This window comes from Mya arenaria, chromosome 9 (genome assembly GCF_026914265.1).
Source record: "Mya arenaria isolate MELC-2E11 chromosome 9, ASM2691426v1".
NCBI lineage: Eukaryota > Metazoa > Mollusca > Bivalvia > Myida > Myidae > Mya > Mya arenaria.
Genome location: NC_069130.1, coordinates 32253217 through 32325305, shown reverse-complemented (window position 1 = coordinate 32325305; position 72089 = coordinate 32253217). Strand labels below are relative to the sequence as shown.

General features: G+C 34.7%; 3 protein-coding genes and 1 long non-coding RNA gene across 5 annotated transcripts in view; 2 read left to right on the top strand and 2 right to left on the bottom strand.

Moving 5' to 3' along the window:
• LOC128203138 (macrophage mannose receptor 1-like) overlaps positions 1–5349 on the bottom strand; it is a 10304-nt gene extending 4955 nt beyond the window's left edge. Inside the window, exons 1-5 of the mRNA XM_052904425.1 lie at positions 5256–5349; positions 4636–4749; positions 2829–2889; positions 828–1172; positions 344–619 (exon numbers count right to left, since the gene is read on the bottom strand). Coding sequence (XP_052760385.1) covers positions 344–619; positions 828–1172; positions 2829–2889; positions 4636–4749 — 796 coding nt within the window. The 5' untranslated portion in view covers positions 5256–5349. The remainder of the gene's footprint in view (positions 1–343; positions 620–827; positions 1173–2828; positions 2890–4635; positions 4750–5255) is intronic.
• An 11635-nt stretch (positions 5350–16984) lies between these two features.
• LOC128203137 (macrophage mannose receptor 1-like) lies at positions 16985–29809 on the bottom strand. Of its 2 annotated transcripts, none has more exons than XM_052904422.1 (11): positions 29717–29809; positions 29192–29309; positions 27526–27633; positions 24595–24667; positions 23669–23989; positions 23181–23456; positions 21676–21831; positions 21433–21492; positions 20667–20948; positions 17466–17636; positions 16985–17103 (listed from the first exon to the last, which is right to left on the bottom strand). In XM_052904422.1, the coding sequence occupies exons 2-11, from the start codon at positions 29291–29293 to the stop codon at positions 17060–17062; spliced, it is 1593 nt and encodes a 530-aa protein (XP_052760382.1). In that variant the 5' UTR covers positions 29294–29309; positions 29717–29809; the 3' UTR covers positions 16985–17059. The 2 variants fall into 2 exon arrangements, with proteins under 2 accessions (XP_052760382.1, XP_052760383.1); XM_052904423.1 differs by having other exon boundaries at positions 29192–29301; positions 29717–29799.
• Positions 29810–35892: 6083 nt separating this feature from the next.
• On the top strand, positions 35893–38762 carry LOC128203734 (uncharacterized). Its single transcript, XR_008256033.1, has 3 exons — positions 35893–36019; positions 36915–37031; positions 37313–38762. It is a non-coding gene; the product is annotated as an uncharacterized LOC128203734 (long non-coding RNA).
• Positions 38763–40775: 2013 nt separating this feature from the next.
• LOC128245938 (uncharacterized) lies at positions 40776–64266 on the top strand. Its single transcript, XM_052964157.1, is given in 4 exon segments — positions 40776–40960; positions 44761–44954; positions 59105–59273; positions 64257–64266. Coding segments are annotated over 4 exon segments (558 nt in total).
• Positions 64267–72089: the final 7823 nt, after the last annotated feature.

The window sequence follows — 72089 nt, the reverse complement described above, 5'->3', positions numbered from 1 at the left end:
AGTATGATAAGTGAGCATCAGTTTGGTGTTTAAGAAGGGCATTGTCAAAATAAGGTGTATTTTTGTTATAGGTACTACATAACTATTACTTTAAACTTGAAACAGGGAATGTGAACGTTGATTACGTTGATTTTAAATTAGTGTTCGTCATGATTGACGTCAGTTCCCGACAACGCACGCGCTATTTAGTGAAGAATAATAGGGTAATAGGGTAATTACTAAGTACTGCGTTTTTCATCTGGGAATTTGTATTCGACTCGAGTGGATATTTCAGATGCAGGAATTCATGAGCCTCGTGACAGTGACCAGCGTTGCCGGATGTGTAAGCTAATATATGACTCACCTGAGCTCCAAACAAAATGCTCCTCTGTAGCGCGATCGTTGAGACCAATCCAGACATGGTTATGATGGTACTGCTTCACAACGTCGTAAAGGCGATTCTGTTGATTATCGTTATTGATATGTACAAGGTGTCCCCCTCTTCTCTGACAATCGCCTTCAGCAGACGTCCATGATGTTGGTGTATGGACCAATTCATAGCATGTGTTGTCCATAGTAAACAGTTGGCCGTGGAAGGTTATAGCATGTTGAAAATACTTTTCAGCACATCCATACTGAACTAAAAAGTTAAGGAAATAACTTACTTACAGTGCATCACGCATGTTAGACGTCAAATTGAAGTGTAACCGATTTAACTGCCTTGTCCATTACATAAGCAAAACGTAATGTTAAGTTTAGAATAATCCTTCAATCGTAAAGGTTCACTGACATGTGCTTTAAAGTGTTCGTGTTCTTGCATTTTTATCTTGACTATAATTGCTACGTACCTCCTGGAATGGCGGAAGTTGCAACGGTGGAATCCATAACGGTGGTGGTTGTTGTTAAGGTAGATGATGTAGTCGATGACTTAATTGTAGATTCTGTATATGGAACAGGAGTTTGAGCTGAAGTAGTGGCTGTTGGTGATGGAGGAGTCGTCATTTCTGTTGAGGTTGTGACTGTAGTCGTTGTTGTGATTGGTGACGGGGTGGTCTCTGTTGTTATTGGTACTGTTGTTGAGGTAGTAGAAGGATTAGAAGGTGGTGTCGATGTTGTCATCATCCCCGTTATTGTGATAGTGTGCGCCACAACGCTCACACTGTTGCTGGGTGAAGGGGCCGATGTTGTGGTCACTAGATAAAGGAATGCAATGACACATGAACTAAATGGCAAACATAACATCACAACTCGACTTTTTTAGCAAATCGAGTTTCTGAATTATTGTAATTTCCAATACACTACGTTAATGTTTAGCCATTTGCATTTGTCAGTTAGCATCTTTAGAGGATAATAGTTAAGAACAGACCGCTCTAACAATAAAAATACAAAGTTCACAGTCGGCCGCTCAAGTTAAAGCTGCACTCTCACAGATTCCCCATTTTTACAACTTTTTTATTTTTTGTCTTGGAAATGACATTTTTTGGCGTAATCATCTGCAAACCAATGATATAAGATTGCTGACAAAAAACTCAGATTGTAGAATTTCATATTTTCGTTCGAAAATTAATATTTTATGGCATAAACCGTTACTAACGGTGCAAGAAAAATGCATAAAGCATCAATTTTTTAATTTAAATATAAAAATCTGCGATCAAATTTTTTGTCAGGAGTCTTATATATCTGGTTTTCATGGATTTTCGCAAAAATTGGCTCGTTTCAAGACAAAAAATAAAAAAGTAGTCAAAACACATATGTGAGAGTGCAGCTTTAAAATATAAATATTTTGACATATTGACCAATAATAGAGTATCCCATGTTTCCGTCAGTGTCAACTTGTATATTTGATACAGCAGTGGTGGTTGCTGTCAAACTTGTTGCTGAAAACTATCAATGTATAGATTAATAGTTTAATATTGATATCCGCGTACATGACTCTATTATTTTGAATTACCTCAATGCTTTCATACAGTCCCTGATCTTAAATGCAGTACTTGGTCAGAAGAAAATGCCCAACAATAAAAGAGCCGTCGTTCCACCGGTATTCGCACCGGATATACAGTAACCCGTGTCATTATTTTTTTGAATTTGTCAATTAGACTTTGTTCAAGATTTCGATTGTTACAGATGTTCGTTCTGCGCGGTGAGCTCTTGTTCATTAGTAAGTAAGTAAAGAATTTAAACGTTTCGATTTACTAACCATCCTCGATGAACAGTCTCAATCAAACTGAAGTTGTTGTTTCATAACTGTAGGTGTCTTTGGTGCTTCGTAAGGTTATGTGTTCCAAAATGAATTTATCAGAGAATTAGTATCGAATCTACCGGTTTGTATAATCAGACCCGCCGGTCTCTGTACAGCCTAACATTATATTTCTAAAACCAATAAAAAAACACTGGCATTTTTTGTTGTAAATGATATCTTTATTAGCAAGATAAACTTCTGTTTATGTAATAGTTAGATAACAAGAAGTAAATTCTTAATGATAAAGAATGAGCGGAATTAGCGTAGCGAACGAGGCCTTCTTAAACATTTAGAAGTTACTTCAGGTCATTTAACTGACCTAGAATACAATCTCATTAGCTGATACACTATCAATGCAAAATCTGACGCACTGGCGTGAATCGGAGTTCCAGAAGGCGGACATTTAAACAAGCGCGAAAGTTGAAATTCTAAATGATTAAGTCTACTATTTAATTATTGCCTATCTGAAATTTCAGGTTGTAGGTTGTATTCTTAATCACGAGTAAGCGTTTTATTGATGGGTCATACACATCTTACTGGAATAAGACCAAAGGATGTTTACACATAACATAACCGTATATTCTATTCTTATATTAGGTAGGCCTCTTACCGAGAGGGGAACCAGGGCAGGTCTGAATTCTTACCCCCTCTGTGTTCTCGACGTAACCAATCTACAATCATTCCAGTTTGACAATATAATTAAATACATTACAAGGTTCATGTATGAGACAATATTCATCATGAGTATATCAAATAAATTCAACATTATATTGTCGTAAACAAATTCTCAAATACTTAGAAATAACACATAGGTTACACGTTGAATGGGTCAGCATAGTTTAGTTTAAACATATTTATTCGTTTCACTGAAATACATAAGCACAAAACAAACGTATAAAATGTGTCTGAATACAATGGCAGCAATGCTGATATGAGTTCCTTTCCACGTTGAGGTAAATATCACTCGGCTATCCGATATCGAATATCAATACAATAATGTTAGCAGAAATGTATATAGATTCCATTTAGTTAGACTTAAAAAGGGTGAGTTTTTGTTTGAGTCTGTAACTAAAGATGGCAGACTAAATGATCAAAATGCCGTGTTTCGTTTGGTATTTAACTACGTAAAAAAGATATATTTTATGAATATTTCCACTGAGTAATAATACAATTTTGTTTCTGCAATGTTATAACGCTTGAATGAAAAAATACTTCAAAACAGCATTTCATTTTGGAGAAAGCGGCACGTAAGCCATACACTTTAGTAAACATCGGAATCGTCCGTTTTCCTACACTATCTGTCTGTTACGTGATTTTAAGTTGAAATCAAGAAAGGTGTCATCTGTTAATGAAAAAGTAGCCAAAATCTCACTTCATCATACACAGACTCACTGAAGTGGGGACCTGCTTTAGGATGTGTTTATAGTTTGGCAAGCGATAGGAGCGGTCATTTAATTGAGTCGTTTCCTATTGATTGGTTTTATTATACTTTTTTTTTTTACAAATTGCAAACCAATCGCAACAGCATAATGATATTTGATAGTGGTGGTAATAAAGATTGACTTATATTTCTCTTATTGAGAAGAACATATATAATATGCTTTATTGACTATTCCGGAATCGTTTACGTTTTCTGATTGATCGCATGTAAATATGTGACTGAAATGTAAATCGTGTTGACCGTAGTTACGAGTATGTGATTGCGGAAGATGATGTTTTATTATTTTATGTAATGTGCATATGCTTTTGTAAACCATCAGCGAAAAATATAAGCAATTTTATCAATATCGGAAATAAAAGTTCAATTTACTATTTTTTTTTACTTTCTTCGGTATTAATTTATAACGAATGCCCATAGTTGTTTAATATTGAAACACGGCTAAGTATGCGAAAACAATGATTGGTTTTCGAAACGAACTTGATAAATGTCACAAATTTATTGGTTGATGTGAATTGGGACGCTGAATTGAATTATCTTTAGAATATGACGACATACTTAAGCAAAGCAGACAAAATTTTCGGCTGTCTGGTGTTACACGTTAACATAAAGATGTGGTAGATTACACGGCACCTACTTCCCTTTGAAAACTTGAATATTTGTTTTAAAGCTATTATCTTTGCGTATATACTTTTTGATTGTTCCAACGACAGGCGATGACAGACACAGTGTAAATTGAACCTAAAATAGCTAAAGTCAAGACTTGATTCGATCATAAACAGAGTAGTGTATTAATTGATTCCGATCAAAGTACGTTTCTATTTTTAGTGTAAGTATTAGTAGCATGTTACTTGGAGTAACTGAGGTATTGTTTCATCATTTAGTTGCATAAATGGTGTTTCTTGTATTTAGTAATGCCTTTATGTTTTGTTGTTTGTAATATTGATGTTTGGGCTATTTTTAGATAGTCGAATCTCACCGTGTGCTCGTCAAACTGCAGGGCGAGCCAGTGTGGGTTTCCTGCAGTGATATTTACTCTCGCTCTACAGTCGTATTTGAACATGGATCCAAGATAGGTACTTCTGGTCGACATCTAGGTACAATAAGAAAATTGTGCATGACCACGAACATGTCTGAATCATTTTTACACACCTATCAATACCAAGAGTACAACAAAACACATTTCGAATTCCTCAGTGATCGAGCTTTTAAAATGAAAGCATTTACATTCTGGAAACGTGATCTTAAGTCGGTCATGTGTTGTATTGCATCAGCCTACTCTGCTTAACCAAACATGGATAAGATATTTCAGAGCGCCAAAAGAACAAGTAATATGTTCAGAAAAACGCAAATAGAGAAACTAGGTTCCAGCAAAGACACTGTTACAAATACGCGTGTCTTGCTAAAAAAGTAGTGGATAAGGATTAAACGCTGTGTTACTAAGCATTTTTTTTTGCGTTGCCAGATAAAATTCGCACGACAAAAATTGAGCGACCGCTATATTAACTGAGAGTATGTTCTCAATTTAATCACTGCCTAAAACAGATATGAAGGCAGATTTTTATCGCAATTCATAAAAGCAGAGGAGAACGAACTTACCTGCAAAAATACCGGTAAATCCACGTTGTAAAAACAGATGCAGGCATATTCAGCATGTGTCGCTTGAATCGCGCTAATGACCAGCAGAAAATACCTTAGCATAGTGAACACAATTTTGTTGTAAAATGAAAATACTTTAGCTTACCACATATACATAGTTCGAACAGAGCTGATAAGAGAGCGTGAAAGGAAACACCGTGTAGGACATAGTCTTACTAACAGTTTAAAAGTAGTTTATACTAGTGAAGTACATGTACTTTATGTACTTTGGAAGTCCATGTGTTTCAATAAAATTTTGAATGAATTATAATAGAATAAACATGCTTATAGTAATGTTCAAGTCACCTTAAACAAAAACACATGTCGTACCGTACTTTGCCAAACATGCAATCAACACCAAATACTATTACAAATAAAGTTATTTTTGCTTCAATATGCGAAATTTGCCCAGATGGTGAGAACGAAGTGTTCTCTGTGTGTAAGTGAGCAGCAAGGAAATAACTTATTAAACGTTTTTCGCGAAACACATACTCACATTTAACGTTTATACAGATCGTAAGAATGCAACTAATATGTTAAGCATTTAAACTACTGTTGCTAGATATAGTGAATGAGTCAATTTCATTGTATGTTTTACAAATTGGTATAGCTTGATATTTATCTGGGTTTGCTTGTAATTGATTTAAAGAGAGATAGTCGAGGGGTTGGTTGTTTTCTGTGTCTTGTGTTGACTAAACTACATCTTTATTTTGGTGCCAGTAAGAAGTTTTGTTGCCATCAGCATAATTGTAGAGTCAGCTATTGCTGGTGAATAGAAACATGTCGTTCATGAAGATATCGGAGATCAAAGACTCTTGCATGGACCTCTGAGAATATGTGCTTGTGCGGTCGCCGAATTTGACTCTTGTTTTCTTTCTGAGAAGTAACATTTTAGTTGATCTCATGGTACATCTGTGAGACCATATTACTGGAGGTTGTGAATGATGAGGTCGTGCGGAAGACAGCCGAAAGGCTCTGACAAGTCCATTAGTATTGAGAGCTAACTTCTAGTCATCCACATGCCTAAGCAGTGTAGTGTGACATTCAAAGTTTGACCTTAAAGCAACAAGGTATGGGTTGAAAATGTAGTCAAAATTGGTAACCATCTGATCATGTATGATGTGTTCAAATATGTTTGATAGTGTTGGTAGTATTCTGACTGGTCTACAATTCTTTTCAATCAATAGGTTACTCATTTTGTATAATGTTGTCACTTGTGCAAGTTTGAGGTTTCCCGGGAATCGGCCAATTTTTATCATTGTGTTTGCCACGCTCGAATGGGTGTAGCTAGTGATTATTTGCTTGCTATAATAACGTTTGGTGGTATTCGGTCGACTCCAGTAATTTTTTTGAGGTTGAGATTTTGGATAATTTTTAACAGTGTTTTCATAGATATGTTGAACCTCAATTTGGAGATGTTTTGGTAATTATTTTTCAATGGTTTGTAAACTTGGATGCTTATCGTTAGCCTCGACATTACTGTCGAAACCAATATTTTGAGTTATGTTTATGTATAATGAGTTTAGATGTTTGGCCACTTGTGTTTGGTCTTGATTTTTTTGTGTTGCTCTGAGTATGATTGGATTATCTGAATTGAAAGTGCTCTTTTAGGATAAGAAATGTTTAATCTTAGGCCAAAAATCTTTTGAATTAGATCTCCATCCACTTCTCATTTGAAGGTAAGTTGTGGGTGACTGTCTTTTGACCTTTGGTTTAAGGTTTCTGAGTGTGGTATATTTCTTCAAGTTATCAATATTTCAGTTGTTAAAAATTTATGTATTGCTTGTCTTGTTTTATATATGATTTTCCTGTATTGTGTATTCATGTAACGTGGAGACCGACGTTTAGCTTTTTTGAGTTTTATCAAGTTGAGCATGCTCGTCAACCCCTTGACGAAACAAAGTTTTATGAGCCCAGTAAACATCACTGATATCATCAAAACCCCGGAAATCCTGAAAAGGTACATAAGACAAATCATGGGTAAAAGCTGCAGGATCCAATTTTTTTTATAGGATCTAAATGGCCTCATCACCTTTTTACCGTACAATAATATAAATTATACGTTACCAGATCTATTGGCTCATCCGATGTCGCCATGGCTTAACACCAAGGTTGTATGTGTTCTATCACACAAGTTCATGTAAAGTGGATACAGAACATAAAGACCCACATATCCGAGAGCCAGTGGTAGACGCCTTCTGATCCTTTGTCAAACAATCCTTTCATTACAATGGTCCGTTGGTTGTTAATTGAATCGAGATAACCGCGGTGTTTTCGGTTTTGAAAATTCGTTGAAAGAGTATGAAAAAATGAATGAAAAAACACAATGATTTTCCTTACCCGTTTTATCTTAAAATTACCTGAGGTCCAAACAAAACGATCATTTGAATCTCTGTCATTTAAACCAATCTAGGTATCGCATGACGGAACTTCCTCAAAACGTCGTATAAGAGGTTTTAATGAGCATCGTTCTGTATATGTACACGATGCCTCCCTCTTATATAACAATTTCCATCAGCCGTCAGCCATGTTGTACTTGTATGAACCAATGCATAGCAGAGGATGAACCAATTCATAGAATGTGTTGTCCATAACAAACAGTTGCCCGTGTGAGGTTATAGTCTGTTGATTTTTTTTTCATCACACACATACTGAACTGAAAATTATTATTTTTTACCAGTTTTGTATCGTCGAATTGCATCATCATGCGACTTGTGTACTTTAATTACAAATCAGTTGTTGTTGCTGGTAGTTTAACTCATATCATTGAAAAATAAACATTGTCAATTTGCGTATTGAACTGCTAATGTTTACTGGTCAAGCAAGTTTATAGTTACGTTTGCTGTCCTATGTACACGAAAGATAGAAAATTAGTAAATCCAGACAAAAATCCTGGTATCATTCCGCCATGTCATAGATATTTGTTCAAGCTAAATAATGCTACATTTTATCAAAATAATTACCACTGACAACTGTTATTTATCTATGGTTTTCTATTTAAAGGAGTTTTTTTAGTGAATGTAAAAAAATCAAATTTCATTATTCTATTGAAGTAGAAAAGATACCAAAATAATATACTTTTTTGCAATTGCTGGATTTACCGAAAGGGTCAAGTTTGTATATCATGCATATATGTTAGTAAATTGACAGTAAAATACAATACGTGGTTAAATATGCAAACTTCAATGGCATGCAAAAAAAATTAAACGTGAAACTGCATATCAAAATACATTTCGCATGCTTTTATATAACCTTAAGATTAAACTCTTGATGTCCAAGGCTCCATTTCAATAAAGATCGAAAGGGGTTATGGCTATTAATTTCTAAGCGTAAATCCTTTTTAGGAGGAATTTTCGTTTCAATAAAACTATCGAAGGATGATGAGGTAATAGTGTATTAAGTGTAGTAGCCCCAGTTATTGTTATTTGTGATGTTGAAGTGTCATTAATTTTGAAAAGGTAATTGTTACCGCTGTAGTCATAGGTGTAGTAACACTGCTGGTAGCTGTGGTTGGGCATAATAACATTGCCTGTGTTAGTGTCGGTATTGTAGTTGGTTCAGAGATGAAGTTCCCGTTGTGGTGACTGTACGTGCAACGGCGGTTTGAACTTGCCTGCGCCATATTACCGTGTGCTTACCAAAGTGAACTGTTTGGGTCTCATGTAGTGAACGGCACAGTCGCTTTACAGTCGAATTTGAATAAGGATCATAAATACGTACTCGTGGTCGAAATATCATGAAAAATAAGATCAATGGGCTCATGTAATCAACGCTTGTATCGTAAGTTCGCTTTTTAAAATTAATGTCACACAGAAGTCATAAAATCTTTTTCGAAAGTAAAAGTTTTATTTGTCAGTTTAGGCGAAGTTTTATTTTGATTTTGCAAGTAAAACTTTCAATTCAATGCGTGGCACCACTCTAGATAGGTTTTACTCAAGTCAGCACGTGTATTCTCTCCTATTCATGAACATCATAAAAAATGAGGTAATTAATAAAGACAATAGAATTTAGACAATAGAATTCAGAGGCTCAAAATGAGTATTCAAAGACATCACATACATTCAAGTTTATCAAATACTTAAAGGCCCGTTTAACAAAAGTATGAATCAATATTGCACATGGATCATTGGATTCAAACAGTGATAGTGTTTACGTTTATAAAATGTGTTAAGTACAATTGGCATGCACAACTTTTAACTATTACATGCATGTCTTAAAATAATAAGAATTTTAATGTGTCAACGACTTTGTTTAAGAATAGCAGAGACCATTTTACACATATTAACATTTTTTTTTATAAGTTGTGTTTACCAATTATTCACGTTTATATATGATTGGTTGTCTGTTCAAATACGTTTTATATACTGCCTACGATATATAAAAAATAGATACATCCGACTAAAACACGGAATCCACCCCTCCTACTAACACACGGAATTCACCCCTCCTACTTAAACACGGAATTCATCCCTAAGTTTGTTACATGTTTGGCATTTCCTTTCATTGACAGATTCCAATTAGCCGTTTCTATTCAAGGTATGGGGTGTCTTGTTCTAAACTTGATTAGTGGATAGAATAATAATTTTGGAGTTGAATGAAATACTTTTCAAAGCCAAATGACGTTTTGAAAATATTATTAAATTTGTTGCTAGCACTTTCAATTTATTATTATTATTGCTATTATTATTATTATTATTATTATTATTATTATTATTATTATTATTATTATTCGAATCTGAATCTGAAAAGCAAATGATCTTAGTCAGAATCCTAAATATGTAGTAAAACCTGTAAAGTCTGTAGTTGGCAACAAATTATTATGTTTTTCGTTTCCTCAACTGTGAACTCAACTTGAATTCTAGCTAAATGTTCAGTTTATACAAATAAATAAAAACATATATATTACCCTTAGATATTTTTATTTTACGACTGGGATCTTTATTTAAACACTTTGAAAATAAAAGTGATAACATTCTGAAAGGTATTTGACCGAGTTCCTATATCGTGCTGTGTTTTAGCCATGCCATGCAGACATTCGCAGTGTGTTTGGTAGGTTTAATCAAAGACACTGCATGAACTGTCGTGTTTTGTTAGCTGCCGATTGTTTTAAGATCGATTGTCATTTCCATTTACATTTTCTGGCATGGTCGATTGACAACGTACGCCGGAGACGGGTCGATAACCAGAAAAACTGATATTATGTTGTATTTGCTCATGTCTTCCACCTACGAAAAAAACGTGACAAGGAGCAACAGAAAGAACCTCTCAGCATCGTGAATGATTTATGGATAAACTATGCTCATGAACGAAAATACCAATCAAACAAACTACAACCTTGACATGAACATAATTATAACAGAGAATTGATAGAGACAGCTAGAAATGAAACAACGTACAATATTTATTTTTTATTATATTTTAATAGCAGTTCGTGCTCAAATTTTGTTTTGATTTGAAATAATTTTAGCTTAAATATGTTATATGTTAAAAAAGCGAAATTTCACCATCCGAAAAGCTCGTAAAACTGAATTTTTATTTTGCACGTTTCTTAAATCCACTGTTTTGCATTTGTATTGTGCATTAAAAACACTGCACATCAGAGCAACAAAATCTGCATTAGTATGTTACTTATTATCACTATTGTTGCACCGAGATGCAGTAATTGCGCTGATGGTAACATAGCAAACGTATCAGTGTGCAGTTCATAGACATATAAATATGTTTAATCGAAAATCAATAAAAACATTTAAGAAAAGTCATAGTATGACACTTGGCTGAACATTTGCTCGAAATTAGCATAATTTAATGTTTCACACTGGTTTTATATAACACGATCTGCTTGGTTACATGTGTAAGACTAAACATCCAGTGAACGTTACTGCTTCGAAGGTTAAGATTACGTCATATGGTGGGGTGACTTTCAGCTCAAAAGGCCACTATTAAAAGGGGTAACCCGGACCCTCCTTTGCTACATTTCATGTTATATACCAAAATGACCGGGAAGGTCTGAAGTTAATCAGACTGCCGGCATAAATTGGCATAAATGGCGGCGAGCCGAGAAAATCCAAGATGGCCGACAAAGATGGCCGCCAAAATCTGAAAATCAAATTTGCTCTTTTTTGCCTTGTTAATCGACCTTTTCATCTTGTTTCAACATTATTTTGCACCTAAACTGTAAGAATGATCATAGTTTATGCTTTTTGGTGATTACATAGGGGGAAAACGGGGAAAATATAACTTTTATACAAAAAAATATATAAAAAAATGCCCAAATTTTGCAAGGGAGTGTGGAATTCTAACATTTATCTTTTGAAAATTGCATCCAGTAACTTTTTCTTGTATTATAAGATAACTTTAATTACTTATACATAAATAAATATGTTTTTATATTAGTTTTAACCAATTTTTATCCAACCAAAAGCTGTTTCAGGTGGGTGGGGTAAATTGAAGCGGTTCTGAAACCGGACCAAAAATTGTGAATTTTCTTTAAGTTTCATTGTGAGGAAAAAACTGCTAGGTTGCATGCAACTGACACCTGCAATTATGTGGTATCAAAGCATGATTATCAGGGTAAAAGCATAAATTTGCATAAACAGTGGCGAGCTAAAATCATCCAAGATGGCTGACCTTTAGGTTGGATTCCCGGCAACATGGACAATTTTTCATGATTATATTTATAATAGTATTAAAAAGTGTATAAGTAGATGAATGTTAATTAATGAACAAATAACAAAATACTGATATTTAAACAATTGTATCATTTTTCAAAATAAATTAACTTCATTAAATCAATGATGGATAATATAATGACTTCCAAGATGGTTGCTAATATTTGATATCTTTGACAAAATAGCAGTAGGCACATACAAATAATTTTTACCATTTTGCATATGAGTATATACAAGTGCATCTTAATAACACTTCTGGGAACTAATAAAATCATAAAGCTAATTTAGCAGTCTTCTAACTCAACATCTGCAAGTTCAGTAAACAAGTTCTGACATGAACTTGTGTTTGTCAAGCACCCCTTTCAATCGCATGCTTCGGTACAAGGTTGCTCATTCGAACAACAAACACAATCATCTTTGCATGAATTATAGCAACTACAAACAAAATCACTTAGCAATTCAGGAGCAGCTGCAGCCTGCGTCATCATCTGAGGAATAAAAATCCTGAATGTGGATCAACAGTATAACCATAGTCCACTGGATCAGCCAATGGTGTTGGGGATAATGCACCTCTACAGATCAACAATTGGTACATACATCGAAGCAAGTGGAGCATGAAACTGTCATTGGTTGGAGGAAGTTTCCTTGGTTTTACTTTTGTTTTTGCAAGAACAAGATTTGTTCTTAAAACATTCAGTGATTTACAATTGTTTTGACCATACAACAAGCCAACAAAAACAACAACTGCTGCCTTTGTCTGAGGTAAAAGTGTGGACTGAGCCCAAGGTCTGCAAGATCACCGACTTGCTCTGACGATTTGGTCATGACTTGAAAAGCTCTCTTTTTACCAATACCAAATAATGAAGACCATGTATCACAGCCCGTGATACAAAATACCGGTAACAATATTTGTGTAACTTCTGGCTGAAGAGATTCAACTACGAAATAAACTGGAATATACCTTGTTCGATCAGAATACGCCACTTTACGACCCGTTTTGAAAAATATCTTTTCAACTCTCAACCGATCAAAATGATGTACAAGGAGAACAAACACGTCGGTGTCCGGACTAGCAACAACAATTGTATTTACACCTAAATCAGATGCATGTGCAACATGAAATATCAGTCGAAAATCTGCTTCCTCCTGGTCGGATGTTAGGCCACCAACAAATGCTACTGACAGACCGGTGACTTTTAAAGCCTTTGTACCCATACCACCAGCAACAAACAATGTCTCACCATTGACAAGAATATCATGGGCATGCAATGCAAGGTGTTCTGTATGAAATTTAGTCAACTCACTTTTACTCTTAGTGCTGGTCAGTATACTTTTCCAGTCCCTGATCTGCATATTTGGTTGAATTGTAACTGGCGCATGGGAAAGAGTTTCATCACGTTTTTGGCGCGTTTGGGCCTTCAAACTGTTAGTCATATACCTATCGAAAACCACATGGATGTGTTTGATACCATAACTGCTGGCTAATACACATCTCCAAAACTCTGAAGCCATTTCCGAGTAAGTGATTTGTCTATTTGATGAAGGTTGAAGCATTTGGACAATAGCCATCCCATCAAAGACAATACAATCAGAAGCAGCTGGGATACTGTAAATAACCTCATCTTTAACAAGACCTTCAATTTTGTCTAGGAAGTCGGATTTCTTTGTCATTGTTATGGAACCTTCATCAGTGAACAAACTAAGAGGGACTGGGACATTTTCAAATGATAAAACCCGTTGCAAAGGCACCTTTTTGAATGTATTAATGGCTAAAAGCCGAAGATACATCTCCTCACCATTCATCTGAACAGATTTTGTGGTCGAACAACAGACTTAGACAGAGCCATGGTTTTTATTTTAACCCGTGCCATTGGATCAAAGAATGACTTTTTTGTTGACTGGTCTTCTTCAACTATGAACCTCTCACTAACAAAGGTTTGCAGCAATCGTTTTCCTGTATCATGACAATTTAAAAGGCTCTCCTCCACCTCAAGCAGGGCTGCTACTCCTGTAGCAATGTTTACTAGCTTTTCAGGGGGAGACGAAAGAGAAAACGGATCTATAAATGATTCATTCTCAAAAAGGGACAACATCTGACTAACTGCACTATTGTAAGCATTTGTATGGAATGGAGTGTCTGTGTGATGTTTTGTTGATGTGGTCTGTCTGCGGTTTGCAAATGCTATGGCATACTTTGCGGTTAACGGTCTCGATAAAAACCACCGTGTTAATTCACTGTCATTGTGTTAACCCTATAATACCCCCAGAGGATTTGAGAGCCTTATTTTCTGTGACTTCAAGCACATAATTTATCCAGACGGCATTGAACGTGCCTTTTGTGAGTTTAGCAACAAACTGACCTTGATCGAAATTCTCTGTCAGGTGATCAGCAATTCAATTCATCTTCAACACCATGTATGTCATGAACCTGGCATAGATAGATCTATTTGAGGCAAACAAAAAAGGCAAAAGCATCTGTTTGGCATCCTGGTGAGCACTCCAAATACCATGTCTCGAGGAACATAGATACACTTTGATAGGCAAAGATACCTTAGTGAGATAGTCATCCCAAAATTTGAACAATGGTGACATTGATCTTCCCTCAGATCTGAATAACTCAATATGAGGAATCATCTCAGAATCGATCAATCCTGAAATGCTATCAAATTTATTGCTATCAGAGTCGGAACTTTGTTTCATAGAGGCAATCCTCTGAAAAAGATTGTGAGGAAACTCTTTCTTGTTTTGTTCAGCCCATGCTCTTAGCTGAAAGAGAAATCTTTGTTCAACACTTCATCAATCATGAGAATATCCCGCAAAGCTCGGTCAAAGTCTTTGCCAGACAATATATGATCAGCTGTCAACTTTGCAAAAACATCAGACTCTACCATCAACTGTTTCAACCCGCATCACCTCAGTTCAGGCCAGACTTGTCTCAAGACATATTTAATGTGCTTTGATTTTAATTTACTGGCTCCAATGTTAACATTTGTGTTTGTACAAATTCAATAAATCGATTTTTGATTTTTGAAAAATCAACAGTCTCCTTGTTTTCTATCATTTCATAATATTCAGATTTTAAAACTGCTTCAACTGCAACAAGATCACCACTACACCCAAGTAGCCTAGCATGTAACGCATGGTCATTTTTGGCTTCAGTCACTTTTAAAAGTTTGGTTATGAGTATAGAATTTTCATTTGTGGAGCCTTCCACTTTCGACCACTCATTTCTATGTTTGTTGCTACATCTTTTACTACAGATAAAACAGTTCTCTTTCCAATCAAATTCTTTTTTTGTGATCTGGTAAATTTGTTTGGTGTGTTGTCATTTTGTTGCTGATCAATCATGCCATTGCTATTATAGCCGTTATAAAATGGGTGCATAAACTTTGATCTGCATGCCTTATGGTAGTGAACTGCTATTAATTTTCATTGTCCCTTATCATAGACTCATACTCTACAAAACTTGCAGATATTTCATCATTTCTGCCTTTACAAGTTGTAAGCAATGAATCAAACTTCTTTGGATTAAGTGTAATTCTATTGCTTTGGAAACCTTTCTTACAAAAACAAAATGTTTCTGGAATGAATATTAATTTTCTCTTTTTTGTAGTGAATGGGACCGCCTCAGAAACGTCCATTATCAAACTTTCATACTGAAAATATAGTGGATATATTTGAAAGGATATAATTTACAGTTGCACCGTTTTTCATATATAGAATAGATTTATTTGCATTTCAAGCATATATTGTAATATTTATACTTATTCAGCTGTCTTATAGTGAACATACATGTAAACACATGTTTTTGAACCATTTTCACTCATAACATTATTGCAAATTATCAAAACAAATAGTCTAGGACACTCTCAATTCAACTTTTCAAGTTTCTGATCACATAAATAAACAATCCATCCATCTCTTAAATATTTTAACATTTTATACATGACAAAACACACTTACTATGTTTAAGAAGGAATAATGTTTAATATTCATTATAATTATACTCACTTTAGTGTCAAATGTTGAAAAAAGGCCTTTGTTAAACATGTTTTTAAATTTTCCCGCCGAAAAAACTTCCACGGTGCGGATGTAAAGTTTATCCCTTGAAAATGATCCTACCTGTATAAATGGCTTTTAATTTATAAAATCCTTAAATTAATATGCTTTGATCATACATAATTATAGATGGCAGTTTTGCAACTTAACAGTCTGTTCTCTCTAGTATATTCTGAACTAAATCCTGACCTGGTCCGAATTCAAACCGCTTCAATTTACCCCACCCACCCAAAAACAGATTTTGACAATTTATTACTTGGTGATAGATGGAAATAAATTTGTAAATTATGTATAAATGTTTATAGTTATCTTTTAATCTAAGAAATAGGTAATGGGTGCAATAAATAAAAAGATACAAATTAAAATAGAACCCTCATATGCAAAATTCTGGCAAAATTTTCACTATTTATTATGAAAAAATTGTAAATCTTTTATATTTTTACCTAGTTACATCCTGAAAAGACATAAACCAACTATATTCTTGCAAATGAGATGGAAAAATATGTAAAAATAAGATAAAAGTTATATTAACAAGGCAAAAAAGAGTATAGCTGATTTTCAGATTTTGGCGGCCATCTTTGTCGGCCATCTTGGATTTTCTCGGCTCGCCGCCATTTATGCCAATTTATGCCGGCAGTCTGATAAACTTCAGACCTTCCCGGTTATTTTGGCATATAACATGAAATGTAGCAAAGGGGGGTCAGGGTCCCTGTTTTCAAAAGTGCTGAAAGTCACCCTACCAATACGTCCAAGAACGTTTCTTTGAAGACATTGTCATACTAGGGATCATTTTAATTGTATGTATATATCTGTTAACATTACCACCCTTCTACACATTCTTATAACAGTGGATATATAATAGTAAATCCATCTAAGCCCGATTTAGATGTTAAATTGGTATGTATTAAAATGCGTCCGGATTTATGTATATACGAGCAGTATTGACGACTAAACAGCAGCAAATAGGTTATGTGTTCTTTATTTAAATGTATAACATAGAACATATCTTGTTTTTTTTTCCTTTATAAATTAATGCAATCAGCCGACTAGAACTGCCGAGTGTTGTGATTCCGACTGCATTTCTGAAAAAACAAACAACGGAATAAGTGAGTGATTGTGGTGATTGATTAGTAATAGAGTAGTTAGTCCCAAGTTAGTAGTTAGTAGTAAGTCTTTTTGGTGTCCCTATGGATGACTATGCGGGCATGGACATACTCTCTTTTATGACTCAGACTATCTCTTAACTGAAGAAATGTTTAGAAGATTTTCAAAAGAGAAACACGTAAAATGTTGATAAGTAGACTTATACACATATCAACAACATGAAAACGTCAGTCGATTGTCAACATTTTCACTAGCACTGTAAATAAACAACACACTATCTACTGGTAAGGAATTACACTTTTTTATTATATACAATTTTCTAAAATTCGAGACTACTCACTAAATTCACAGAGCCCGTAGTGATGGTCTTCTCCATTACCGAATATGAACAAACCGGGAGAACAATCACCGTCGTCCCAGACACCCCCTCTCGCCGGGTCCAAGATCACACAGTCTTTAGAGCCATGGTCAACATGGCCACTCACCCAGTTGGTATAGGTAACCTTTTCACCTGACAATCATACAGACATATCTAACAAGATATAGAAATGGTTCGATCTAAACAGTACGATGATACAGATATACGACATTACAATAGACAAAATATCTCAATCGTCCCAGACTCCCGTCTCAGATTTCAAGATCACACAGTCTTGAGTTTGATGGTCACGATGGCCGATAACCCATCTTCTCACCTGACAATGATAGAGATATTTAAAGGCCACCTTCTCAATTCAACAATAATGCATATAATGCGATACTAGATATGGCGGAGGTATGATATCAATCTTTCCGGACTTCCTATTGACAAGTCCAAGATTACACAGTCTGAGTGTGGTCAACATGGTCGCCCACTTAGTTGGTATATTTTCATTTAAAGGCCACCTTCTCAATTCAACAATAATGCATATAATGCGATACTAGATATGGCGGAGGTATGATATCAATCTTTCCGGACTTCCTATTGACAAGTCCAAGATTACACAGTCTGAGTGTGGTCAACATGGCCGCCCACTTAGTTGGTATATTTTCATTTAAAGGCCACCTTCTCAATTCAACAATAATGCATATAATGCGATACTAGATATGGCGGAGGTATGATATCAATCTTTCCGGACTTCCTATTGACAAGTCCAAGATTACACAGTCTGAGTGTGGTCAACATGGTCGCCCACTTAGTTGGTATATTTAGACACTTGTCTCATCTAACAAGACTAATTTTAATGCAAAGCATCAAAGACGTCGTGTATGTTTTTGTTACATGAATAAAAGGAAGCAGATGCAGTTCACCAGAAAACAGAGTAGGGGGGTCCTGGATAGTAGCATTTTTCAGCATTTAACGAAAACTGACCTTGACCTTTGACCAGCTGACGTCAAAATAGTTAGGGTTTTGGTCATGTTTGAGGGACCTCTGCATTTTTCAATTATTGATAGGAAAGTGCGTCTTTTTAGCTTACGATAACAACGACCTTGGTCTGTGACCCACTGATCTCAAAAGCAATAAGGTTCATTTGCTGGTCATGACCAACCGGTCGACAAAGTTAGAGGTCGTTGGGCCATAGCGATCTTCAGATATTGATCGGAGACCGATATTTAGCATATGTTCAGCATATGTTCATCATCAACTTTACCTTTGATCCACTAAACTAAACAATTATATGTTTCATCTGCTGGTCATGACTTATGGCACTACCACGTTTGAGGTCCCTGAGCCAAAATGTTCTTCAGATATATTTTCAACTGATGGTCACCACGACCTGTAACTACTGACCTCAAGAACCCTGAGGCTAAGTGGTCTTCTGATATTGATCGAAAACTGATTTTCACCTAAAAATAATCTTTAGGTCACAACGACATTGACATTTGACCATATTACCTCAATATCAAAAGGCATTATTTCCTTATGATTAGCGACTTGCCTTTAAAGTTTAGTCATGGTCAAATTAAGAATAATATACATTTTTGTAAGTTAAAATTATATGTACATTTGTATTACAAAAAATAAAGGAAATAAAATATTTCCGAACTAATCTAAGTTATGACATTATATGACCAGTGAGATACTTAACCTCACAAGAATCCTATACGTCTAAATTCCCAGGCCCAGCATCTTTAGTAATGTTACGTATCGAAAAGTGACTTCTCTTTACCGTTTTGACATTTATTTTAAGAACCCAGTTTTATTTTTCGAATTTATCGTATTAACAAACATGCTATACAACCGAAAGTTAAGTCTAACTTTAGCAAAAATATTTTTATATATATATATATATATATATATATATACAAATTTTAACTAGGTAGTATTGTGTTAAAATATTTTTTAAATTTATAATTACCACACTTATACCTTTATTTTTATTTATTTTTTTCAATTAAAAGCCAAATAATATTAATTTGAAGAAATAGAGAATATAGGACAATGATACGACCAAGCTTATAGCATAGTTAGGGTTACGTATAATTCCTACATTGTATCATTTATACCGTTTTATGTAATGAATTGTCATTGAATTTTCAAGTTCAAATTTATTTAAATATCAGATTATTTTATATTTATAGCAATGCATCCTCCTTAATTTGTTCTGAGCTTTGATGAATCGGGTCCTAAGGTTCGTGAACCAAGCTATATAAACCGTAATCTACGAGTTTGGGGACAAGTGATTATTTTAAATACCCATTAAACGTGTCCAAATGTGTGTAATAATAAAGACATACGTTTTGTATTTTAATCTTTCTTTTTTCGTTAATCAGCTTATACAATTGTTTGATCATAATGGTTGTTTTTATCAAATATATTTAATAGTTTTTATTATACAACAATAGGGTTATCTGCTCCATATGTATCACATTACTCTCCATGGTTCAACATTGAAACCTATTCAAAACTTGTTCCAAACGTTTCCACGCTCAACGTCAATAATACATGTATACGAGCATACAAGACTACTGTGGTATATACTGCTGTTTCGAATCATATCGTATAATTGCATCAGACGCTGTCGAAGACTAACACCAGTTCATGCATGAAACGGGATAAACTCCGGTGATTGGACAGAGAACATACATGTATACATTTACAATGCCGACTCTGTTTAGGAGAGCCAATCAGTTAACAAATATTCCGAAAATGAAAGGGCCATGTTGCGGTTAAAGGTGTAGTAAGAACTGTACATTGTTTCTCCGAATGACTTCCCATGCTACTAGGCAAATGAAGACAAAAAGCACGAACCGCGTAACTTTTGAACACAGTTCGATTCGTTTAAAAATAAGTATTGAGCATGTTCGAAAAGTTTAAATTTCAGATCTTACTTTTAAATTAATGGAAGTGTAATTCAACATAATTTCTGTTAAAATTTCTCCGATGAATTTGTTAATAGATATAGCAAAATGAAAGAATATGCAACTAACCAAACGAAAATATTTACATGTGCACATCACGTCACATGTGCACATCACGTCACCTGTGCACATCACGATGTATTCATTGAACCTAATAACTCGTTTACCAGGGATTTAATAAACATAATATCTTACATACCAGAGAGCCAGTGGTAGACGCCTTCAGATCCTTTGTCAAACAATCCGACCCACACCGTGGATCGTGGACCATGTCGCATCATGAAGCCCTGGATGTATTGTTGCTCAGTGGCGTCGTTGATGGACACAAGATGGCCGCCTGACCTTCGGCAGATATCATCAGCGTTACCCCAGGTCATCGTGGTTTTGAGCAGTTCGTAACAGCTTTGGTTGAATTGTCCAACGGTTAAATGGTTTGTCTGGGCGTAATACTGCACACGGCTAGGACAAACGCGAACATCGCCTAAAATTGTACATTTTGTTTCGAATGTTGTTTTATTGAAACATTTCTAATTTTCTGTATAATTTTTACCAACTCACTTTTAACGACAAATGTGAAAAATTGTCCGGTAATCTTATTTTGTAGACCGTGTCCGGAAAATACACAGAATAAATACAAATAGAGGATACTTTAGAGGATAGAGGGTTTTCTTCAGTGTAAGATAGCAATACATTTAACCGAATGAGCACCAAATGTTATATTTGACGAGTGACGTAGCGAGGTGAAATACTTTGCTACTTTAAAATGAAACAAACATTTTTTCTTTGTAGTTTTTCAGAAAGGTGCGCCAATTGTATACGAACTCAACGTTATTTCGTCGTTTAAATTGTGTCCCATTCCTGTGCGTGATGAAGTTTGATTTGGACATGAGAAAGGGCTAAACCTTCAAAACATTGACAAAATAATTCAGTGGCATATTGAAAAGTATTAGAGTACACCCTGTTACCGTCAGTGTCAACTTGTGTATTTGGTACAGCAGTGGTGGTGGCAGCTAACAAACTTGTGGCTGAAAAAATATCATTGTATTGATTTTTAACTGCAACTGTTTTCGTTTAATTATTGTTAATATAGATTTGAATGACGGAATAATAATCACGTTTCAACATCGAAAAACATGTAATTTGTCATTTTATGAAAACGCTTGGGAAAAAGCGTACAAATTAACTCAAATACTAACAATTACGCTAACCAAATTCACATATGTAGCCAAAGTCTTCCCCACAACGCACATCTTCCCACTGTCCACTATACGCCGTATCCATCCTGACACAGTCTTCGTGGAGGATAATCTCGGGTAGTGGAGAATCCCTACCTGGATGCCAATGTGTGTAGCTCACGGGATATCCTGCATTAAACACATTGGCATATGGTTCACTCGCAACAAAGCACCAATGTTAAATGTTAAATTTATATGATTTAAAGAAGGCAAATGCAAATAAACACATATATAAATAAAAGTGATCTTGCAAATCATTCAGTTGTTTATTACTAAAATGCTATGTTCGAATAAGCTCTCTGAAGTCGACTGACTTTTCAAACCACAAGGGCAGCAGGGTGTATTGTTTTGACACAACCCGTTAACCACGCCCCTTCCCCCATTTTTTTTTAAAATGATGGGGGAACTGTTACAAATGATAACAAAAAAAATGAAAAAAATATTTTTTTGAATTTTTAGTCTATGATCTTTGTAAAGATTGACGACTTGCCCCTGCATTTCCCAATATTTGCTGAGATGGACAAGTTCAAGACAGGTATCGAGATAGATATATGGTTAATCTCAGACACAAATGTTGAATTGATGATGCAATAGCGGGATAATGCATTGTAGTCTGGAAAACTTGGATGAAATTAGCGGGTAGTTGGCTCGTCGAGTAGCATGTTTTTTTGCATTTCGGGTTTGAAATGGCATTTGTTTTCGGTTAAAGTGTACATTTTCTTTAAGATTGTTATAAACTCTACAAGGAAATACAAAATTGTAGAGTTTGGTTGCGATTTAACAAAGTTATGGCTTCTTGAACATGCTCATCTCGGCAAATATAGGGCAATACAGTGGCAAGTCGTCACTCTTTACATAGTTTATAGAATAAAAAAATCTTTTTTAGGTAATCATAAGTAACAGTTCCCCAATCATTATTAATAACCCTGGGACGTTGGGGGAAAATGGGGTGGGGGATGGGCGTGGTCAAAGTGGTGTGTCAAAACAACGCTCTCTGCCCCTGTTTTTCAAATTATTGCACTTCATTATGTCAGTAAAAAACGACGCAAGAAAGTTTTATTGAAATGTACAAAACTGCGTTATATCGACAACTTTCATAACATAACAAGTATAAATCATGTATTCCCAAACGCCTGCCGAAATCCTACCCCCAGGCACGTTTGGTAGCCGATAACTGGGTAATCCTCATTATCGGGTTCCATGGGAACCTTGGGACGGATCCTTGGGACGGATATTCCATCCACACCTTGGGACCAGACCTTGGGACGTTCCTTGGGACGGATTTTCCATCCACACCAGAAAATTATATTATAATTTTATCTGACAACTATCTCAGCCTCTATATTATAATGTAAAGGAAGAAGAAACTAACCTTGCATGCATTTAACAAGACAACATTTTGAAATCGTGGACAAATATTTACATTTTTTTTGTAATGTGAAACTTGATGTGAAAGATGAGAAGTCTATAAGACTCACCTGAGCTCCAAACAAAATGCTCCTCTGTATCGCGGTCGTTTAGCCCAATCCAGACATGGTTATGATGGTACTGCTTCACAACGTCGTAAAGGCGATTCTGTTGATTATCGTTCTCGATATGTACAAGATGACCCCCTCTTCTCTGACAATCGCCTTCAGCAGACGTCCATGATGTTGGGGTATGGACCAATTCATAGCATGTGTTGTCCATAGTAAACAGTTGACCGTGGAAGGTTATGGCATGTTGAAAATACTTTTCTGCACAACCATATTGAACTGAAAAGTAAGATTACGAAATGACTGACTTATTGAGTATATCACGCATGTAAGACTTCAAATTAAAGTGAAACCAATTTAACTGCCTTGTCCATTACATAACCAAAAAGGTAATGCTATGTTTAGAATAATCCTACTCTTAGAGGTTCACTGACATGTGCAACAAGAATGTGTGTTCGTGCAATTTCATATTCACTATAATTGCTCCGTACCTCCTGGAATAGCAGAAGTTGCAATGGTGGAATCCATAACGGTGGTTGTTGTTGTTACAGTAGATGATGTAGTCGATGACGTAGTTGTAGATTCTGTATATGGAACAGGGGTTTGACCTTGAGTAGTGGTTGTTGGTGTTGAAGGAGTCGTCATTTCTGTAGAGGTGGTGACTGTAGTCGTTGCTGTGGTCGGTGACGGCGTGGTCTCTGTTGTTGAGGTAGTAGAAGGTGGAGTCGATGTTGTCATCATCCCCGTTGTTGTGATAGTGTGTGCCACAACGCTTACACTGTTGCTGGGTGAAGGGGTCGATGTTGTGGTCACTAGATGAACGAAAGCAATGACACATGAATTAAATGGAAAACATAACATCACATCTCGACACATTTTGGCAAATCGAGTTTCTGAATTATTGTAATTTCATTTGTTTCAATCATTCACATAACACATAGTGTTTTCAGTTAGATATGGGTTTTTATTACTTTTTTACGAGTTACATAGGTACGATCGTAAAAATACAAACATAACGTTATCAACAAATGCATTTTGTCTTTGATGCAAGTACACATGCGTATACGAGAGAATAATGCACCAGTCAATTGTAACCACGCCCCCGCCCCAGGTCCGGGGGTATACCGGGATAGCAGGGGAAAAGGGCCGTGTTTTTATTTTCCAGGTGGCCCCGCAGGGCCGGGTGACCGCGGTGGTTTTGTCTTAGCGCCAAATTTAGCGGAGATTGGGCCTTATATAGAGTGTCTGGGGTGCGGGGGCATTTGGCCGGGGTTTTACCATCAGTTCGTCCGCGCAGGAAGGGGATTTTACCCGTGGTTGGCTGGACCGAAAGTCAAAGTCCCCGCTATTCCCCGGACCTGGGGGCCGTGGTTACAATTGACTGGTGCATTAAAAGGTTATCTTATCTATATCATACCTATATCAGCATCCGGAGGGGCACCGGGACAGGTCTGGACCTGAACGTTTTCTGCCTCCTCCACGTAACCAAGCTAGGCATCGATATAATGAATAATCTGATAACAATACATTTCGTATGTGTATTTAAAGGAATAATGTTCGTGACAGAAATGTGTCACACAAGGTGCCGTTGAAGAAATTAAATATATGTGAAAGAAACAACCTATTTTGTATGTAAGAAACGAACAGATAATGTTAATATCGTATGAATCCCGGTGATGATCAAACATCATTTATGACAGAGATCCGTTATATATATTTATATATATATATACTTAAATGTGCCCCTTCTTTGTGTATATAAAGTTGATCGATTCGTATATCAATTGTTTTCAATAAAAAACTGTCTCTATGACTTCAGCGGTCCATATAATGACTTTGTCCGCTGACGTCATAAAACTGGTGAGTCCTGCTTGCAATTTTCACAACGACGTTTTTTCGCAAGTAAACATTTTTAGATTTCTTCAATAAACAAATCAAAGGCGCTTTAAAATCTTTAAATGGTAAGTGTTCGGTTTAATTTAAGAAATATTACGCACCACTTCAGGCCATATAGCATAATAAAGACCGACCAGTCAGCCCCCCGAAGATAAATGGACCACGGCTAACTCCTCGCTCCATATACACCTTCGTGGGGCGGGGGGGGGGGACTAGACGGTCCATATAATGTCATATGACCCTCAGTAGTCAGTAATATTTATTTAATATCAAACTGTGAGACGTTTGTAGCTTTATATATAATGTGTACATGCCTTGGAATCGCATCTTGAACATTCGTTTAATGTTGCGTATACACAGACACGTTATGCTAATTGTTTGATTATAAGTATCGTTTATTTGTATTTTTGTTTTGTTCTCAATTTTGAAATAATGTTTTTATTCCTTGTCAGTGCACTTTGCGTATCGACATTCGGGTTTCAGTTAACTTAATTTTCCCATTGACGAAAACGGATTAATAAGTAAGACTATAACACTAACACTAGCGCAAACAGCGAATTGTGATAGTGTCAGAAAACGATCAGTCAACCCAACGAATTTCCAATATACACGAGTACTGGAACCGACATCTAAACATTTATCAAACAACTGGGGAAATATTCAAAAATATATTGAGTTAGAGACATAGACTCAGAAAAGCTGAAGCCTCCTTTTGTTTTAACAATACTATTGCAGGAGTAAAGATGCTAACAATTGTTGCACATGTTACACATGAGAACTAATCAACACTCAAACAGATATCTTTTGTAAAACTGTTATATTATAGATATTTTTAAACAATTGAGTTTCATTTTCTGAGCCTGAGTCTCCATTCGGAGCTCCTCGGCCATTTTATCGAAAACCAACCTCGGATGTATTTAGACGGTTTACGTACTCAAAAAGCGGTACATTTAAGTCCGCTGCAAGTAGACCGCGTAGTAATTTTATTTAGCAGTTCAACTTTATGACATAACTCTTGGGATTCTTAATTATGTTTGCAATAATACACTACACTGGCAGTCAATTAAAACTTTGATCAATGAATACAACTCTAAAACACTAGATTTAATTAATGATATAATTAAAAAAATTACGAACTACTTCGACTGATGTACCGGCATACATCCGAGGTTGTTTTCGATAAAAATGGCCGAGGAGTTCCGAATGCCTGAATCTTTAACTCCGAATCAGACGTTAGTAAATACGGGCTTCGATCACGCATCGTCGACAAAGACGTCATTCTTGATGAAAGGCATTCCCAATAGAAGACACTTTTACACGAAGTGGGTCATATATGAACAGCATCAGAATTGTAATATGTGTGTATGACTCTTAAGTTGCGAATAGCGGTTTTGTTATCACAGGCTGTAAAACAAAACTTACAAGAACTTATTGTGGGTGCATTCCATTCCTTAAATCATACCTCTAATCTAACACTCATCTGAGGCTCTCATAGCTTAAAGTACCCGAGTTGACTATCAACCAGTTGTTTCAATCAGACATCAGTAGTTTCAAGGGCAGTAATGTCAGGTGCGTCCATGCTTCCGGTTCATTGTTTTGAGTGATACACGTCCTCGATTCGGTAAGTATTACCACTGTTTTTTTTATATGTTTCAACGATAATTTTTAGAAACGACCTTGTGCACCGAATGAAGAGCAATTGCTCGTTTACGAAAATATCTCGTGAAAGCAATGCACGTTCTTACTGGGCTTCCCGACTCACTCAATGCATTTTTTGCTACAAAACAACTATATAATACCCTTCTATTGCGTACAAACCCCACACGATGCTTTGTTTTGGACAATTACAGTATTGCTATTGTTTTCCGAATGCAGACAGTCAATTTTGGAGTTAAATCGGCTTATTTACGAAAATGCTTGCTGGTTCATTCTGTACATATTTAGAACCTATGCTCATCCCAAATCTTGAAGATCAATGGCACATTAAAATAACGAATAAAAGGCGTCGACCTTTTTTAATTCATGTATATGTTCTTAACACGTCTAAGAAGGGTAATTTGGTACAGGCAATATGTGTAAACCTCGTGATAACTTACGTCATATATGCTTTCTAAAAACTATCGTTAAAACATAAAGAAAACAGTGGTAATACTCACCGAATCGAGGACGTCTAATCACTCAAAACAATGAACCGGGAAGCATGGACGCACCTGACATTACTGCCCTTGAATTTAATTTAATACAGTTTATGATTTCGGTCCTAACTGTAAGACCCACTTCATTGCAGAATCTGTCGGATCTGTGATCATTTTCCAGAATGAATTCACACATACTCGTAAATATTCCACTCTAAAAATTATTGATGAGTGATAGGTATAATACAATAGGGCGTGTTAGCGATCGGGATTTCAGTCGTTTTGCCAAAGTTTTGCCATAGATAATTATAACGTACCTTGTGTTCAAACTGCACTGAGTGCCAGTGGGGGTCACTGGTAGCTGCACCCAATGCCTTACAGTCAAACTCGAACATGGAACCGAGAACTGTACTCGAGTTTGACATCTGGTGGAGAATAAAATGTACTTAATAGTTTCAACTTGGCACTTCTGTTTATAGTATGTTAGTTGGTGTCCTGAAGAATTATACAGACTGATAAAGAATTAGTACATATATCAACAATCGAATGACAATCCATTTTAAAGCTGCACTCTCACAGATTGAACGTTTTGACAACTTTTTTATTTTTGTCTTGGAACAAACCAATATTTGCGAAAATACAAGAAAACCAGTTATATAAGACTGCTGACAAAAAAAAGATCGCAGATTTTAATATCTATGTTCAAAAATTGATGTTTTATGCATTAAAATTTTAATTTTCGAATCGAAATATGAAAATGCGCGACCCGACTTTTTGTCAGCAGTTTTATATCTTTGGTTTGCAGATATTACGCAATAATTTGCTCTTTCAAAGACAAAAAATAAAAAAAAGCTGTAAAAATGTTATATTTGTGAGAGTGCAGCTTTAAGATCAATGCAACAAACTTTTTTTTGGCCTAGAAAGAGCAATTTTTTACGTAAGTATCTGCAAACGAATGATATAAAATTGCTGACAAAAGATCAGATTGTAGATTTTCATATTTCCGTTCGAAAAATAATGTTTTATGGCTTAAACCGTTAGTACATTATTTTTCGAACGGAAATATGAAAATCCGTAATCTGATCTTTTGTCAGCAATCTTATATAATTTGTTTGCAGATACTTACGCAAAAAATGCATAAAACATCAATTTTTGAACGTAAATATAAAAATGTGCGATCTATTTTTTGTCAGCAGTCTTATATAACTGGTTTCCATGGATTTTCGTAAAAATTGGCTCGTTCCAAGACAAAAAAAGTAAAAAAAATATTGTCAAAACGTTCAATCTGTGAGAGTGCAGCTTTAAGTATCAGCTTTGAAATAAGAATATTTACTTATTGAAGAAATGCGTATGAAAAAATCAACAATTCGATAAAGTGCAGTTAAATTTGGTCAATAAAACCGTAGGCGGCAGTTGCGTTGACATGTCCCAATTGAGGTCGAAAACAAACTAACGTTGTATTACTGACCTGGTAGCGATTTTTGAATATATTTTGCGTGTGAGTAGGTTGTTAACTTTTGTTGTATTGCCTGCGACAGTTTTTGTACCCAGTCCGTCGTTTTATTTTACGAAAATAGCAAAATGTTTTGAAAACACAGATTCCGATGGTGATTAGGATTTGCCTTCCCAGGGCTTCTCGGAGTTTTGGTCTTAAAATATCAAAACGTATTATATTCTGAGAAGAATGCAAGATGTTTGGAGACAATTGGTTAACAAAATAAGTTAATTACGAGCTTTACAGAAACACCATTGTCCGTACGAGAGCCTTTTATTGGAATATTAGAATGTTTTGGGGAAAAATAATTATTGGTATTGTTGGTTATATTTAGGGTTTTAAAATTTTGTTCCTTAAGAAATTACTGAGTTTTTAATGAGTGTGGTGTGGCCATAGGGTTGGTCATGTCAACGTAACTGCCACCTGTGCATAACACGAGTGCATGGATGTCCTTCTACAATTTTATCTTAATTACTACCTCCACTAACCTGTTCATACACTTGTATTTCGATATTGTAGTTCCAAATACAATCGTAGTCGGCTCGGATCACTAGAGCTGTGAGGACCGCGAGAAACACGTGTGTCCACATGACGAACTCTTCAAAACTCAATTAAAAATGTTAATTTTCACGAGATTGTTCAAGCAGGTGTCATAATCTATTCAGAAAGCTACGTTTAATTTTGTTCATCTATGGTATCATATAATTTCATAACAGTATAAATGAAAATATCTGCCGTCGCTTCGGGAATCCATTCTGGATCTCTTGAGTGCCATTCAGAACTACAGTGTAATAAATAGGGAGCGGATACTTGTCCACATTCTTCATTCTCCATGTGTATTGCAATAAGACGGTTCACCAACGACATGGTCATAGAATAGTTGTATAATGTACGTACATGGCAAAATCTAATTCAACGGTATAGTATATATTGATTATATAAATATCAGTTTGAACAGCTATAAATTATATGAAATAAGTTTAAATTCACATGAAAGGGGGTAAAATACTTACAGGTAAGGACGAAATTCGTTCGCTGAAATGTGCTGTCAGAAAACACTGACCTACCGCTACGTCCGATATAGGTTTTGAAAGATAGTTTGCTCCTATAAATGGCCAAGAGTATACGATAAGAATTTAATGTTCTAAACCGATAACAGCGCATTCAACCTGAAGTCAGTACATCATTATGGCCTAAATAAGGAACAGAAACAGGGAAAGTAGCAACAGACCGTATATTATAAATAAACTGGTAGTATTTACAAGTGATACAAATAAGCACCTTTATTATTGTTGAGCTCTGTTTAGCTGAACAACAAAGCCAAAATGTTTAATGACCAATACAATTTACTCGCGATTCTTAGGTGGCCGTTAGCATGACTACACAGTCTGTTGTAAGAATGTTGTTAATTCTTTGGTGAAAATGAAGTCGGTCTAAATGTTAATGTTATTGGTAAACGTAGCTATCAAATTACAACTATCAACAATCAAATAGTTTTAATGCACAAACTATTCACGACATTGTATCCAGTTTTATACATTTCACTGTTGTTCTGCATGAACTTCGATGTAAATACTTCAACCGATTTCTTTATATTTTCAACGTTTTAAAAATGCTTGTAGGTAGCCTTATAAGTCAAGTAAGATCCCCTCTTACTTTAAATTTATATACAAATGCATTTTTTTAAATTATAACTTAAATTTAGGTATCAATGAAAACATGTGTTTAATTTAGAATACAATTTACTTACAACTGTCTCTATGGTTGAGGATTGAGTTCCTCTAAATGTAGTTATGAGCGCTCCAGATGACGTGGTTACCACACATCAACCGGATATGCGTATTTGTCTCCATCTTTTATATGCCAACCTGGCCTTGTGTCCATCCCAGTACATCCGATCACTCTCCTTTAAACAGAACAATGACACATTCCCATAAACATTCGCCAAATCGAATATGCCGGTACATCAGTAGAAATAGTTCGTAAAAAAATAAATAAAAGTATTAATTAATAATAATGTGTTAACGATTATTTTGTATTACTAAGTTTAAATTGGTTGCTAGTGAAGTATGTTATTGCATAAATAATAAAGATTCCCAAGCGTGAAGTCATCAAATTAAACTGCTAAATTAAAATTCCTGAGCATCTACTTACAGCATAGTTAAATGTAGTAAAGATTTCTGACATTGTAAACTGTCCATATACATCCGAGGTCATCCGAATGTTTCATAAACTATATTCAAAACGTCACTTATATTAACAGCAAAATGCAACATATTTTCAAGAGCTTTCTTCGATAACACTTTTCATTCTCGTACCGAACCTGATGAACTACTGAAGCGATGGCAAAATAACACTGCGGAGAACACATGCCACCCTGGCCCGGGGACCATTCCATGTTCACGGAAATTGGCATATTCAAACACAATTCACAAATCCATCAATACAAGCATCAATGTTGTGTGTATTTTAGGTATAATAACGTTTATTAATACAGCATTTTCATGCTAACTGACGTAGAATGTTACTTCGCAAGTGTCTTTCGTATTTCTATTACTTGTCTAAATTTGAACAAGATATCTAAAAAAATTAAGGAAAATCTGCAAGTTTAAAAAAGATAAGCGTTAAATTCTGAGAAAGCCTAAAATCAATCTGGCGCTGGCTGGAATGTTCTGTGACATATTTGGTGCTGAAATGGTTTACAATACGGTGTAGGATTTTTGTAAATTCTATTCCAGAACTAAGATGGCTACCAAGGCCAATCGTGTAGTCATTGCAAGAGTGATAGCTGTAGTTTATATTTGATTGCAAATGCCTATATTTATTTTGTGAGTTATTTTTCAAGTCACCTTGTCTAGTCATTTCCATGGCATGAGATATGACAATGTATTTTAATAGAGAGTTATTTTTAACCAAGTTTTCCTAAGGATAAGTGGAAAACCTAGTTAATAGATTTGGATATGCCATTGGGCAGGAAGGTGGCTGTGACCATTGACGCTTGTGTCCTGGCTTAAACTTAGCCATGCATAGGGTATTTTGAAAAAAAAAAGAAGCAAAAAGGTTTAAAAAACTGGAAAACTGTGGGTTTGAGTTCTCTCATTTATTAAATATTTTAAAGAAATACATTTGCTTGATCTCAAATAGCATTTGTTTGATCTCAAAACTAATATTTGTATAGAATTATCTTTTAGTGTTACCATTCTTTCACTGGATGTTATCCTTGTACTGTTTACAATATCATAGTTAATAAGTGAATAGAATGTGAGCAAAAGTGAGTTAAAAGACTATATATATTTGTTCGCTCTTCGCTCGCTCCTCTTTATAGCTAAATGCAAATCAAATAGTTTTATTATTTTTCGCTCGCTCGCCCCATTATTTTTTGGAAAAAATCCGATGAACAAGTTATCAATTTGGTGTGGCCTTGACATCTTTATTTCAAGGGCGTAAATGAAGACACAAATACATATCTTCTGAATAAATATAAACAAAACCATGTACGGATGATATATACATGTGTGCATAAAGTAGAACGGACAGGTAAAGTACATTTCCCAATATGGTAACGCTTGCACAGATTCTGATTAGGCGGAATTTGAAAGCTAAACGTTAAAATTCTTTACGATTTAGCATGGTCGATGAACCGTTTTATTAGCTGCAAATGTGAGTTGTATTCTAAAGGTATTATCCAGGTGAATTATCAGCTATTATAGTATATATTTCAGGTAAACATTGCGTGAATGGGAATAATTATGTTTTATGTTGTTTTGTTATGTTTACTGCATTAATAAACAATGAGTTAAGCTGTTTTCTTTAATTTAATCGATATTGGATTAAATGTTCACCTGACTTTTTTTTTAATGTGTTGAAGGTGACATTAGTAAAATTGTATTACGATTGCCCCCGAGTTGTTTTATTTTTAGAACACTACACATATCCGGATGTTGCTATTTTTAGAACCAGAAGGTATTTCCCCGCTATTCATAGGTCAATAATGGAATTTCTACATCGTCGATTAATAGTTGGAAACTCGGTTTTGTCATGAATATTTTAAACAAAAAATGGCAGAAAACATGTAAAAATGGTCAAAATTTTAAACAGGTCTGAGTAAACATTTGATTACCTCATTATAATAAGCTGTCATTGTAGTCTACAAAAATAGTTATGTGCAAAGAATATAACAAATACTTATTTATTCAACAGTTTTAATACTGAAACTTTGATTTCTTATCACTTTATGAATAACAGGATGAATTTGATACAAGAAACAACAACAGAGTTTCAACTTTAATTAACTTACAAACACTTTGATAAGAACAGGTAATTATAGTACTGATTTGTTGCATATTAAAGTAACCCCGTACTATTAACAGAATATAACCATCATAACTTCTGAAAACATGAAATGTCAACATGTTTCACTCCTGACGTGTATGTCAACTTAAACACTAGGAATGAATCCTTCTGCATGTGCAACCTGTGGTATGTTGATCTCAATTTTGATTCCACAACCAGGCAACAGTGTACCGTAGGCTGAGTTAGAGTTTGTAAAATATCATGTACTGACTGCCAGGAACCATCATCATTTGACCATGTACCGTATACCCTCCCGGCCGGCCTGTCTTCTGGATTAACCTTAACTCTATATACTTGTTTTATCCAACTTAATTACCTGTAAATTTATGTAAATTTCAAGATTATATGTGGAAAATAGAGCTAAATAGTACACATGAATAATAACATTAACATCCTATCTCATCCTATTTGCCTATCTTATGTAAGAAGTGTCAGTTTCTAAAAACTTATTTTTAGTATCTCATTAGCCATATATACAGATATAAGGGCCATAGATAATGCTTGTTTCTACGTAAGCTCAGTTTGACTGCAACAAAGTCCTGGGGTGCATAACTGAAGTATGGAGATCAAAATTAATCTATTAATTTGGTCATGTACATTTTATATCTGTCATTTTTTTAAATCAAAACTTAGTTGTTAGAGTAAAAATAATTGTTTGTAAATGCTTGAAACTCACCTTACTGCATTTGTTCTACTACAAGTTATATAAAAAAGAATTAAAACAAAAATCATTTATAAGTAATTCTACAACTTCACAAGTTATTATACTTTTGTTCAACATTATTTGAATGCCTGTGGCATAATTTACTTAGAAGCATTATGTGATACTCATTTATTTATAAAAGCATTTATGTGATATTCATTTATTTATAAAAACAATTTTGTGATACTCATTTATTTATAAAAGCATTTCTGTGATATTCATTTATTTATAAAAGCATTTTTGTGACATTTATTATTAAAGCATGTATGTACCTGTTCATGTCCCACTTCACTTTGCCATTTACAGTGTTATTTGTGCCAAAAAATGCCAACTTTCTTTGTCTTTTCTTGGTCGGCCAATTTTGTTAATCCCAAGTACTTCTTCAACATTGTCTGTATCCTTCTTTGTTAATATGTTCATATGTGACAGCCTTCGTGGTGAAGCATTCTTTACTATATGATCCATAGTGTTTGCATAAGCTCTAAGACTTTCTAGTAGATGCCTGCATGGTCTTTTGGCAGATTTGCAAATGTTTACATTTTTCTGCTTTCTTGTTCTTCTGGATAATGTCCGGGAGCTTCTACTATTCAGTTTTCTTCCAGCTTTGGCAGCTTTGCAATTTCTACTTTTCTTTTCCCATTCTCTGTTAAGCTTTCATTCTTTCATATACAACTGTGTTTGGTTCTCTTTCTTTCTTTACTGTCTATTTGTATTTTCGACTTGCTTCTTTTTTCAGTTTCGCCATTTCAAGTAGTTCATCATCCTTTTTCAACTTCTGTCTATGTTTTCGAACTCTTTCTGTGGATGTTATTATATTGGTTTGTGTCCTATATTGATTTTTTTTATTTTTCTTAATGATATTCTGATGGTTAAAAGGTTAACAATAAGCATGCTCATCTTGGCCTCTTTATATTTACTCTAAAATTGAATGTATGCAATTTTATCATTTTAATGTCAGGAGTGAAACATTTTTACCCATGCAAGAAATCATGCTAAGAAGAAAAGGTATATGCTGTAATTTGTTATTTACAGAAACCTGCAGTAACATTTGATAAAACATAAGCATGGAAAACATAAAAAAAAACATACAGAAAAATATGTTTATCATTTTAGTCATATATTTTTATCAGATATATTTTCGACTAATAAACTATTATTGTAACAATTTTATTTAATAGCATTAAAACACTTACCATGTATGAACTAGATTGTAGTATTATCCACCAATCATCACCAAGAAATTAGAAAAATGCACAGCTGAACAGTGTTGCTTAATAATATGCTAGTTTAAAAAATAGCACCAAAATTGGAAATTGCGTTTCACTCCTGACATTAACATACATGCCATATACTCAATACACAAACAATAACTTTGATCATGACTGCCACTTGTGATTGCTCTAAGACAAACACTTCTTGGAAAAATGCATTTGGGTACATATATGTTCTTTTTTCAAACACAGTGATTCATATAAGTGCAAATGTTTCACTCCTGACATATTTGGGTCATCTTAGAATATACACTGCTAAAAATAGAATTTAAATATATGATGATTAAATTATTACTTGTTTAAGTCATGGATACATATAACTTTATAATAGCAAGAGTAAGTTATGAAATACCATTAGTTCCAAGAAGTTCTAGTCATTTTCAAAGATTTATACCGATTTTTTTATGGAAAATAACATTACCGCCCTTATTCCTTTTCAGTCTTGTTTCATGCCTAAAACATTTTTACATTTTATTTAGTTTTATGTTATTTTTTAGCCAAGACATTCAAATTGAATAAAAATAAATAATTTAATCTCTCACCCACATTTTGACATTGAAATAACATTTTGAATTTTAAGCTTTTCTTAAAATGTCACACTTTTTTGTTGCACTCCTGACATTTTTGGCATGTTTTATGGACATAACTTTTTTTTCTGTGAATATATCTTGTCCAAATTTTACATACAGTTATATGACACCAGTTGGCATTTTTAGACAATTGAATTAGAATCTTATAATGCATAATGTGATAGAAGTTAATGAAAAACTAAAACTAGCCATTTTTTTAAAACAGCCCATATACGTTTAAAATAAGTAAACACTAAAAGTGCACACTGACAGTTGATTACGATAATCTAACAATTTGAGTCATTACAGTAAAACATGGATTATAAGTGAATTATACGCGTAAGAGAAGATTTTCTGTCGAAAAAACTAATGTCAACAATCAGCATGGAATTGGGATATTCGTATCAAAGGGCTATTCATGTAGGTATATTTGAGTAGTTGTGTAAGGTTTGTGTTCAAAAATGTTTGTTTTTTAATTTCTTTGGAATTCTTAAATCATTTTTATTTGCTAAACGTTAAGACAGCGTTTTAATATTTCTACATGTACTATAAATATACATGTTACAAACTTTACATCTACTTATAATGCACCAGTCAATTGTAAACAAAGCCCCACCAGGTCCGAGGAATAGCTGGGACTTTGACTTTCTGTCCAGCCAACCACGGGTAAAATCCTCGTCCTGCGGGGACGAACTGATGGTCAAATCCTCGCCATATGCCCCGTACCCCAGGGAGCCTAGGTAAGGCATATTACCTGCTATATCTGACTCAAAGACAAAACCACCGTATTCACCCTGTACTGCGAGGCCACCTGAAAGTTAAAAACACAGCCCATTTCCCCGGCATATCCCAAGACCTGGAGGGCCGTGGTTACAATTGACTGGTGCATTATGTACATGTTACATATTTTTAAATGTACTTATGTATATCATTTATGTATATGATATGAGTATGTAATCTTTTATTTGATTGTTTTATCTTAGAAAAATATGAGACTTAAAAATACCCATTATTTGTTTACAAACTGCATATTTTCAAAATAAACCTGTATTAAAAGATGTACATGGTTTCGGGCTGAAAGCCACAACAGCTTGGACACAAGCGACATTCATTTGCTTGGTGTAGGTCTCGTTGAACGCCATACTGTTGTGAATCATTATCAACCATATGCACAACATCTACACATTTGTGCCTACCAACCCTTACTCTTGGCTAAAACGGATATTAGTGCAGAATGTATAATTAATACATGTGCATTTGTATTTTATGGTTGTAGTTTCTGTTGGTTGATAATCAGAAGTCTAATTTCTTTCAGGCAGGAAAAGGACTGAATATTACTATTATATGAAGAATTCCAGCCTGCATTAAATACTTTGTTGGATCATTGAGACAGATTTGACATCCATGTCTATCCACATCTGATAGAGATGATGTGAGTATTTCATATAAAACATATTTGAGTTGGTGTTTGTTGTTTTATAAACTCACTGTTTTCAATAATCCAGTGGTTGTGGTGGTAGTGATGGTGGTGGTGATGATGAATTTTATTGATAAATTTAGTAATTTTCTTTATATTATATACATGTATGTATCAGCTTATTGTTGTTGTTTTTAAATAATGTTGAGAAAACTGTTTATATTTTATTTTGTATATGTATGGCAGTATTATTATCTATACAAATTAGTTAGAAAGTACTTATTTTTCTTTTACAGCACTAAACATTCTAGATGGGTAAAGACCTGTTAAATCAGCATTGACTCAGCATTGAGTAATTTTCATCTGTGCAGACACTACAAGTACAAACGCATGGGAATAAACCAAACTTCAAATGTTGAAGAGTGAAGAATTATTGTGAAAAGTTCTAAATGTTAGAATACCATTGACTAAATAAAACAAATAGACATCGATTACCAACAGAGACTGTTTACATGTTATAATATTCAAAAGACATTAGTTGAGAACTTTCACTCTGACATTTTTGGAGGGGCATTACCGCCTACTTAGTGTTCTTGTTTCTTTACATATTTTAATTTAAAAGTACATTCATTGTTTTTAAATCTGAATTCTGAGTTAGTATCATAAGTAAAATTCATTTATTTGAATGATTACATTTTATGAATAAGTCCAATTGAGCTTTTTACAAGAAAAAGGTTGATTTTTAAGCATTTTATTAGTTATAAAAATGTATAGTTACATGACATTATGTATATTTTCTTCAAAACTGAACGGTAAACTATCATAAATTGTCTTTTGAATTGTTCATTAGACATCATAGAAAATATTTAAATGATTTCAGCAGGTTGTCTTATTATTAACTATTTTTTTATGAATTTATACAACTGCTATATATTTTCAAACATCGAAATACTGCTCTGTTCCGAAGACTCACAAGATCAATCAAAATGATTTTTTTTCCATGTGTATCAATAATATGTTCGGTTGAACGTAACTTTTCTGTTAACTGAAGTTTATTTTACCAGAAACTGTTGTGTTTATTTCATAATCTCTGATAATGTGAAAAAAAAATCAAATAAAGACAAAATATTTTTAATTAACAGTAAAAAATCTTCAAAATTTGGATAAAAGTCCCATAACGTACCATGATAATAACTATGTTGTCCGTAAAAGCTTTATAAAAGTGTGTATTACTTATACCTTAATTCAGTTCAAATAATTATGGCCTTTAAGGATTTGTGTTTTCATAATATAGATTTCCTGTTATATTGAGCTTTGTCAATTTGTGTTGATGTTTTGTTTTATGTACAATTACTACTTCTATTTCCTAACTTTTGTCTCATTTGTCAAATTGAATTGTTACATATTTAAGTGAAAACACACACACACTATTTTTAAAGATGCACTCTTACTCCCCAATAAGACTTATGATAATTAATATTATTGTTTTCATTTTTCAAAATGGGTTGATAGATGTCAACAACAATGTTTCTAATGAAGGATCTTGAGTTCAATTTGCTAATAAGAATGAACTTAAAACATGGTATTTCTGCCGTGTGATACTATAGTAGACCACAGTAAATCTTTTAGCAATCACCAATTGATCATTTAATATTTGTCATGCATTCTGCTATTATAAACAGGGTGACAAGCTTGTTATCAGTAAACGATATTTCAGTAAATGCATTATTTAGTAAGTAGTTATTGTTTTTTTCATTCAATTTGATGTGTGTTATATATACAATTATATGTATTGATTTCAAATAAGAGTTTCACTTTAAAGATGTTCATTTAAAGATAATGAACAGACACACAAAAACTAGACACATTTGATACTAATTATACGAATGATTATTGTTTTATATATAGGTGACCTCTGATTTGTTTTGGAGATATTCATAAATGGGTGTTATTCTTTATTGTCTTCAGTTTCTTATATATTTAAGGATTTTTATAATTGCTTTTCTGGTATATATTACCATGTAATTTAATGCAAATGAAAACACACTTTAAACTGGACACATTTGATACTAATGATATAAATGATTAGTGTTTACATGTACTCTGATTTGTTATGAAGATATTCATAAAGGGTTGTTCTTCATGTTATTATACATTTTGAACTTGATTTAGTATTGCTTTTCTGGTATATATTCATTTAATGCACAAAGAAATTATTTTAAGTGTTCAGTATCACTTTCACACATTGTTTACTATTATTTTTTTGCATATTTGGCCTATTTATGCTTATACGTGCATTGTTGTATTTCAAAACCTTTGTGAAAAATAGTATTATTTCCTTCATACATAGTCTGATACATATTTAGTTTGAATGCGTTATATTTATCATATTTGAAAAAAATGCTGTGTTAATATCAACTAAAACATCCATTTTCTACTCTTCTTTACTATGTAAATGAAGAAGTTATTATTAGTGTTATTAAACCGCTAAAAGCAAGGCATGTTATGTTATAAATGCATTTCATCTAGTAAACAATGTTCACTTTTTATATAACAGTTCAATAATTATGTTCTATTTATGTTTGCAACTTTACAGTTCAATAATTATGTTCTATTTATGTTTGCAACTTTCGGACGAAATGATAATATTTATTAAAGTACTACACAAATTGTTAAATTGTTATTTCATATCACTTCTTCATGATGAATGAGGTAACTTATTCTTTCCTACAAGTTGTCATTCCAGCATGGTGACGTTGCCCCCTCCCCCTATATGATTAGAACTGCAGTGTACATGAACAATAACTCTATTTCAGCGTATTGCAAGAGTTATTACCTTTGTATCTTTTCCTGTCCGGAGCATAACTAGAAAACTACTTTTTTGGAATTTCATTAAACATTATTCAATGGTATTTAGCACAACGAGAGGAAGTGCAGTGCACAATGACTATAGCTGTTTTTAAGCTAATTACATAATTATTGCCCTTTGCCGCTTTTTCTTGACCAGAGCATTACTTTAAAACTACTTATGGTATTGAAATAAAACTTGGTATATGGGTATGTGGCAATGACAAAAAATACAGTGCACAAGCACCCTAATTCTGTCTTGTTCATTAATGTACCCCACCCCTAATGAAATGTTCAACTTGAAAATATTCAATTTCAATGCTTTTGCCTATGTTGTCATGCAGAAAACTACAAACATTTTGAGAATTTTATAGATGCGGTTCAATGCACCATAATATGCTTGTTGGCCTTGACATTCCTTGTTTTTCAACATATAACAAGTGCATAAACTATTAAACGGCGCCCTTTGATGCTTTGCATCTATGGTCTTTCTTGTACTGTTATTTGAATGAAATGTCATCGAATTTACCCATTTATTATTTCAGATGTTTTTGTCATAAAAAGAATACTCGACGTTAATGAAATAGTTTGTGTTGTGCCTACAAATGAAATATTCCACTATCTAACACATGTAATATCTACTAAAACACAAATAAAGTATTTGCATTTGAATTGTAGGAAAAACATATCGCGCTATTTTCATGGCGTATCACGAAACGGAACAAAAGTTAATAATTTGCAATGAGTATTTTTCTGTTCGTCATCTTCTTTCGTGTTTACAGCATATACTAATAATGAATTTGATATTATTCTTCATCAAAACACATCGATGAACCCGGATGCCAAGAGCAAAAATAAGTATGGCATACCTAAAACAAGAAAAGTAACGATATTTTGCCGATGTGCGTATCAATGCGTACTTACACACTGTGGAATAAAACGTCGATTAATCGGTTAATCGATGTGCACTATCCCCACTTCCGGCGGACGTATGATGCGTACGGGCACTAGGTGATGCGCGCGGACGCTGCACGTTATCTCGTGCTCCATAAATATGGCGGTTGGTACGTCGATATGGACCTCGTTTCTAAGAAGAGGTACGTGACGTTTCTTTAGAACACCACACCCCTCGAGTATATATGGGTATTACTGTTACATATAAACGACTGTTAAATATAAAGGTTCTTATCTTAGGTACTTGTCGACCGAAAAACACTTGATTCAAGATACATGTGGATGTGTTTATTTATTTAAGAGTCATAATCACCCATTCTCGTACACCAGAGTGATGACCTATGCGGATCACGTATGGGTTAGAGTTATCAAACCTCTGATTAATGATAATGCAATCATCTCACGTTTAATGAATTACGTGTATGTTCAATGGTTATTGGCTACATCGGAATATTGCATGTTTTAGGTTGCATAAAATTAACTATTCGCTTCTACAATTTTATAATTCAATAAATGGGAAGAAAACTCTCAGAAATATTTGTGTTGTTTCATATAGGTAAACTATATCACATATCATGGTTTATATTTGACATCGCATGAACCCAAACTTCTTCATTTGTAACTCCTCGGCCATTTTTATCGAAAACAACCTCGGATGTATTTGGACGGTTTACACACCCAAAATGTGGTACGTTAAAGTCCGCTGCAAGTAGATGGCGTAGTAACTTTAATAAGCGGTTTAACTTTATGAATCAACTCTTGGGAATCTTAATTATGTTTGCAATAATACACTTCACTGGCAATCAATTTAAACTTAGATCAATAAATATAACTCTAAAACACTACATTTAATTAATAATATAATTTAAAAAAATACGAATTACTTCAACTGATGAACCGGCATACATCCGAGGTCGTTTTCGATACAAATGGCCGTGGAATTCCGAATGAAACTTCTTATATCCAAATTGTTAAAAATGCGATACATAAATACAGTCAACATATTCACAGTTAACGTTCCGTGACAAGTGATATAAGAGTTAACGTTCCTTGACAAGTGAAATACGAGTTAACGTTCGTTGACAAGTGATATACGAGTACATTTATAATTGTAAACCGCTGCTAACAAAATCAGAAAGATGTATTGTTACAGTAATAGTTTAAAGGCTCGGGTTTATGGAGTTGATGTATATTCGGCTTTCGAACACCTCAGACAATGACGACAACAACGACAAAATGAAAGATAACACAACATGTGTACACGGCTGTTGTACGGCAGTGTGAGAATTGTAATATATACGGATAAATAAGAATAGTAATGCATTACATGAGCATAATACCCATGTCAGGCAAATTAACACATATAAACGCAAATATGCACAGGCGTATTTACCCTTGGGTGCGAATTTACCCCAAGTCTGAAAGTGGGGTCAATTTGCTACACAGTGACAATGTTATGTAATATAGACGCACCGTTGGAGTTATTTCGATTTCGTTAGGGTTTTACAGTTGATATTTGGCAAATAAAACAAAAAGAAGGGAGGATTTGAGATAAATACAATACATTAATTTTATTCTATCAGAGTGTTTTTGAAGTTTCTCAGCAGATGTATCGACAAGGACCTGAACTGAACGGCTATTAAGTGTTCTGTAAGACACTGTACACAACTATGTATGTTTACTTTCAAAATGGAGTGCTTAACTTTGAAAATACTATCGCACTCATATGTTTTCTAACAGTCTTGCAATATTTTCGTTGGAATACCCCGATTTCATTATTATTTCCCGATTGACTGCAACATAAAATCGCTGTAAAGCGTGTATATTTCTGTCGTATGTATGTAATAGCTTAGGGAGGGTCCAGGATTTGACGTTTGAGAGGGCGTTACTTCGGGGCGCAAACCGTTGACATGCACCCCTCCCTCAGAACCGAATGCATATGGCACAAACTGTTTGCATGGGAGTTGGGCGTTAATCCCACAAGCAAACTGACAATTCTTATTCAGAAATGGTGCATTTTAACCGTATGATTTTACCTTTTTTCTCCCATATTCAAATAAAAGGTTCACTTGGCAGATTTAAGATGGGGGGGGGAGCGTGTCTCAAAAGACATATAAACGTTTTCAAAATTATCCAATCGGCAAAATAGTGGGCATATAAACGCCATATACATGTTATTTGTTAAACATTCTGGGTAATGGAAATTTGTCATCTGATTTCAATTATCAATAACACTACAAGCCTGGTCACTGTTTAGTAAGGGACCAATTCAAAGACTGTTAACATCTGGTCATACAACTAAACTATATTGTTCATGCAATATTCAAATTGTGTTAAAATGGGAAACATCAGAAGGGATAATCCACATTGAGACTTTCAGCTAATTCAACAGGAGATAGTGACTGTTCGCTACATGATATAGCATGTCTAGCTAGGGTTCATTCCAGCTCCTCGACATTCCAGTTAGACATAGGAAATTCACTACATGATACAGAATGTCGAGCTAGGGTTCATTCCAGCTCCTCGACATTCCAGTTAGACATAGGAAATTCACTACATGATATAGAATGTCTAGCTAGGGTTCCGTCCAACTCCTCGACATTCTAGCTAGCTAGAGGAAATTCCTTACATGATACATAATGTCGAGCTAGTACCGTCCAGCTCCTCGACATTCCAGTCAGACATAGGTAATTCCTTACATTATATAGAATGTCGAGTTAGGGTTCGTTCAGCTCTTCGACATTCTAGTTAGAAAAAGGAAATTCCTTACATGATATACAATGTCTAGCTAGGGTTCTGTCCAGCTCCTCGACATTCCAGTTAGACATAGGAAATTCCTTACATGATATAGAATGTTTAGCTGGGGTTCCGTCCAGCTCCTCGACATTCTAGTTAGACATAGGAAATTCACTACATGATATAGAATGTAAAGCTAGGGTTCATTCCAGCTCCTCGACATTCAAGTTAGACATAGGAAATTCACTACATGATATAAAATGTCTAGCTAGGGTTCCATCAAGCTTCTCGACATGCTAGCTAGACATAGGGAATTCACTACATGATATACAATGTCTAGCTAGGGTTCCATCCAGCTCCGCGACATTCTAGTTAGACATAGGAAATTCACTACATGATATAGGATGTCGAGCTAGGGCTCATTACAGCTCCTCGACATTCCAGCTTGACATAGGAAATTCACTACATGATATAGAATGTCGAGCTAGGGTTCCGTCTAGCTCTTCGACATTTCAGCTATACATAGGAAATTCACTACATGATATAGAATGTCGAGTGCTAGGGTTCATTACAGCTCCTCGACATTCAAGCTAGACATAGGAAATTCACTACATGATATAGAATGTCGAGCTAGGGTTCCGTCCAGGTCCTCAACATTCCAGTTAGACATAGGAAATTCCTTACATGATATACAATGTATAGCTAGGGTTCATTTCAGCTCCTCGACATTCCAGTTAGACATAGGAAATTCACTACATGATATCGAATGTTGATTGCCGGTTGCCAATCGCTGAGCAAACATTAGTGAAAACATTGTGCACAGCACCGTGTTGAACCTGAACACCACTTGCACCTATGCCGTCCAGCTTCTCGACATTCCAGTTAGACATAGGAAATTCCTTACATGATATACAATTTCTAGTTGGGGTTCCGTCCAGCTCCTCGACATTCCAGCTAGACATAGGAATTTCCTTACATGATATAGAATGTCGAGCTAGGGTTCTATCCAGCTCCTCGACATTCCTGCTAGACACCGTGTTGAACCTGAACATCACTTGCTACCATGCCTTCCAGCTTCTCGACATTCTAGCTAGACATAAGAAATTCCTTACATGATATAGAATGTCGAGCTTATCCCTTTTGTTTAGTGTGCACGTTGCAGTACTTACAAAAATCATCGTCCACTACATTTACGTTTCATTTTCAGCGTATCTTCGCTGGAAACCCTGGCCCTGAGGCAAAATTCCAGCGTGATAGTCCGTTTCACCGAACCATGGGGTTTCTCGAATGATTTCATCGGCATCACACCACAACACCCATTCCTAGACAACGTGCTTACGGCCCTTCCTGTCTCGAAGGGCTGGTATATTTTTCCATACGCCTCAACCATGTTCTCCACAGGTAGGCTTATTCATTCATATATACACATATATACTTTATATAAGCTGCTGCTGTACGTATTTGGATATGAATCGTGCTCGAGTCCGATTCCTGGAATCTCGGGCGAAGTCGGTGTTCAAGTATTGCATACAATCTCTGTACTGATATCCATCGAGGGGGACTAAATTGAAGTTGGGATTACAGTAGCTTCCATGAGTCGGAATGAGGATATACGTTGCCCATCCCGAGTGAAGGATATCTTACCGATTTATCGATCATTCACGACAGCCCATGGCAGATACATTGTCTCCAATCCCGTTTCCAGAGAAACGAAATATTTGATAGCTGGAACTCTATAGCCTTGCGCATGAAAATGCATGAACTAGTTCCAGTTTCCAACAAGGAAAGCATAAAAAAGTCACAGAAAAAGAATGATTTGAAATCATTTAAGTGGATAAAAATTGATAATTAAAAGTGACTAGTCATTTATCGAATTTCTGATAATAGAAAAGTATAGTTTAAGTTGAACAACACAAATCGCGGTTTGTCAGTGGGTACTCAAACAATTCCGTACAGGTCTACAGTAAACTATTTCATCATTTATATATTTAGTAAAAAGTTTAAACTTCATTGAATTTTGGCCTATTTCCATTTTATTCAGCGACGACTGAATTCAGACAAGTTCGCGTATAAAGTGTCCGACCTTAAACCCATATCCGGAAAACATATATACAGACATTCTTCCTAGGCTATGATAAACAAGAAAAACTGTGATACAAAGTATCACAGCGGGCCCACAAACAGATCTACCATGTAAATATTTTGAAGGTGATGGCTGATGTCCAGTCAAGGCTATGAAGGAATTCAAAGATACCTATTTTGGTAAAACACTAGTCTATGCACAACTACAGTTTATATTAAACACTTCTTCCAGGTTTCAGTACAATTATAAGTTTTACAGGAGACAAAGTGGCAGACAGACAACACTAAATCAATATGTCTCTTGCTTACTCGGGAAAAGACATACATAAGACAAACCAAAGTTACAGTTCTTGCACAAGCACAGCTGTCAGTGGGTTTAAAGTAAAGTTCTTTCTAGATACATGAACTAGTTCATTTGTATAAACCATTGAAAGCAAAAGAACAACAACTCAGATATTGATGTCACTGGTTTTTAATATTGCAACTTTGTTTGGGTATGATAAACCTGTTTTCACTATGCAAACAAGTCACTTTTGGGGCAAAAATAGTCATAAAGATCTTATCTCGACTACAAAGATTTGTAAATATTCAGCCACAATAAATTGAAAATAAATTACAGCTCAAAATTTTGTTAATAATATTTTAAGAATACTTTTTTTTGTTTTGTAATATAACTTTGGATTGGCATAAATTGGTTATAATAACCGAGACACGTTTTCTTGTAAACAAGTCTTGAAAAATCTGAACCAAAAAGTTTAGAAATCTTGAAAATGAAAAACATGCAACAATTGCATGTTGGAACAATAACTGAAAACTTCCATAATAAGAAAAATACCTTAAACTATTTACATGATAGGATAACAACACATGATAAATCTTACAAAATTCACCTTAATAAGCACTGAAAATAAGTTTCTAGAAATGTGCAGATTATACTTGACAGACAAATTTGCCTAACAATTGAATTTTTTGTCAGAATAAACAACAAAAATTAGTATGTTAAAGAAATTAGTTATAAATGTCTGACAGTCAGTCTGGCAGCAGCACTTTTTTAACAGACTGAATAAAAATTTCTCTGACGTCCGAAACAAACATGTACTTTTTTCAATACCCTAAAAGTAATATGTTAAATGTTTTCAGACTTTTGTTTTACAATTGCAACATATAAAAAAAAATATGATTTTGCTGACATAAAAAACTGGCTAGTGAAAATGCATGCACAGTGTACAACAATAGCAACATCACTTCATTTAGTTATATCTTTGAAAAAGTAGCCCACCAATGAAGAAGTCTGCATCCATTAAATGTTGTTTTTTAATGTAAAATACTGGAGACCTTGACCTAAGAAATAAAAAAATCTTTAAGCAAGCTTTTCACATGTTCAAAGGTCCATTACTAACATCAAATCAAGTTTTCTTTTAAATATTGAACCGTAACGGGCGTAATCTCAGAATACATCAAATGTGAGCATATTGTGTTGAAGATTTGAGTTGACGAACGAATTAATACATTATATTTTGCCTTTTCAAAAACAAAGTACCTTTCCCAGTGTTTAAATATCTTTGTAATTTACAAGTCTCCCGAGAGAGGCTGTACATAAGCATATCTATTTTGAATTATAATTGAAGAACTTTACTTCCAATGATATGCAATGTATATGTCTGATAACATTCAGTAATGCAAAAGTAGGACCAAAAGACTTCCCATGTCAATCTAAGGAAATACACAAACATTTACTCGTTATTCTGCAGCAGTACTTCAAACAGGGAAATACTCCATTGCTGTAGTAAAGTTTCAAACTGTATTTCCCTGTTACAATTCTAGATTTAAAAGAAAATTGGTTTGGTGTTAGTAATGGACCTTTAATGTGAATGTGTTTAAGAAATATGAACTTAATTACTAGAAATATACATCATTTTCAAATTATGGTGACTTTGACTTTTAACAAAAGAGAGATTAAAGTAATTCAGCAACTTCTTGACATGCTTTTACTATACACCAAGTTTGACGTTAACAAAAACATGCAACAAAACTTCATCAACTTAAATTGTTGCAATGTCTGTCTTTAAACAGTTAAACAACACATTTATTTTATAAACTAGATTTTGTTAAAAAATTGTTTCTTGTACGACTAGCGTATCAAAGGAAACAATCATGCTAGTTATATAATGACATTTCAAATGTTATCAAGATAGAATTAAACAGCAAAAAGTATGGCAAGTATAAAATCTGATACATGTGCAACTCTCAAAATAAAATTTATGACTAGATTATAGAACTGACATGTAGACAGACAATTCATGTACATCTTTAAAGAGATTTTGTTTTGATTTTTATTTTTATCTTTAATTTCAATGGTAAGCATGGTTGATTGCATTAATCAATACTTCACAATCTACATTACTCGGTACTTCCTGCATAACAAACAACAAACTTTGATAAAATCTAGTTATGAACAGTGCAATATAATGATTGATAAATTGAACAGATGTGTTCAAGAAGAAAGTAGACATGCTAGAAGAGAAAATACGTAAAATTCTTTAAAATAATATCTTTGACTAGTAACACAAAATAAACATAAGGACAAACAATTTATACATGCATATTTTAATAATGCTTTTTTCGCAAACGTTGACAAAACAAAGTTATCGCTAGTATAAAAGGTAAGGATATGTAACAATTTATAAATTGACAACTGTAACTAAAACCTATAAATTGACCTAGGGACACAAAACAAAATTCTGCTACATACTTTGAAAAGCTGGGGTAATTTTATTTTGATTTATGGAATTTTTGTATGGTCTTATCAAGCACTCAATGTTTAAAAGTCTACAAAAGTTATTCCTTGTTGACTACTGCCCAAATGAAATCAAAGTGGTGCCATATCAAAATAAAGATGATATCAGGTGTAAAATCAAAGTGCTGAAAGCACTGATGGACTAGGGCCTCATTCAGGGGAATGTTGACAACCATGTTCTAAGCATTGAAAAAATCGGCTCATATCACAAGGGGTCACTGTTTAATGGGCTAGCTTAAACTTTAGACTAAAACTGCTTGCAAGCTGCAAAGGAAATTTGAAAAATCTAGTTAAGTGTGTGTAGAGTGAGGGCGGGGGTCTAAAGCGTTAAATCAGATAAAGTCATAGTTCTTTTGAATTTCTCAAAGTCGTTAAATCAGCCTTTACAAATTAATTTACGTGGTTGGCACACATACTTCTTTAATTTGATCAATTCCTTTTAATCAAAGGACTGTTATTTATAATTTCAGAGAAGATTTTTAATGATGTAATTATATACTATATAGAAAATCTGTCGCCTCTTTTTCAGGGGAACTTTAAACCACAGAGCCATACTTTAAACAATCTTTGTAAAAGACATCTACATTGTACACCTATGTCATACTGCATACACAATGCTATTAGGAAGTAGTTTTTTTATTTAAAAAGTGAATAATTATTTCCTCCCTCTTAATTTGTGCTTGGTATTCAATTCATATAACATGTTACCATGATAACTTAGTGCTGTTGATAAATATTAGGCACTGCCTTCTGTCTAATGCTATTCATATAATTGCTGCAGACTTTTGTACATAGCAAAGCAAGTTGAGTAGACTAAGATGAGATGAATATCGTTTTTAAAGTATGAAATATTGAAATGTCTTTTAAATACTTTGACCATCAAATTTCATAACATGGTATCAGCAGTTCATCACACTGCTAGTGAGAATGGAATACCAAACATAATTTTATTCTTTATTTTATACCCATCATCAATCCACATGCAATACATATCACAAAATACTTTAACCCATATTCCGCTCCAGTGCAATACGGCCATATACCACTCTTGTGACGTCGGTACGCCGCTCTTCTAACTGCTGTTGTAGAACCGAGCGTTCACGACGTAAAGCATCCAGAGAGTCGTAAGAGGTCTCCTTCTTCGGAGTCAAAATCACAAGCTCCTCTTGTATTTCCTTGTTCTCCTCCACTAGAGACTCAATGGCCTCTTGAACTTTTCGCGAAGCCTTTGTCTTCGGTCGAGCGCCATTTTCTGATGTCGCCATTTTTTTAAGTCAAATACTGGACGTCTGGACGGGACGAAATTAAACTGAACAATGACTAGATCGGATTAACACCTAAGCGACTATGGGTGACTGCGCATAAAAGTAGTTCCCATAATTGTAACATGTCATATTTGATTCTGGTAGTTTTTTTGTAGATTTTGATTTTACTCGGCTTGTGCCTTGTGGTGTCCGAATCTGCAAAACTCTACTTGAGTCGAATACAACCTACTGGATCAAAACGCAGTATTTATAACCCTATTATGTACAAAACCTGTTACCCCGTGGACAGAGCATCTTTAACCCACAGGGCCATTGTAACTTTGAACAATCATTGTAAAAGACAACTACATACATGCACTAGATGCTTAAGGAAGTAGTTTGGAAAAAAATAGAATTATTTTCTCCGTCTTAATTTGTATGCATTAGATAACTTAATAAATGCAGCAGTTGGCCATTCTTATATTGTTCTCTGTCACTGTCCTGATAGCTCCCTATCTCAATAGATGCAAAAGGTTGTAGGTTCATGATTCTCTGGTCCAATATGTCATACAGAAAGAAGATGTTGAATGTAGAATCAAGAAGCTTTCTTTTAAGGCACTCCAAATTGAACAGTACTGTAACATTTGGAGTGCCAAGAATTTGTTGGATTCCTAGGCAACAGGTATCAGGTGTTGCAGTACATTTGGAAAATACTTTTCACCCGTCCTTGTAAATCTAAAAAAAAGCTTTCATTTCGCAAAAGAAGTTCATATAACTAAATTAAGGTTGCTAAATCAGAGTTTGAATAATTCTGAAAACTAGATGTGCCTTTAATTGCAGCAATTTGAACTCTAACTCATAATGTCAATTAAGCTGATTATGCAATACTGCAGTTCCTTGGTGTTGGGATTGCTTTATTTACTTGAATAAACAAACAGTTCTTGTGTTGGAAAGTACAATGTATTAACATGCATTTTTCTTGCGCTGACTCCATCCAAGCCTTAAATCTTAGATCAACATGTACTTGGGGCTATGTGTAATATCAATGAGAACTATAAATTATGTTCAATTTAGTGCCACTTATGATATTTCATTCCACATACAAAAACACTAACATGTTCAAACCAATATCCTATGTTATGATAAAACCATTGCCAAGTTGGTAATTTGAAAAGACAAGAAATTATATCTGGTCAGGGTTTGACTTAGTATTTCTAGACAGCTGGACTTGTTTTGCAGTTACTTTGAAAATCTTCAAAAGCTAAACTGAACAAGACTTGAGCAAAAAACTCACAATACCAAAAGGGGTTTTAAAGACTTATGAGATCATTCTCACATCACCTATACCATTAGTTCTTATCTACAAACTTAACTGAACATAATAATTGATGTTTTACATAAATATTGCAATGAATAAAACATATTGCAAAAAGTGCCAATAACATAGCAATCAAGTATGATCACTATAGGCCTAAACATGAGATTTCAACATTTTCCTGATAAACAATCAATAATTTTACTTAACAATTTTCTTATTTTTTACACAAGCTGAAAAAAATGGTCTCTTTTTGAATAGTTCACATATTTCATGGCTTTCATCATTCAAACTAACATTTCGCTTGTTATTTCAATATTCAATGATTGTGTAAACATTCATAAATGATGGTTAAAATTAACATTAATGCTAATCATTCCTACCAAAAGCACCTGACTGACCAATCAGTATCCAATTTTGGCAGGGCTTATTGGTGGTTCATTGAAATCAACCATGACCTCCCACAATCTGCACTGATCAACAGTAGTTAATGAATTGTTTCAATTGTTCTTATTTTCATAAACTTAGAAAACACAACTGCAGTGAATAAAATGTATTCCTCATCACTGAGAGAAAGTTTAGAAAAATGAACGAAGCCGAGTTACATCTAGTAGGATATCAAATCCTACAAATGTATTCATCATTTTTTATAACTGTATTTAGTAAATGTTAAATTTTTGTATGTCTAAAAAGTTTCATTTTTTGGTATATCAAAGAACATTTGTGTGTATAAATTTGATGATATTTTGTGATTCATTTAATTTCATTCCTGTTTCATTTAGTGTTTAATCCCAAGCTTTCTTGTTCACATTTAAGTGCAAGAAAAGTCACTGATCTGATTAAATTCATTATAATGTAAGGTCACATAAAAGATATATTGTGCTTTTTAAAAATAAATTTTTTTCATCTGTTTAAAATTATGTCAACTGAAGTGCATTGACATTTTATTATGAGTTTAAAGCTGCACTCTCATTTTGACAACTTTTTAAATTTTTGTCTTGGAACGACAATACCTAGTAATCTTTTTGAATGGAAAAACACGAAATAACTGCTATTAATAAATCATTTGTAAACTATGGGGATCATCAGTAGTAAGTTTCAATGCATTAGTTGTACACATCGATACCAAGTTTATGTCAATTTTCTTTAATTTTTTGCTTTTTCATCATTAACTTAGTACAGCCCCTTTAAACTGTACCTTATAATGTCTGTGATTTATCAAATATTTAATAGTAATGGTCTACAACCAAGATTTGTTTTAATTATTCAGGTTTCAAACTGCATTGTGTATGCGATTGGAAAGGTAATCTTGAAAGCTCACCTAGTATATTTTTTACAAATAACCTTCACCCTGCAAGGTACTCATATTTGGATGATACAAAAAGATTTGCACAGTCATTTATGTATATTTGCATTTATTGATAAAGGATACCTTTTTCAAATCTTTGAATTAGATTACAAAGTATAAGTTATATAAATAAATATTAATTCTTAACTTTATCTGAATACACAAGCTAATGCATCAGTCAATTGTAACCATGCCCCCCGACCCCGGTCCCAGTATAGCAGGGACTTTTACTTTCGGTCAAGCCAAACCCAGCTAAAGTCCCCGACCTGCGGAGATAATCTGATGGTAAAGTCCCTACCAAATGCCCCGCACCCAAGGGACATTAGGTTAAGCCCCATCCACACCGTATTTTCCGAGAAGACCTGGCACTGCGGGGCCACCTGAAAGGTAAAAACATGGCCCATTTCGCCGGCTATCCCCGGTATACCCCCGGATGTGAGAGCCGTGGTTACAATTGACTGGTGGATAATGATACATAGTGATCCAAGCTCATGCCAAGATGATTTCTGGTCTGACATCGCGAGGTTAGATATTCCTAAGCATAAAAAAGCCTTGACAGCATTTGAGAAAGACTGCTGTGAGATTAAATCTTCATTACTTTACTATTCCACAACATAAGGGATCTTTATTGAATATTTTGATTTTGTTCCCTAAACGCCACAAGTCAACTGATTAATTAATACAAATTCAATTATATCTCCACAATTTTCGGCACTGCATTGTGAAATAAAACTCAAAAGTTACACTTGTAAATTATTTAACCAAATACCTTTCCCTCAAATACTTCACAAATTTATATTGATCTATCAACAACAATGCATCACCATACTGTATCTCTGACTGATTTTTGATTTTCATTCTGGGCTAGAAAACAAAAAGTGAGCACAAAGCGTCTTCAGAAAAAGAACTTGTAAAATGTGCACCAGACAATTGTAACCACGCTCCCCCCCCCCCCGGATTTTCATCCAGCCAATCCCCGGTAAAATCCCTGCCCTGCGAGAACGAACTGGTGGTAAAATCCCGTGAATAACCCCACACCCCGGGGATCTAAGGTAAGAGCAATTTCCTGATATATTTTGAGGGAAGATAAAACCACCGCAATCACCCAGCATTGCGAGGACACTAGTTCTGGCTTCCATAACTGTTATGTTGATATTTATTTTTTTGATGTTTACAACACGTCCAAAAAGGTCATATATAATGAGTTCGCTGAAGTTCTTTAGCTACGAGGGCACCTGAAAGGTAAAAACACAGCCCTTTTCTCTGGTATATCCTCGAGGGGGCCGTGGTAACAATTGACTGGTGCATTATGTAAGAGAGGAAATCCAAATTGAGCATGCAAGATTGTTTTATCAATGCCATGGCGATGGTTTATCACAATGTCATGTTCTTACACTGAGAGTGGCTCCAAGATTTTTCTATGCACATAGGTACACAATCATCTTATTCACAGATGCTGTGCACATATCCATATATTTGGCTTCATTTAGAATGAAACTTCATAAATAAGTATGCGCATATTTGATATTTTTTATCTCCATTTTGCAAAATTGAAATCACATGAGTTTTTCAAACGAACTTGTATTGCTTGAAAATTAACGTGTCAAATTAAAAATGCTACCCTCGGTAAGATGAAAATAAATCCGTTTGATGGTGGTAAGCATTCAATGGCGGCTTTATTGATAAATTTCCTCAATAAAACACTATGAAATTCACATCATCAGCATCCGGAAGTAGTGATAACATACATGTCTGAATCATTCGGCCGCTCTGATCAGAGTAAATTTTGAGGTCAATAAGTAGACTGGTACCCTGATTTACTTTTCCTCAAAAATATAAAGTTATACAGGTACGCGGCATATGGTTTTTAGTAAACATTAATAGTATTTGAACAATAAATACCAAAAATCGTGTTGTATTTAAAAAATTGCTAAGTGCCATGCGATGATTAGTTAAAAAAAATTTGTATCGAAAAGAAAAAATCACGGAAACATGCAAATTATGTCCAAAAAAAAGATTAGGGACCGACTTCGGAATACCAACGATGTATACAAAGGATAACACTGCTTTTTTTAAACCAACTTTCCTGGTTGTTTTCTACTTAGACCGCACGCTTTATTCGCTTTTAATACGTATGAATTCACAAGTCATTTCGAATGCGCGACGGGCACCACGGTTAGCTGATACTAATTTCTTTCCGGATAAAAGCGAAAGAGGGTACCAGTATATCAATACAGAGCATTGAACGGAAAAACCTCGATGCGTACTTTTCCAATATGTTCATATTCTTATTGCATATAATCTGACCGTATGCAAGAACATTCATGTGGTTAACCCGATTAACTCACTCGCTACGTATGCATTTATTGTGCTTCATTAAAAGAACATACAGTTAGCTTGAATTGTTAGGAGAACTATTTTTATTGGATGTTGTGATTGTAATCAGTTCTGGTACTACTTTGATTATTCAAATTCGCTAACGGCAATCCAATCAAAATACAGTGTATGAATACATTACGTCAGTGAACCCTCAGATGCGGCTTGAAAATGACATCGCGGTTATGGCTATGAACTAGGCCACAAGTGCCCTAGTCCAAAAAAGTACACATGTTATAATCTCAAGATACTTGTTGGTAAAATATGACATATGGACAAAAAATACATGTTTTGTAAAAGATCATGATCTTTTACATTTTGAGCTCTATTACGTTTTTACAGTGTTTGCAAGATAACATAAGCTGAGACTTGCCGTATTTCTTGTTAGGTAAACATATTAATAACTGTAACAGTGTAACATAATGACTATACATGTGAGATCAAGAACATATCATATAAATATACTAGTGGCAATCATCATAAATATTATGTATGTTAAACATCTGAAAAAATAGAACTTCTAACTAAAATACTGTTGTAAAATAAAACACTAACCATGTGAAACGGATTCAAGTAGCTTTTGCATGAATGTATTGCCATAATCACAACCATTTCCAATATATACCAACGTCTCTACTAAACAATGATTAAAACACTTAAAAAGTTTTATTCAGGTCTGACAACTTTTTAGAGTTAATTTTGATCAAAAATTACTCTACACAGATGCTACAACATGTCCCTTGAAAAATTAATCACCTAGCAAATTAAACTAATTTTACAACTTTCTGCATTATTATTCATCTAAAGTGTGCAATATATAATGCAATAAAACCTCTTGCCAGAACAAAATCCTGTTATGCTATGCCTTTGAAAAAGACTTAATGTGACCAATGGCAAAATAATTTTAGCAATAAATCACCTATTTCTTATTGAATTATCATGATTCTGAATAAGGAAAATGGCATTTATACATTTTCTGACCAGTCAAGGGAAATCCAACAAAAACAATACATATTTGGTGAAGGTGAAATTGTCATTTGTACCTTAAAAAATATTCAAGTAAATTGATCAAAACTTAATCATATATGAATTTAGATCAAGCATTTTTGTAACAAAAATATATTTTTTTCTTTAACTTTCTCAATTTCTTTGTTTAAACTCTAGTCACTTTCACCCCTGACTAATGTTAGAGTAACTTTTCATGTTACATGTATTTATGTAAATTATGTGTGACATTCCTGAACTTATTGTCAGAAGTAACATTAGCATAAAATGAAATGGGTAACAATGAAACAAGGACCATAATAATATCATCCTCGTCAATACTCTGCAGTTTCTGGTCAATCACCTTTTCCAGTTCTTGTTTAAAAAGGACAGCTTTTTTTAATGGTCCATCATTGGTTTTGAACATGACCTCTGTTCGACAAGTGAGTATGTCCTGGTCATTGTTGCATAAAATGGACACACTCCTTCAATGAAGCCTTTAGCTCTACATCCTGAAGAAGACAAAAGTAACTATATTCGAATGGTGTTCTTAAATGCATGCTACAACAATATTTGGAGTTCTATAAAAAATATAACAGTTATTCTGTAGTATAGTTTTTAAAATATGTTGCAAAGTATAGTCTTTTTTAGGAAACAAGACTTTGCACTTTTTGAGAATGGTACAACAATTAAAAAGCTGTAAATTCAAATTATAATATTGAGATTTACTTATACACTCAACATGAAGAAGCACACACTTTAGGAATTAAAACTATACAAGTTTTTATTACACATTGCATAACTCATTTAAACATTCTAAAAAAACAACCAGTTATTATAATATACAAATGTGCAGAATAAAATACAGATATATATCAAGAGTAACACCCATGTAAACTGCCAATTTACAACTAAAATTAATGTACATTCAAAGCGTAATCATGTCTATGCTAAAATAACATTTACATGAATATTTATATGTGATAAGAAACGAAATGATGAGAAAGTTAAATAAATTCACAAACCTTCTTTGTCACAGCATGGGTAAACAGAACCCGGCAGAATTCAGGAATTGTAATTTTCACTTTCTCATTTTCATGAATAAAGTCTCCATCATTGGCAAATGTTGCACCATCTTCTGGATCAATGGTTATCTCATTGTATTTTGGTAAAAACTGTTAAAACATACAAATGCATATATAAACATAAAATAAAAGATTTTTTTATACAATTTGGGTTTTGTTTTAAGTCAAAACAGTTGCAACTGGTAATTCGTAATCTTAAGTAGATTGTATTGCTCATTAAATTGCTCTCATATGCACGAGTACTTGAAATAAGCTTAATAAGCTTCCAGCTTTCCTCACAAGAGCTTGTAAACTAATTTTATGGATAATTCGCTGGAGTCAATACCAGAACACATTTTTTTAAAAATTATGCGAAAGTTATCATGCAAGTTTTGGTGATTCATGAAATATCTGAAAGCAACAATGTCAGTTTTATTTGTAATATAGCCTATTGGAAACCCATAGAAGTGTATAAAACAAAACTGGAAGGAACAATTGTGTGAAATATAAATAAAAGCAAAATTGTTTAAGTCACATAGTATTTGTTTTACTGTGTTTCACGAGGGATATTTGTTAAATGGCATATTACATTCTGCCCAAGTACTTGTAAGCAATAAAATAACAAATAAGCACACCTGAAGAGTGGATTCTCTTGTTACAGTAATACAAAGTGTTGTGCTATTTCCATGAGATTTAGCATATACAGACGATATTTCTAGGAGGTCATCCCGACAAAAAGCTGTGGTAGCCTTCTCAACTAAGAGACATACTTTAGCTTTAGCAATAGCATCTTTCACACCTAAAATCCGTACTGGAAGTGTGCCCTCTTTACACATTTTCACTGGAGAAACCTGGAATATATGTAACTAGCTATGTAAACTGTTAACAACTTTGCTGAGAGCTTATTTGATTTTTTTTAACTTGTTTACTGCTCAATGCAAAATGATAGTGTATGTCTTTAAATGTGAATTTAGTATTTACTCTAGCCATATTGTGGTGATACAGAATAAATAACAGAAATCACCATCATTGTCAACATCTTAAACACAGTTTTTGCTATGCTTTTCATTTAAATATTGTATGCTTCTACTGTCTACTAAACGAATATGATCTTGCATTTGAATGATACCAATTCATTTTAAAGTGTTTGTACAATCTCTGTTGCATGAGAAATTGAAATTATACAATATGAAAATATTTCGCTAACATCTGATGATTTGTCATGAATGTAATTTTAAAAGTATGAACAGGAATTATAAGCAATTGCATATTGAAGTCTTTAAAAAAAATAAAAGCATGTAAAAAGAAGTCAAAATTACCATTTTTTTCAGCGATGTTCGTCTTTTCAAGATGGCGCCAGAAACGTTGCAAAAACAAACGTACGAAAGACGACTCTGTAAAAAAAATGTAGACTGTGTCTACATTATTAATGTCAAAAGTAACACCGTTTATTTAATGACGAGACAATCATTATGGTAAGAACGTCAACTCATGTATTGAAGGGAAAAATTGAATGTGTCTACATTTTCAGATCAAAAGTACTTGAATTTTTTAGGAAAAAGAGACGCATATTTTCAACCAAGTTCTTAAGTCTCCATAAACCTTTTACTTACCACGTATTAAATATAGCGGGCCGCTGTAGACGTCTACATTTGATTGTATTGATGTAAGTATATACGTACTTGCCAGTGATTCATAAGCCAGTGACATTTTTACTGCTTTAATGTTAATTTGAAATCGTTGATAACACACCAATCTATTTCACCCGGTATTCATATAATTTCATTATATAAAATAATTAAACGTTGGTATAGTAGTAGCCGCAGCAGTAGCAGTAGCAGCAGTAGCCGTAGCAGTAGAAGTAGTAGTCATAGTCGTAGTAGCCGTTGTAGTAGAAGTACATATTTGAGTAAGAAGAAGGAATCTCTCTTTAAAGTTAGTTTTACCACATCTCGAACACGTGTAGTTTTTTCTGCAGTAGTATAAGTGTATAACGCCCCATTTCACCATATGGAACTAAATGCGGTAACATGTTAAAGTTGAACATAAAGTGATATGGACTTGATAAGTGTGTCGTTATACCTGGTTATCAATCCATAATCGGCGCTACAGGTGGTGTGCCCTTAATCCCTAATGAAATAACTTCTGGTAAAATGCGCATTGTAACAGCCGAGTTTCAACATGCGACGTCCTCAGCAACAATACAAAATGTCATAGCGGACAGAAGGCACAACTGCGCAGTAAATTAACCTCTAAACAATAACACATGTCCCTAATGAGAACATTTATGATGGAGACAGGATGCTATAATGTATGGTCACATTTCTACCACTCTTTTCAGGTCCAATGTTTATGTGGGGGAGATACCTTAACTACCCACACCAGGAAGAGTTTCTCGCGGTGAAAAACGAGACTTACCGAGATTACATCGTGCTTCTCCACGTGGGCTTATGGCACTCGTTGGACGGAGTAGTGGTCTGGTACTTCTTCAATGATGTGCCGACACTTTTGTATATTGTGTGCGGTCTTGTAGTTATTAGCATATCGTTATACATATTGTATAGGTACCTCAAAGTAATAAGAAAAACTAATTCCCCTAAAAAAATAATATCCCCCTTATCAATTATGTTATATTCAAAAGAAAATATCGAAAGAAAGATGCAAATAGCGGGAAGAAATCAAAATTTTAGACTGAACGGGAGGTATCTTAAATGATATATGGTATTTGGTCGTTTTGGTATGACTCGTATTACAGGGAGAAAAATATATTTTTCATGAGTTTGGCAGGCAGGGTAAAGTGGAGGTCCTTATACACGCCAATTCTTCTAATATCACATTTCATGACTGCATTTTAAATATGCTCTTCGAAGGGAGATCGTAATAGTCGCCCTAAATGTTCGGAGAATAGCCCAGAACTTACTTAATTATGGGAGTTCACTACAACCTGTTGATTTTCCGAGTTTGTACCCTGTAAACAAGTACATATACATATTTATTTTTAATCTGTTTTATTTTTTTTATTTTTTTATTTACGAAATATACTTGCGCATAGTATTAAACTTTGCTATATAGCTTCAGGTGGTTGTAACAATATGTCTCATTATACGCAGCAACTCGATCTGTGATAGGAGTGAATATTTATCATACATATAACTATAGTATCAGAGTAAGAATATGTTATATTTACACGTGTACCATAAATATGATTAGTATTGTACCATAAATATAACACAGTTTGTATGGGGTGTGTGTGTGAATGGAGGGGGGGGGGGTGCATCTTTATACATCGCTTTATACATCGATTCGTGTAAGTTAAACATCGCTAAGGCAGTATACAATGTTCGGGTAAAATGTCACAATTCACTCATAAAAACAATCAGATAATTCTATCTAAATATAAGTTACGTACTATAACTGAAACTTGATCACTCACATCCTGTATACTGTCGCATGTGTTATTATGAACTGTTTTAAAGCGATTTCTTGCGTTCAAATTCTCTCCGCAAAGAACCACATACCTACAAAACAATGGTTTACAGGCCGACGTAAAGAACAATGCTGAATACAGGGTAGAGCAAAATGTTTTTTGTTGTTCTCCTTTTAATGACTTTCACATTTCAAAATATTTGATGTTATGACTTAAATGAAAATCTAATATTTTCCTACCTTTATTACAAAGACTTTCATTCAGAGGAGTGCATAACTGTGTTAGGTGACCATACGTTTCAGAAAATATGTTGTATTGTCTGCCAAAACTGACTCGAGTCCTGTTATTGATCAAACAAGTAGTAGCTTATCATAAAGAGAAGAGATTTCAAATGATTTATATGCCCAGTAAAATGTTGATAAACTTTAAGAATTTTAATTTCTTATCATGGTACTCAATGTTAATACACAAGAAATATTAGTACTTCATTTTGATCCGGGAGGTTGTATACGACTCGAGTGGATCTTTGAAGATTTGGATTTCATGAGGGGCAACCAAGAGTTGTTTAAAACCATTTTGGGTACATACAATGAGATAAACAACACATCTGAAGATATTTAGTGTCTTTGTTATACAAAAAAGAAACTATCAAAGACACTAAATATCTTCAGATGTGTTGTTTATCTCATTGTATGTATCCAAAATGGTTTTAAACAACATTTAAGTGACAAACAATGATTCAGATGCCTGTGTCCAAAAGTATATGAGCCAGATTCCCAATACTTTAAAGGAATGTTATGAACATAATAACTATTCTGATTGCTGCTTCGCAAGAAGGCCATTAACTTACTTTCGCTTTTCATCGGTGGAAAGCGATTTACAATGCTAACTAACCAAAAATAACCTGTATAAGCTTATAAAGTATACGGAATATTGTGTCACTCCTTTTTTAGTAAGTGTGCAAGTCATGAAACTTATGAGGAATGTTGACCATATGGAGAAATCAGTTTTGAAATGAATACAGTTCCATTAATATTTGTTAATGATTTTCTTGCCAATTCGTGTTTTAAGCAGTTCGTTAGAACTATAGTATGCGTTCATCAATGCAATTATGTTTTTCGTACTTTTACTTTAATAAATCAAGATCTAATTACTTATACTGTTGTCATGGCAACGTTTCTTGCGACAATTTATTTGTGGATTCTGCGGAAAGATTTTTAGATTAATGGTATTAAATCGTTCAAACTGTCTCATTGAGAACATGTACGATATGAATTATGACACTTGATGAAGTGCATGTATGTACTGTATGTACTGCTTTTGCCCCCAAGACAGTAAATGCTGCTATAACAGGAATTCATGCAAATAGAAACACCCAAATACTTTCGAACTCACACGATAACCTCGAAAATAATTACATATCAGAAATTTCAATTTCGAAAAAAGTGCACCACGCAAAAATGTTCGTTAAAAGTTGCAAATGATTGAAAATATGCGCGACAAATACATAGTCAAGACAACCATGATGTTGGACACCAAACTTAACAAATACAAGGCACGTTGTATGTTCAACTCCTTGTTTTGAGAGATACTTGTTACTTGTAAACAACCCAACATCCTTGAAATGTTCAACGTTAGTCAGCGAAGCTTAAAATATCATCGAAGCGTGAAGAAATAGTAAAATAAGTAGTTTGAATGTTTTCTGTTAAAGGAATATGTCTACTTTAGAGGATAAAACGGTGCGCTAAGAAAACTAATGGGAAATTTGAAAAAAATGACTTTGAACTTACTTATCAATAAGAAGAAAAACTTTTCCCCAATAGCCTTCGCCTGCTCCGCATTTACTCTGCTATCTGCTGCGACCCCAGTCTCAATATTCTCTGTGCTCCATCTGTTTCATAAAGAAGTGAATGATCTTGAAGAAATAGAAGTAATTTTCTAGTGTCATTGTCATCTCTCGCTGTTCTAGCAGGATTTGTGTCCTTATGCTGGTCACTTGTTGTGAACGTTGTTCCGGTGAACTGTTGCATAGCGTTATTCATTTCTGCATTAGCAGGCAACGACCTCAGCCATACAGCCATTTGCGTCTCGGACATTACACGGCCTCTTGTTACCCCTCCTGTGCTTTTCAGTGACCGCATTAGTACCTGTTATATGGCAAGGTCTGTCGGAATGCCAGCCCAAAAACCGTTCACTTCTGCGTAAGGTGTGGTTCCCCATCATAAACTGCTTGTGAACATCAGGGTGATCCTGCTCCAACTTAAACATATTTTATAGGTAGATGTAATCTGATTTTAAATAAAGGTTTTGTCCAGAAGCAGCAAAATAGCATTTTTTCTCACAGCGTTAAGATTTCCATTCAAGTCACCAACATGTTCAGCCCTAATAAATTGCTGGAGTATGGATATCATCTCCATTTACTGGAACTAAAGTAATGCAGTTCTGTTCAGGACAAGTGTCTGATTTTCTACTCTGAGTTCATCGACTACTATTTGCAAAGTTCCACTCTGCTACTGATCTTTTTTATACAGTTCTCATAAATGTAAGTCTCTTTCGTTGGTACATACAAATCTTGAAAATCTGCCTCTGCATCTGTTTTATTTTCTTCTTGATCTGCCTTCGAATCAATTCCATCTTCCAGGACAGGCATGTCAATATTCAAGGTTTTTGATAACAGCATAGCATGAAGAGCTGAATCAATAGATTTGCCAATCATCATATACGTTACTGCGTTTGGTGCATGCACTGTTTCGATAGCCTCTTGCAATAGTGAACCAGACATAATATGCGCAATGCACCCTAAAAACTCATCTCAGTATGAAAAGGACACAATCTGAGAACTATTTTCCTCAAGGGATCTGTGCTTGTGCAATATGAAACAATGTTAGTGGCCTTCTGGAATAGTGGGTGGTCAAAGATGATCACTGGAGTAACCCCATACTTCGATGACTGTGAACAGACGAAGTGCAAGGTTGAGTTAATACATGTCTCATCACTTGGGTTCAAATGCACGAATGCTATCCCTGTTTTTCCGGATACCCTTCTTTTGCTTTGTTGTAAACCTGACAACCTCTTGTGTTCAGAGACCAGATGATTTTTGGAAATTGGTCGAAATGTCCAAGCTCTACAATTTCTTCCAAGGGTATTTCTTTCTTGGATATTGGCATCTTTGCATCTGATATAGGGCTTGTACAAGCTATAATGCCCATTCGGTGGAATGTACCATGACCATCCAATGTACATGCATTGTGGTCAACATTGTCAGCAACAAATTGTAGGAATTTTCCTGGGGAAAAATCTGGAAGGTTAGTCATGCCTTCCTGGGGTTTCTTTGGTGGTGTTTCGCATGTATCTTAGTAACTTCGAGGAATTTTCCTTGAGGCCCGAACGTTTACATTGCATTTCTGCATCTGCAGCAGGGAGATCTAGAACCAACGATATTCTGTTAAGCACTTATCGACTATGAATCATTTCGTTCGATGCATTTTTGTTTTATAGTTTTTTTTAAACTTGATGGTTCTGACCGGATAAACATCTGCACTTCTTTTCTAAATATTAAGCTTTGCATGCTTGCAACAAAAATACATGTGTTCTGAAAATCAAATGTGACAATTGAACGAGTGACGTGATTGTTAACATAGCTACTGTTATTATTATTATTATTATTATTATTATTATTATTATTATTATTATTATTATTATTATTATTATCACATTTGGTGTCTTGGTTGAATAAAATCACGCCTACAATGGTACAGTCTGTGTGGACTATCTGCCCAGGAGCAACATGGATGTTCATGTCTCTATCTTTGCTGGTTCTGATGATGGTGTCCAACCTTTATCACGGAGTGTAACGGTTGGTTTGCTGTCATCAATGGATTGGTTACAGAATGGACATTCTTGCTGAAAAAAAGGTAGTATGGGATAATTAATAAACTGTAAAACAGGCTAATATAACAAAAAAATGACAAAGATAATATAATTATTAATGACTACAAAGTTATATATGAAAATATAAAGACCATGTATTTAAAATTAAATTCATTAACTGTAATATCCATTTCAGAAGTTTATGATCACATCAACAAAATCGTAAGGACATCATGAGAGTCATCGTCCTGTCAGTAAAATGCATACTAATAGTTCAGTATACGTTTGCAAGTTGATATTCATTACTTATGTTTAACTTCATATTAAGCTCATTCGCGAACTTTTACCAAATGACTATATTCAGTTGTTGGTTATACTTGTTGGTTGGAAGTTAAAAAAATATATTAGAAGTCATATACGTGTAGTAACATCTTAATAATCCTGGGTTAATATTATTAATTGTAAACAAATGAATGTGTCATTTGCAACTACAATAAAAACAAAATTTTGGTCCGTATCGGCTTCCGTAGATTAAAAAAATGAAAAAACCTTGTTACGAAGGTTAATATTAATTCCTTGATAACTGGCCAAACTGGGGTGGATTTAAAACTTGTACAATATTTATCAGTTCTATGTTTAATTCGAGCAGTTTACTTATGAAAAACAACAAATCAAATGAAATTTCGCTGGTTTCCGTGATCCGTAGAAAACACACGTTTTTAGCTCACCTGTCACATAGTGACAAGGTGAGCTTTTGTGATCACTATTTGTCCGGCGTCCGTCCGTCGTCCGTCCGTCCGTCCGTCGTCCGTCCGTCCGTAAACTTTTACTTTAAACGACATCTCCTCATAAACCGCTTAGCCAGTTTCATCCAAACTTCACAGGAATGTTCCTTGGGTGGTCCCCTTTGAAAATTGTTCAAAGAATTGAATTCCATGCAGAACTCAAAAATGGGGGTCACTTGTTTTATATAGACTTATATAGGGAAAACTTTAAAAATCTTCTTCTCAAAAACCACAAGGCCTAGAACCTTGAAAATTGGTATGTGTCATCATGTAGTGGTCCTCTACAAAATTTGTTCAAATTATTCTCCTGTGGTCAAAAATGGCCCCGCCCCAGGGGTCACTAGTTTTATGACATAGTGTTATATAGTAAATCTTTAAAAATCTTCTTCTCCGAAACTGTATGGCCCAGGGCTTAGATATTTGGTATACAGCATCATCTAGTGGACCTCTACCAGATTTGTTCAAATTATTGCCACAGGGTCAAAATTGACCCCGCCTCGGGGGTCCTTGTTTTTACGTAGTGTTATATAGTAAATCTTTAAAAATATTCTTCTCCAGAACCGTAAGGCCAGGCGCTTAGATATTTGGTATACAACATCATCTTGTGGACCTCTATCAAAGTTGTTCAAATTATTGCCACAGGGTCAAAATTGGCCCCGCCCTGAAAGTAATTTATTTTTATATAGTCTTATATAATAAAACTTTAAAAATCCTCTTCTCCAAAATATAAGACCTAGAGCTTTCATATTTGGTATATAGTGTTACCTAGTGGACCTACACCAAAGGTATTCAAATTATTGTCCCGGGGTCAAATTGGCCTTGCTCAGGGGTCATTTGTTTTTACATTGTCTTGTCACTTAAACATCTTTTCATCTGAAAGTAAAGGTCAGAATGACTCCATACTTGATATGTAGCATCCTTACATGGTCCTCTCTCAACTTTGTTCAAATGGTTTTGTTTGGCCCCTTTTAGGGGTCACCAGAGCAAAAAATAGAAAAACCTTTAAACAACTTGATCTTATTAAATGCTTGATGGATCTTCAAGTCTGAAGCATCCTAGCATGGGCCTCTGTCAGGTCTTTTCAAATAATTTTGTTTGGCCCCTTTTAAGGGCCACCAGAGCTAAAATTAGTAAAAAAACTTAACATTTTCTTCGCATGAACCCCTTGATAGATCTTCAGCAAATTTGGTTTGAAGTGTCCTTGCATGGACCTCTCTTAAATTTGTTCACATAATTTTGTTTGGCCCCTTTTAGCTAAAAATAGAGTAAAAAACGATTATTCTTGTGAACCTCTTGATGGATATTTACCAAATTTGGTCTGAAGCACCCTTGCATAGACTTCTCTCAAATGTATTAAAATAATTTTGTTTGGTCTCTTTTATTTTCATATTTCTTATAATATGCATGAATGTTCTCAAAATGTCAAGACTTAAATCATTGTTGTGTACGCTAAATTACTGAAATACGACGATAATTATCGAAATACACAAGACAGTTATCGAATTATGCCTTATATACAATTTTTTGTTTGATTTTTACTTCAATATATGTTGTAAATACTAGTGTTGGGAATCGGTTGCAATTTTACTATCGATGATCGGTTCCACTCAGGTAACCGATTATCGATAGTACAATCGGTTTTTAAAATACTAGATAGTACCTGAGTTGTAGTTTAATTCATGTAGAGTATTAAACTCTTAATCATTATATGCATATACCTTATGTCTATGATTGAAGTTATTAAGTGTTGTTGTATAAAAAATAGTTCATTTCCTTGCTCATTGTGGCTTTCATCAGCCATTTTGTTAAAGATAACATTTTAACACTTACTAAAAATTTTTTTTCGATAATCGATTATAACTAAATACTATCGATTGTCGACGATTTCAGACCCAACCAATCGATTTTCGATTATAATCGATCATCGGAACATCACTAGTAAATACTTTACCAACCTCAATTTTTCGGCTCCGATTTTTACATTTTCCGCTGCGTCCTATCTTATATATTAAGGGTTTTTACCCCGTTTTTTCAACTATTTTTTTGCCTGTGTCCTATCTATGCTAGCGTCCTATACATGATATAATACGGTACCTTTCAGCCAAGTTAAAAAAAAGAAAAAAACATATGCTGCAAATTTGTTTTCCCATCATTTCCATTCTTTGAATGAATAATCCAGGAATTTGTTCTTTATAAATCACTGATACTCTTTTTTTTCATGCCTTGAATTTCACAATTTATTGTTAACACAATGCTCTAGTATCAAGAAGAACAACAAACTGTTCCTAAAATAATCTAAAACCTTAGTACAGTGCTCCAGCGAGCCCCTTTTTTGAGGGCGGTTACCTCTAAGTTGAAGGTCACACTTAGTGTTTATTCACAATGGTATGCTGCATATAAGTACATGGAGGTTAGGCTGTCGTAACCGGGCTGTAACTTTCTCTTGAATGGACAGATTTTAAAATGACTAGCCACATATTTTCGACATACCAAGACGACATGTCGTGTGCAAGACCCATGTCCCTACCTCTAAGGTGAAAGATACACTAAGTGTTTATTCACAATGGAATGCTGAATATGAGGACATAAGAGTGTAGGCTGTCAAGTATGGGTGGTATTTCAGAGGCAATTTATAATAACTTGCCATAACAATTGGACACGTAAAGGCAAGATCAACTTTTCATGTAGTTGTTCATAGGTCAATGACACATTCGGGGGCATTCGTCTCATACTGTGACAGCTCTTGTTCAATATTCTTTGAGAAACAAGCTATATTGATAACAAAGGTTAAACTCTTTTACTCAGGTGAGCGATTTAGGGCCATCATGGCCCTCTTGTTTAATCAATCATTCCAATTTATGCATCGTACAATCAAAATGTGTGATAAACATAATAAGAAATCAGCTATCATGACAACAGTCGTCCTTCCAGATGATGTTTCCCGCAATAGACGTATGACCTTGTTCATTTACATGTTTTCGGAAGTTTACATATATGGCCCCCATTCCAAGTAAGTGTAACTTTTTTCTGGATGTATATTAATGTTTGATGTTTCGCAGATGTTACTTATTGAAACGTTTGTAATTTTTTCACGGTGATATGCAACGCTGACTAGCCTATACGATTTAGCATGGTCGATGAACCGTTTTATTAGCTGCAAATGTGAGTTGTATTCTAAAGGTATTATCCAGGTGTTTTATCAGCTATTATAGTATATATTTCAGGTAAACATTGCGTTTTGAAACAAATACAATATGTGTATACAATCTTCAATTTTTACAATAACGCTGGTTGGTTGGTTTGAAACGGTGAAATAATGTTATATACTAGGAAGTATGAATCGTATTAATACTTATTGCACAGGGGCGCATTAGGGATTTGGCTTTCAATGGAGGGCATTTTGTGAGCGTTATTTACAAAATACGCCCCAACCCAAAAGAATAACAACAATACAGGGCTTCAATCATTTAATTGAGGCTTGATGTCAATCCCAATGAAATATTAAGCCATTTCAAGAGTTATTCCAAAGTGCATTCAAAAGAGAATTCAAACGTGCATTCAGGTACATTCAAGATTTGCTAAGAGTATATTCAAGAAGGCATTCAAGAGTACAGTGTCTAATCAAGATCCTATCAAAGAGTGCATTCGAGTAAATTAAGAGTGCAGTCAAGAGTGCAATCAAGAGTTCAGCCAAGAGTGCAATCAATAGTGCAGTGAAGAATTCATTCAAGAGTGCAGTGAAGAGTGCAGTCAAAAGTTCAATCAAGAGTGCAGTCAAGAGTTCAGTCAGGAGCGCAGTAAAGAGTTCAGTAAAGAGTGCAGTGAATAATTCAATCAAGAGTGCAGTGAAGAGTGCAGTGAAGAGTTCAATCAAGAGTTCAATCAAGAGTGCAGTAAAGAGTTCAGTCAAGAGTGCAGTCAAGATTTCAATCAATAGTGCAGTCAAGAGTTCATTCAAGAGTGCAGTCAAGAGTTCATTCAAGAGTGCAGTCAAGAGTTCATTCAAGAGTGCAGTCAAGAGTTCAATCAAGAGTGCAGTCAAGATTTCAATCAAGAGTGCAGTCAAGAGTGAATTTAATTGAATTAAGAGTAAAATCAGACATGCATTCACGTGCGTTTAAACGTGCATTCAAGTTCACTTTTAATGCCAATATGGTGGGAAAAAATAACAAAATATGCTTAAAATGCACTATTTCGGACTATAAATTTAAACTGTTCTCGGGGGAGTACCCTCAACCCCCCTGCAAACATCTTAAACTATTTATATTTTGGTTCAAAGGGAGGATGTCAAGGTTGTGCCCCTAGGTTACGCCCCTCCAACTTTAAATCCTGGATTTAAACCATGTGTTTTAAATACAGTGTTTAACTCGATCAAGTTTTCATTCTCGTCGCTGAAAACGCGCAACCCTACACGTCAGCGTGGTTATCGATCACTATAATACTTACCTAAACCGTGTTAAATTTGAAAGTTCCCTGTGTGAATATTAGAACAATCAACATGATGTTCTCTTGGTATCAAGTGTTGTACCTTCAGCTGCCAGTACCTTGTTTTTGTTTTAATTGGGACTGTTTTTATATATACAAGAAAACCATTGATGCATCAAAGGGCGCCGTGCAATAGCTTGTGTAGTTTAGCTTGCTATAACATATTATGTATTATATAAACTATTGTTTAGAAATAAAATATATGAATTAAACAGTCATGTTGTGGCGAGTATGTCTGTTTATAACACTGAAGATCTTGATAACCATATTTCCTGTGTTCTCCTGCCTGGTTTGGTGTTATGAAAATAAACTTCCAAAATCAGTCTTGTGATACTTCCTTACTTATTACGACTACATGTACAACAACACTTTTCACATTTAAAACTGTTATTCCAATGTCTGGTGTCAAAATGCACAAACAATACAAACATTATGGAATAAACAGACAGCAATAAAAACTTAATCAATCCTCCTCTCACGGGATCATCAGTTAAGTAAATTGTCAAGAGGAAGCTAAGATAAACAGAAAGTTCCAAGCCGAGGGGACCAGACGGTGTCAATGGTCGTAGAAATTAATATATCAAAAGTATATTATTACTATATGTCTCGTCTCTGTGTTTATAATCCTGCAATCATTTAATGAGTCTCCGCACTAGTATTTCTGTGCTCTACTAAACGTTTAACGTCTCCGCTCTACTGACATGTCTCCGCTCTACTGATAATGTCTCCGCTCTACTGATATGTCTCCGCTCTTCTGATATGTCTCCGCTCTACTGATATGTCCTCGCTCTACTCTACTGATATGTCCTCGCCCTACTGATATGTCTCCGCTCTACTGATATGTCTCCGCTCTACTGATATGTCTCCGCTCTACTGATATGTCTCCGCTCTTCTGATATGTCTCCGCTCTACTGATATGTCTCCGCTCTACTGATATGTCTCCGCTCTACTGATATGTCTCCGCTCTTCTGATATGTCCTCGCCCTACTGATATGTCTCCGCCCTACTGATATGTCTCCGCTCTACTGATATGTCTCCGCTCTTCTGATATGTCTCCGCTCTACTGATATGTCTCCGCTCTACGTCTCCGCTCTACTGATATGTCCTCGCTCTACTGATATGTCTCCGCTCTACTGATATGTCCTCGCTCTACTGATATGTCCCCGCTCTACTGATATGTCCTCGCTCTACTCTACTGATATGTCCTCGCTCTACTGATATGTCCCCGCTCTACTGATATGTCCTCGCTCTACTGATATGTCTCCGCTCTACTGATATGTCCCCACTCTACTGATATGTCCTCGCTCTACTGATATGTCTCCGCTCTACTGATGATGTCTCCGCTCTACTGATATTTCCTTGATCTACTGATATGTCTCCGCTCTACTGATATGTCTCCGCTCTACTGATATGTCTTCGCTCTACTGATATTTCCTCGCTCTACTGATATGTCTCCGCTCTACTGATATGTCTCCGCTCTACTGATATGTCTCCGTTCTACTGATATGTCCTCGCTCTACTGATATGTCTCCGCTCTACCGATATATCTCCGCTCTACTGATATGTCTCCGCTCGACTGATATGTCTCCGCTCTAGCATTGGTCGACCTCCTACAAAAAGGACGGCCGGGCAAAGTAGCTCTGCAAGCAAACTTTAGCATTCCGAACAAACTTCGCATTTCCGTAAGAGTGCAACGTTCTTTTTGTAAGATACTGTTGACAGTGATCAATATGTCATAGATTTTAGCCATTGAAACGCATACTACCATCTGCTCAGAATCTAATTCGAGTCCTGAGAAACACAGTTTCGTGGTTGGCCCTTCTATCTTTTCATCAGCCAAAGGAACATTTAGTTTGCTTATGCACGGTTCGAATGTAACCATGACTTGCCTGTTTTAGGTTTGCCACCACCAACGAAATCATTCAAATAATGCATTAGATGTATAGATAATGAATTGGTTCTAACGACAAATTCAAGAAAATCAGCAAATCTGTTACATAGATTACAACTTATAGAACAACCGAAGTGTAAACATTTGTCAAAACTTAACATACCATCAAATTTAAAACCCAGCTGATCAAAGTCTTGTGAAGCCTCTGGCAACATTTTAAAAGCACTTTTTACATCCATTTTAAACAATTCAACATTTTTTGCTTAAAATCTGGAGCATGTTAACTACTTTTTCGAAACTTGTGTTATGGACGGAGCAATTAACTGGATCCAACGTTATCATTTAAGCAATTGCCGGCTTGGTATGAAAGATGATGTATAAGGCGAAATTCATTGCTTGACTTTTTTTAAACAACACCTATTTGTGCTATTTTTAATGCAGGGATAGGGCGATGTTTATATTGAACAGCAACCCTTTGTAAGTATTTTTGGACAATATCTGCATAACTCACAGCTGATTTCAAATTATTTGAAACTGCTGTTGTCCTTGGACAATCACACTGTGAGGAAAAGCCGTGTTTAAACCTTTTGAACAAAAACTATTTCTTCTAATGCATCATAATCAGATACATTTGTAAATCACTTTCTCATTGGTTAGCATTAACTGGCAAAGGGGCTAAAGAGAAGATTGATTTGTAGTTAAAATTGTTTGCCACGAGTTGTTCCCCTGGACTGGTCTCTGTAACTGTGTCTCGTTGCTCCGGTACTCCGAAATGAGCCACGAAATGAATGGTTTCATTGTATGTTGTCATGTTTAATGACGTATAATTTGATTGGCACCATCAGCCACCATGCTGATTGGCTGTACA

Bases quoted from the DNA above. Each gene is read 5' to 3' on its own strand.
- LOC128203137 (XM_052904422.1), bottom strand. From the start codon at position 29,293: ATGTGGACACACGTGTTTCTCGCGGTCCTCACAGCTCTAGTGATCCGA. The intron at 27,634-29,191 runs GTTAGTGGAGGT...ATTCTCCACCAG, and splicing joins AAATACAAGTGTATGAACAG to ATGTCAAACTCGAGTACAGT. The intron at 17,637-20,666 runs GTATGTAAGATA...TATGATTGTCAG, and splicing joins CGTCTACCACTGGCTCTCTG to GTGAAAAGGTTACCTATACC.